We start from the raw sequence: 58,053 nt of genomic DNA, 5'->3' as shown, positions 1-58,053 counted from the left end.
GCGCCGCCGCCCGCTGACCCCGACCCGCGTCGGCCCTAGTGAGCAGGGGGAAGGAAGGCCCCGCCGCCGCCGAGGCTGACCGGGCTTCGCCCGTCAGCGCGAGCCGGCGGCGGCGAGGGAGGAGTCGAGGAGGAGGGGGGCCTGTTACCGGCGGCTAGGGTTTCCCCTCCGCGTCGCCCGCGGGAGCGACCGGGAGGGGAGGGGGGGGGGTCGACTGCAAGATTTTTGCTTTGGGTTTCAGAAAAACTGTACAGACCTGCTTGCTGTAGTATCCGTGTTATGTACTTGGTGTCAAATACAAAGTTCAAATATCATTTGATACAAGGAACAGGTATCCGAATTTTATAAAAGTAGATATAGCAAACATTAGGCTTGATTGCATTAATAATTTATATAGTTGCAGATGAACTTACTTCTGGTACTAATCCTTTGATGCTTTTCTTTTTATTTCACCAGTACAAGATTAAGCTTGACAGTGAAATCTTGGATAGTATGTAACACCCTTTCTGCATATTTAGAATCTGTATGCAAACTCACACCAGGTGCCAGGTAAGCTGGTTTAATTTTACTTTGGTTTTACTAACCAAATTAGTTTTAATAATCCAGTTCCATTTTTGTCTTCCCTGCTAATTTGTGCCTTTCTGTGTCAGATGCATCATAGTTAATAAAAAAACTTCTGCTGTAATGGAGGTACTGCTCTTTAGTAGTTTGCTTAATTTGATTTTATCACCTCAAGTGTTTTACACAAAATTTGAACTATGTGCATCTACTGGTGAGTCCTTGGGCCTCGCTCTATCTCAGTTTTCAAGATGGAAGAATGTCTTAAAGTTTCAACTACTATTTACTAATTGTAGGTTCCTTTGAAGATTCCGCCTAATCTTTAGAAACAGAAAATTAGAAGTATATATTGTCCGCTAGATGCAAGCATAAGTAGCTTAAAACTGAAACGCCGGCATCTCGGACCTCCTCCATGGTTTGCCAGGCTACCAAGATCAATAATGTAGCGGCATGAGGAGGGAATTTGATCAAGGCATAAGTAGGTAAATACCCCTAGCTATTTTCTTTATTATATTTTGCCCTTCTCTCACTTTATTCTATTCTACCTTTTAGTGATTGTATAATTAAAATATTCAATAAACATACATTTACTTATGCTTCGGAGGATAAGACTTCTATAAATACACCCACCCATGCCTAAGATTTTAGCAAATAAATCTTGGCTCATTAAATTTTGTTTTTAATGAAAGGAACAATTTCTTCAATGACAAACTACATCTTTTTCTTTGTTAGGCTGTAGAAAAGATAGGTGATATTAAATGTTTCCTCACAAATATCCTCTCTAATCGACGAGAATAATTGAGGATGTAACGATGTGAACATTGGTTGTTTATCGACACGGTACTAATATTGCCTTAATGCACAATAAATTGAAATATCCTCCTCTGAGTATATGCCTCTACAAAAGGATGCCTAATGAATTCAATGGTTTGCCTCATTTTTACAAAAATTTGGACCATTCTAGCTCACTGAGATAGTTTCTAATTTAGTTTGTTGATTATATTTTATTACTAAGTTTTACTGGGCTGTGTCCTCATGGATTTCAAGTTTCGTTGGAGATATGTCATCTGCCAATGTTAGAAGAACAGGTGCTTCCATAGAAAAAGGTCTTCGTTTCGATTCCTTCCCTTTGAAGGAAACTCCAAATCGAGTCGTCCGTGACATGCGTAGGCTTGCTAAAAGCTGACTCATGTCTTAGAGATTTTTAGTAGTGAATTTAAGTGCATGGTTACTGATATGGCTATGGAATGCACGGGTTGTACAACAACTAAGTTTGTAGAGTGAATTCATGTGCTCATAAAGGAAGTGGTGAAAAACAATATCATATGGATACATCTTAAGAGGTGCACAATTGGCGAATATTTCGATTGTGCTCCTTCAGGCCATCTTTGATGCTCAGATTGTGCTTTCGTTGACATTCACATATTCTTGTTGTTAGTGTGTATGTGCAGCTATTGAGATAGGTCTCTTATATGAATGTTAGATGTCATTTCTAAATTCATGTTGTAACTATTTCTGCCTTGCTAAGCTGAGATCAGGGACTGTTGGTCATTTCTAAAGATCAGGACCCAACCAGCCTCATTTCTAAAGATCAGGACCCAACCAGCCTCATTTCTAAAGATCAGGATTCAACCAGCCATCCTAATATGAGTGTCGAATATTGGGAAGTTTGAAGAAGTCTAACATGCATAACATTAGGAGCCCCCCCTCTCCCAGTCGAGATTAGGCAAGGCAGATGGGAAGCAGCGGCACCCCCTCTCCCTTGAGCTCTAGATCCATGGCACCAGCAGCGAGGTAAACGGCGGCACCTCCTCTTCCATCATTTTTTCACCATCTCCGATTAAGTATTAGATTTGCTTGGGTCTGTATGAAAGGTTTACTAAAATTTTGAATGATGTCCCATATACTTTAGTGCTTATATGTTTGTCTTAAATTCTTATGGCCTGATCTCTGTCCATAGGAATGTGACTATTGGCTCCGTTGTCTCTTAAAAGGGAGAATGGATAATGCAAATTTGGTGACTAAACTTGGAGACAAGCTCCCCGTCTCCTCTGCATGTATCCCTGTCTCTGTTCTTAGGAGACATGTTGAAGAGTGTCTTCCTCTTGTTGCTTTGTAGGGCACGTCTCAGAATCCACCATGTCAAGAACTGGCAGCCAAAGATCTCCATGGAACTGAGTGGCATTTCTTGGTGACTTTACAATTTGAGTATTCAGCTTGAAGCCTTGAAATTTCCAGTCCTTGTATTCAACTAAATGCTGAATTCATTACTTCATGAGTATGTGTGGTCTCTCTCCCTCTGATTCTATATCATGTCTTTCAGTGTTTTGTGTTTTAGATTCCCTAATCTCCTTATATTTGAGTGTCATTTATTTAGCTCCTTCAAAATTTGTAGTGCAACTTCCTAAATGCCATGTCCATATGTTACCAAAGATAGAAAAAAGAAACTGGAATGGGCGGCTGCCAACCTAGCACCGCACAGCTTCCTCTCAGGAGGCGCCACAAGGTGGCGCCCCAACCCCTATTTCCCTTACGAGTGTGCAGACGTACCAAATTTGCCGGGTGGGTCATATACAAAGCCTGGGTGGGCCATATACAAATTGATTTGTAACTGGACTGACCCGTGAACATGCAAATTGATCTTTGTCATAGGAGGTACTTTGTATTTTCTTTGATCTTAAATGTAAATCACTGTACCTGTAATGTTACGAGTATACGAATAAAAACACAGGTGTTTCTAAAATCTAGCAGGTATATACCAAACCAAACACCAATTTCTATGACAATCAGCATGAGAAGTGAACATCATTTTTGAGTATTTATATACAGAAAAAAAATTCTTTTGGATGCATGAAAGATGAAACCACCGAATCTACAACACTGCATGTTTGCATGTACTAGTAACAAAGCTTGTGTGAAGATTGCATTACAATAACTTTTATATTTTTTCCTTTTTAATTAAAATAGAGTTTGAGCTGAGAGAGGATTTTCAAAATCGAAATTCAACTTTTCAAGTTTAAAAAAGTTTTAAAAACACACACATGTACTTAGAGATGTATACTACATGTGTGTAAAATTTCATGATGAAATATATTTTGATGAGCTCTACGCAAAAAAACAAAATCATGTACTATTAGTGAATAGTACATCTGTTAGAAATCTATGGTCTTTTTTTGTATATTGCAAAAAGGATATTTCACCATGAAACTTTACAAACAATTATTACCTCTTTACATTAATATAAGACATTTTTGCAGTTCAATTAGTCTACAAAGGGAGTAGTATACATGCATAAGTATCTATGTATTTTTTTTTCAAAAAAAATTGAAACTAAAAAGTTTCTGAAATTTTAAAAATCTGAGCTTCATGGAGCCCGGGAGCCAAAAGCAATTTCCACTTTGAGCTGCCGTGCTTGGATGCCATGTATATATATGATTTTCTACAATAGCTTGTCACAGAACTAGTTAAAGTTTTAAAGTTTTAGACGGTGTAAAAGTTCTCTAAAATCCTGAAAAAAATACTGAACCAACACACCTACAATATAACATGATCCAACGGATGGATTGAAATAATATGACTGCATGTGTCCTAGACAAAAAAAACAAATGTTTCAATATATATTGATCCTGCAGTGAGCTGAAATGCTTGTTTTTTTCACTAAGGATGCGTAAATGCATATTTTCACAATCACACCGTTGGATCATCTTATTATATCGGAGTGAGGCTTCCCTATTTATTTCATACTTTTTACTTACTTTTAAACCATTAAATGTTTAGCAAGGCTTAACTAGTTCTGTGGCAAGCTATGATAGACACAGTTTTACCTATATATATATATATATATATATATATATATATATATATATATATATATATATATATATATATATATATATATATATACACCTCACTGGAATAACCATTTTCACACCATTGTGTATGAAGGGATTTGGACCTGAGTAAAAGAAATAAATACCTTTGCGGCCAGCTCCAAACGGAGCAGTATTTGGTCACGGTGTGCCTGCACCGGTATGCTTTGCTGATCAGACGTATGCTCCAGAGCTGCTAATCATCCTAGTTCCTGGATCATGTAATCATTATCATGTTAGCATATCAGTGTGTTAAAGGAGCAGATATTAGACCGAACAGACATGCTGTGCTGATAGGTAACAGCCTGCAGCCGTGGGAAATCTTCCGCCGCCACACAGCTGCTTCACCGTAACCTCTGCTTTACCAGAAGGGAAGCCAGTTTTGCAGCTCACTTATGTGCATAACAAGACAACTATGAGAATGTGTGTACTTTTTTTTGATAAAGGGCGATTTTATTATCTTAAAATGTAGCATCAAGCAGATACAAAGCATTATGAGTAACACCTGACCTCTGCATAAATAGGATGCACACGGCCCAATATAAAGTTCTGACAAAAATTGACGAAAAAAACCCGACAAATCGGCAACAGTAGAGCCCTATAGACCGACACTATGCCTATGTCGATGGAGATGGTGGATCGATCCGAAGGTTATGTTGCCACCCATGTTAGAAAAAAACCTCCATAGCCACCTGCTCCAATCGCATACACACTGCCTTGAACAGCGGTTGGTCCTCCGGTCGTTGTAACATAGACCACATACGTAGCAATTGTGTACACCGGAAAATAACCTATAGAGGAGAAGCATTTTTTCCATTAAAAACCAAATCATTTCTACATAGTTAAAGCGACCAAATTAAGGCATACGCTCCCACCCTTATTAGCGTTTTGAACCTATTTGAAATACCGTCCAACCAATGACCAAAAATATTGGCAACACTTGTGGGCGGATACAAATTTGACGCTATTTGGATGACTGACCATGTAGAACGTGCAAACTTGCATTGGAAAATGAGGTGTTTGATTGTCTCGTCATGAGTACAAAAACAACACTTCTTACTCCCTTGCCAGTTGCGTCGTGCGAGATTATTTTTGGTTAACACAACTCCCCTACGAAGATACCACATGAAAATTTTCACTTTTAGTGGAATCTTGGACTTCCAAATATTCTTGTTATTACTCACTGGTACCTGAGGATGCGTGAGCGCACGATACATAGAGTCTACAGTGAAAGACTCTGATGTAGTAAGGTTTCAGCAAAACACATCTCGGCCTTGCGTCAGGTTAATTGAATCTAGTCGGGATTAAAGATTATTCCATGACACAAGTCGGGGACCAATCAAATCCCGCCTGAACGAAATATTCGGCGGGGATGAACTGAGCACTTGCACAATAGTATTATTCTTATCACGAACAATGTTGTATAAGCCTGGATATTGTTCTCGGAGACTGGCATTGCCTAGCCAGATGTCTTCCCAAAAACGAATCTCCGACCCATCCTTTATCGCGAAAGACCCAAAGGGAAAGAGATGTTTCTTTGCCGCCATTAGGCCAGCCTAAAAGTGTGAATCATCAAGTTTCCAAAATGCCTGGGACACCGCCTTTTGACCTAGATACTTGTTGCGCAGCATGGTTTGCAAAACACCATCCTCAGTAAGACGTTTGAACAACCATTTACTGAGTAGGGCCTCATTTTTTACCTGCAAGTCATGAATTCTGAGCCCTCCTTGGTCTTTCGGCCTACAAACCACGCTCCATTTGGCCAGCCTGTATTTTTTCTTTTCACCGTCTCCTTGCCAAAAGAATCTGGATCTAAAATAATCCAGTCTTTGTAGGACCACTTTTGGGAGTTGGAAGAAAGAAAGTATATAGAGAACCATATTTGTGAGGATAGATTTAATCAAACCAACCGTCCTCCTCCAACTGAGAGTAGTTTGCCTTTCCAACTACTCAACCGTTTCTCTACACGCTCCTCTACATGCTTCCACTCCGCAATGGTGAGGCGTCGATAATGAATTGTTATTCTCAGATATTTAATCAGGAATTGGCCATGTGCACAACCAAATAGGTCAGCATAATCGGCCGCCGCCTCAACGGCTTCTCCAAAGCAGAATAATTCGCTTTTATGAAAGTTTATTTTGAGACCCGACATTTGCTCAAACGCTGAAAGAAAGAGTTTCAGGTTTCGAGCCTTGTCCAGACCATGTTCCATAAAAAGAATTGTGTCATCGGCGTATTGTAAAATAGAGAGGCCACCATCCACAAGGTGTGGCACTACTCCTGCAATCTGGGCGTCCTGCTTGGCGCGCTCAATCAGAATCGCCAACATGTCAGCGACAATGTTAAATAACATTGGGGACATGGAGTCATCCTGCCGTAGTCCTTTTTTTGTCTAAAAGTAATGGCCTACATCATCATTGACTTTGATGGCCACAGTACCTCCAGTTACAAAATAGTAGATCCACTGGCGCCATTTATCGGAGAAACCTTTCATCCTTAGGGCCTGTTGAAAGAAAGACCACTTGAACTTATCATATGCCTTTTCGAAGTCAATCTTGAATATCACTCCACTCATGTTTTTTCGGTGCATCTCATGGATGGTGTCATGCAGGATTACTACACCATCTAGTATATTTCGTCCTTGCATAAAGGCCATTTGAGATGGACGAACAACACGGTCAGCTATCAAGTTTAACCTGTTCGTAGCCACTTTGATGAAAATCTTGAAGCTGACATTAATGAGACATATGGGTCTGAACTACTGAATCCGTTCAGCCTCCTTAATCTTTGGCAACAAAACAATCTCGCCAAAATTTATCCTGAATAGGTCAAGTCGATTGGCATGATGACAATTGAACAACTCCAAAAGGTCAGCCTTGATGATATCCCAAAAATTCTAATAGAATTCTGCGGGGAAACCATCAGGGCCTGGAGCTTTGTTGTGTTCCATTTGAAACACCACCGCTCTCACCTCCTCTTCTGAGAAAGGTGTCGTGAGGATATCGTTCTCTTCTGCCGTGACTTGTGGAATATCATCTGTTCGGGTCTCATCAAGGGTGACATTCCCTTCATCCGACGCTCTGAATAGAGATTTGCAGTAGCTGGTGATATAGTTTTTGAGCTCCCTCTGACCTTTGATCCGCCCCTCATCCTGTTGGAGACTGTGAATACATTTCTTCCTATGTCGATCATTGGCGAGCAATTGGAAGTATCTTGTGTTACTATCTCCCATTAGAATGAAGTCAGCTTTGGACCTCTGGTACTATTTGATCTCCTCTTCTCGCAAAAGACGAGCAACCTTCTCATTAGATTGATTTTTCAATTCAATCTCATGTTGAGATAAGGTGCGGGTCTCTGCAATTTTATCGAGGTCATCAATGATGGTACAAAGGCGCTGTTTTTCTTTTTTATATAACACATTGATGTGCTTCGCCCATCCAGAAAGGTGTTGCCTCATGGCCCTACTATCTTTATCTTTCCTTGTAAGGTGTCTCCATCTGACTTAACCTGCTCGGAAATGAATGAAAACCACTGTGAGTTTCTCAAAAGGAAAAAACTATAAAGATATGAAATGTATCTTTAGTATCTATATTTTTTTAGATCACCAGGGAGTGTCCTGCTGGGTTTCATATTGTTGGAATGAAACCAGCCACAGCAGGTTGAACAAGCACCCGGCCCAGAGTCTTGGCCTTCAAGCCAAAAGTTTAGACACAAAAGCAAAGATCAGAAAAGGAAGTACACTCCGAAACAAGAGCCATAACAAGCTTCTTCATCATTCTGACTGCTGCCCATCATCTGGATGTCCAGTCTTCGCATATGATTTAATCTCGAATTCGGGTGCAAAACAAAGCATACGAAAGTGTACTATATATGTCAACTCAAGAATCTGCTAAGCTCGTTACTAGATGCCATCAAGAAGCCTGTTTCAGCACAAAATGAGATCGAACGATTGACAAAAGAATTGGCGCTGGTACCAAATGATCTCCAGTTCTCCACGAACTTGGTTGAGATGATAACCAGGTTAGCTGCACTGTTTCTGTAGGCCTGTTAGGAATGGCAGGAAGAAGCAATGAAATGAGGGCACCGCGTCACAACCAAGACCTTCCTAACTGAATTGATGCTGGAAATCAATTGGGCCGGGCCACAAGGTACAACAGCCGTATTGAATTGTCCACCAAGCTGCTTGAACCAACCAAGACCTTCCTAACCAAATTAATGCGTAACAAAGGAAGCTGCTTCTTAACTCTCTAGGCCCTACAATGCTCCCCTGCCCTCATGTCTTTCAGCTACTGCACGGATCAGTACTCAGTACCACGGCCATGTAGTAAGCTTCGGAAGGTCGCACGAAACATCCCAAGGAACCCACTTGATGGTGGCTCTCCAGCTGACGCTGTCCTAAATGTCCCCTCCGTGTTGACGAAAGCTCAGACTTGAGTAGTTGTCTGAATAATGCTTCTGCCCAACATGGTACCACTGCCTATCATACTACTACATCGCAAATCATCTAACCACTTTGGCCTCCACAAGGACCCCGATGCACTAACTGCATGTCGACCCACCGATATCCAGTTCAAATCATTGCCTCTATTGCAGCCAACATCGCATGACCAGATTTATGGCCTTGCTACTTGCTAACTGGTGTCAAAACAAAATTACACGCAAGTCGTGGATCATAAGTTAACCTAACAAGCTAACACCATTCTGAACGCTCAAGCCACAATATTCTTCTTAATGGCCAGAACACATTGCTTTAGCTTGTTGGTAGAAGCAGAGCTCAGGAACAAGAAACCACACTAACATTGTTTGGCAAGGTTTAAACTTCCGTTATAACTCCTAAAGAGGTCTTCAGTAGAGTTGTAACATGACATGGGAGCCCATTTAACTAATTAAACTTATCGTGTACAGTAGTAATGAAAACTCTTAGTGCTAAAATCAAGTAGTATAATGCATTTGAAATTGATCGTTGTTGGAAGTGACAAGGTCATGGGCAATGAATAGAGCGGGATTGCATGTTTACAGAGTTGTAGAAAGTTCATTGACATCCTATGGAATTTAGACACCCATACTATCAGGATTAAGAAATGAAGAAGCAGATGTGAAGCTGTTTGTGATTAATGTCTTCCAAATCTAAATATGCTGTAATATTGTTATGGCAACTAGAACACCACAAGGTTCTTGTGTATCTGAAACATAGTACAATCAAAGGGAAATGTGGTTTACTGGTTAATTGTATCACCCGAGGGCGGATCGAAGCTGCAAGTTAACTGTTGGGACATTTCTATATTACACACCATTCTAGAAAATATGATGATAGCTGAAACATTTTGAGCCAATCACATAGCACCTGAAACAAAAAGGGGCAGGAGGAAAATCAGCAAAAACAACATAAAAAGCTTTTGTAAAAAAAATAACTGGAAAAACAAAAGCAGCATAATAACGCACGGAAGGGGCAGCAAGTTAGTAAATATGTTTATTACCTAATAAGGTACGTTGCTTCAAACACAATTCTACGTAAACTAAAGGACGGGTCCTACTATCTTGTACAGCTATCTCAAAGCTCAACCCACTATCTACGTACCAAGCTAGCAAAGATGGCTCCACCATGTGTGAGAGACAGTGGTCCTATGCATTTAGTCCTGCAAAGTTGCAACCACGTACAGATAGGAACATCCCACCAAGGGAGTTCATGGTCTTGTCCCCTAACGATTTCCTATCTATGATAATTGTGGAAACCAAGATGCAGATTTCCCACCAGACCTGCCCACTATAAATATATGATTATGGCACAAACCATCGACAGACACACACACACACAGACCGACTTTTTTCTCTGATTATTCCATCTCAGAGTCACAGCCCATCTCCTTGCAACAAAACAAGCAACCATGATCAGCTCCAGGAAGCTAGCTCAGCTTTCCAAGAAGTGGCAGGGCATTGGCGCCATCGGGCGGAGAAGGTTCGCAACATCAGACAAGGATATCCACCCATCATGCAGCTCAGTTGCAGGCAAGGGCCACTTCGTTGTCTACTCTTCCGACGGGAGGCGGTTCGAGATCCCCCTGGTGTGCCTCCGCACAACGGTCTTCGAGGAGCTCCTGAGGATGTCTCAGGAGGAGTTTGGGTTCACAAGCGATGGCAGGATCACTCTGCCTTGTGATACAACAATGATGGAGTATGTGATGTGTTTGCTCAGGAGAGAGGCCTCCCAAGATGTTGAGAGGGCACTCCTCAGTTCCATAGTGACGACTTGCCACCGCCCAAGCAGAGTGATGCAACCAAACAGCGGACTTAACCAGCAATTCTCTGTGCACAGCTCCTGAAAAACGAAGATCTGGCAGCTTCTTTCTTTTTTCACCTTCCATCTTTTTTTCCCGGACGTACTTTTGGAGCACACTTCTGTGCGGCTTTTTTCCAATTGTCCCGTGGATGTACAGATGGATGCATGTAAGAATAATCACATTGTGATTTCGAATACAAGGATCAAGCTTACCACATTGAAACAATATCTAACTACTTTTTTTTTCTCTCATTCTCAAATGCATCTAAATACATACTATCATTTTGTACTACAAGTAACACCAAGAAGACACACGTTTTAGAGCTATACAGCGAATGCAAAAAGGCAAAACAAACGAAAAGAAACTATATTGTTACTACTAGGTTGTAATAACATTATATTATGGGAAGGAGGGAGTACTGTTTTAGAGTCTACAATATTCTTGTATGTATGGATGCCATCAGAGAAGTGAGTTCCAATACCAAATGCTGTATGAAATTGTAAGCAGGAAAAATCAGTACCAAACCAAGTGTTGGCCTATTATTAAGGGGATCTTTTGCCTCTGTTTAATAATCTTTTCTCTGGGCAGCTTCAGCTTTTTCAGCTGAATTTTGGTACCATAACCCTTCTCCCTAAGAAATTAGAGGCTGTGAGATTGAGCAATTCAGGCCCATCTGTCTTCTGAATGTTAGTTTCAAAATCTTTACCAAGGTTGGGACTAATAGGCTCGCAGAGATTGCGCATGCTGTGGTACAGCCTACCCAAACTGCTTTCATGCTGGACAGGAACATCCTTGAAGGGGTTGTGGTCCTTCATGAAATGCTCCATGAGATCCACACGAAAAAACTGGATGGGGTTATTTTCAAAATGGATTTCGAGAAAGCGTATGACAAAGTCAAATGGCCCTTCCTTCAACATGCCTTGCGTATGAAGGGATTCGATGAAGCTTGGCAACGCCAGGTAGAGTCCTTCACGCAAAAAGGTAGTGTTGGAATTAAAGTGAATGACGATATAGGTCATTATTTCCAGACACACAAAGGCCCGAGGCAAGGTGACCCGATGTCTCCTATTTTGTTCAACATTATGGCGGACATGTTGGCAATTCTTATAGGAAGGGCAAAGGAGGCCGGTCAGGTGGGTGGCTTGGTGCCTCATCTGGTAGATGGGGGTGTCTCCATTCTGCAATACGCTGATGATACAATCATCTTTATGGAGCATGACTTGGTAAAAGCGAGAAATATGAAGTTGGTGTTATGCTTATTTGAACAATTGTTCGGATTAAAGATTAACGTTCACAAAAGCGAGTTGTTCTGCTTTGGTAGAGCCAAGGAGGAACAAGAGGCTTATAGGCAATTGTTCGGATGTGAATTAGGGGCTTTACCTTTTACGTACCTAGGTATACCCATTCACCATCGTAAGCTAACAAACAGAGAGTGGAAGTGCGTCGAGGATCGGTTTGAGAAAAAACTCAGTTGCTGGAAGGGCAAACTCATGTCTTATGGAGGGCGGCTGATTCTTATCAATTCGGTGCTCACGAGTATGCCGATGTTCCTTCTATCGTTCTTCCAAGTTCCAGTCGGGGTTCGGAAAAGGCTGGACTTTTACCGATCAAGATTCTTTTGGCAGAGTGATGATCTTAAGAGAAAGTACCGTCTAGCCAAATGGGATGTAATCTGTCGACCAAAGGACCAAGGGGGTCTGGGTGTTGAGAATCTTGAGGTAAAGAACAGATGCCTTCTCAGTAAGTGGCTGTATAAGTTATCTGTTGAGAAGGACGCAACATGGGCACAGATTCTTCGTAACAAGTATCTGCAGTCCAAGACTTTGTCACAGGTGACCGTGAGACAAACGGACTCACCGTTTTGGAAGGGGCTTATGAGAGTTAAGGCTGCCTTCTTTAATAGAACAAAGTTTATCGTCGGTAATGGTAACAATATCTGTTTCTGGGAGGATACTTCGCTTGGTGATACGCCATTGGCGTTACAGTACCCGTCCCTGTATCGTATTGTTCAACGACGTGACGCGCTGGTTGCGACGATTATGCAGTCTGTTCTCCTTAATATCCAGTTTCGAAGGGTGCTTATTGGTGATAGGTGGAAGCTTGGCTTCATTTGGTGACTAGATTGATGGAGGTTCAATTGGATCATCAACCCGATCAATTGTGTTGGAAATTTACTAGGTCTGGAGTGTTTACGGTTAAGTCGATGTATATCGATGTCATTAACTCTAGTGTCCTTCCTAGTTCCAAACATGTTTGGAAAGTTAAAGTTCCTTTGAAGATTAAAGTGTTTATGTGGTTTGTACATAAACAAGTCATTTTAACAAAGGACAACTTGGTTAAGCGCAATTGGACATGCTCTACTAGGTGTAGCTTCTGTGATCGGGACGAGACCATTAAGCACCTTTTCTTCGAGTGCCCGTTGGCGAGAGTCTTGTGGCGCACGGTGCAAATTGCCTTTAACATTACTCCCCCGGACTCGGTAGGTTCGTTGTTTGAAACGTGGCTTGCTGGGATAGAGTCCGATAGTGCTGGACACATTCGTGTTGGAGTATGTGCGTTGTTATGGGCAATTTGGAATTGCAGGAATGATTTGGCTTTTAACAGAACAACAACTATCCATTTTTTGCAAGTTTTATTCCGCGCTACGGCGCTGATCCGTTTGTGGTCCTTACTCACTCCGATGGCGGCCAGGGAGCATTTGGTTACTGGGTCTGTCCGGTGGGAGATGGTTGCGCGGGATATCTTCAACGGTTTGGATGGCGGTCATGTAATAGGTTAGGCGATTAGTTTTCCTATCTTTATTCTGCCAGCCGGTTGTGGCTCTGTGGCTTTTTGTCTGTTTGCGTTGAGGCTCTGTGTGAGCTTCCCTTTATTTTCTTTTCCAGACTTTGAAATATTGTCGAACCTATTTATTTATAATTATGCCCGTATGCATCGTTCTGATGCAAAGGCCGGGGAGCCCCCCCTTCTAAAAAAACCCAGCAAATCCAATTCTTTATACACAATTAACAAAAGATGCTGCTTCTGTAAACCTCCTACAAAATCTGGAGCCTACGGGCTGCAGTACTGATATTTGCCAGTATACCACTGAGAAGCTCATGAAGTGACTGACCTTCATAAGTTTCAAATAAAAATAATGAGCTTCATCATCCAAGGAAGCCCCTGCGGAACATCCTAAATAACCTAATTCTGCAGTATGTAAGTATCCAACCATCTAACCACCGCGTCTCAGCTAGGACCTCTGCAAGGACCACGAGTGCATGCGCCAACTGCAAATTGGCCCAGTACTATCCAATTTAAATCACATTGCCTCCATTGTAGCCAACAATGCATGGGTAGACTCATGGCCTTGTTTGCTCACCAACTACTGCCATTGATTACTACGCGTAAGTCCTGGACCATTTGCTCACCTACCAGATATACATTAGATTCACAACCAAGGAATATCCTCATTTCATCCATAGAATAGCATTCCAAATACAGAAAGCCTAGATCTGATAATACAATGTGTTTATTTTCAGTCCGTTCCCTCCTAAACCATAACAAGAACACGTTGCTTTAGCTTCTCAACAGAAAAATGCTTAAGCACAACAAACCACATCAATGACAAATTACTTGGCAAGGTTTTATAACACCCACGATGCGGCTATATCTCCCACGTGTCGAAGCACGACTTAAAGGCATAACCGCATTGTGGTTTGTCGCAAGAAGGGTCATCTTCACACAATCCCATGTAATGAACAAGAATGGGATAAAGAGTTGGCTTACAATCGCCACTTCACACAATGAACATATAATAAATCATACATCATTCAGAGTACACACATAGTCCGTCTACGGACGAAGACAAAAGAAAAGAAGATAACCCAACTGCTAGATCCCCGATCGTCCCAACTGGGCTCCACTACTGATCAACATAAAACGAAACATAGCAACAACCAAGGTCTTTGTTGAGCTCCCATCTGATCTCGGTTGCATCACCTGCACTGGTATCATCGGCACCTGCAACTGTTGTGATAGTATCTGGTGAGTCACGAGGACTCAGCAATCTCAAAACCCGCGAGATCAAGCCTATTTAAGCTTATGGGAAAGGAAGGGGTAAAGTGGTGAGGTTGCAGCAGCGACTAAGCATATATGGTGGCTAACATACGCAAATAAGAGCGAGAAGAGAAGCAAACGGAACGGTCGTGAAGCTAGCAATGATCAAGAAGTGATCCTCAACTCCTACTTACGTCAAACATAACCCAAAACCGTGTTCACTTCCCGGACTTCGCCGAGAAGAGACCATCACGGCTACACACGCGGTTGATGCGTTTTACTTCGGATCTGGTGTCAAGTTATCTATAACCGGACATTAACAAATTCTCATCTGCCTATAACCGCAGGCACGACTTTCGAAAGTTTATACCCTGCAGGGGTGTCCCAACTTAGCCCATCACAAGCTCTCACGGTCAACGAAGGATATACCTTCTCCCGGGAAGACCCGATCAGCCTCGGAATCCCGGTTCGCAAGACATTTCGACAATGGTAAAACAAGACCAGCAAAACCGCCCGATGCGCCGACAAATCCCGATAGGAGCTGCACATATCTCATTCTCAGGGCACACCAGATGAGACATCCTACGAGTAACACCAGCCCTCAAGTTTCCCTGAGGGGGCGCTGCAAAGGGCTCTAGTTCGGACCAACACTTAGACAAGCGCTGGCCCCCGGGGGGGGGGGGCTGAAATAAAGATGACCCTTGAGTCTGCAGAACCCAAGGGAAAAAGGCTTAGGTGGCAAATGTTAAAACCAAGGTTGGGCCTTGCTGGAGGAGTTTTATTCAAAGCGAACTATCAAGGGGGTCCCATAAATCACCCAACCGCGTAAGGAACGCAAAATCCGGGAACATAACACCGGTATGACGGAAACTAGGGCGACAAGAGTGGAACAAAACACCAGGCAAAAGGCCGAGTCTTCCACCCTTTACCAAGTATGTAGATGCATTAATTAAATAAGAGATATTGTGATATCCCAACATAATCCTGTCCATCATGGAGCAATCTTCAACTTCACCTGCAACTAACAATGCTATAAGAGGGGCTGAGCAAAAGCGGTAACATAGCCAAGCAATGGTTTGCTAGGAAGGGTGAAAAGGTTAGAGGTTGACATGGCAATATGGGAGGCATGGTAAACAAGTGATAGGTAACGCAGCATAGTGATAGAACGAAGCAACTAGCAAGCAAAGATAGAAGTGATATCGAGGGTAATGGTCATCTTGCCTGAAATCCCACAAGGAAGAAGAACGAGTCCAAGAAGAAGACAAACGGATGTAGTCGAACGAATCCTCACAACTCCGGAACGAAACAGAAGCTAACGAGAGAAGCAAACCGGAAAGAAGCAAACAACGTGGTAAACAACCATCACATAATCATGGCTTGATGCACAACCAAATATGATGCATGTCCGGTTTAATGAGGCATGGTATGGCAATATGCAAAAACAACACTACAAGTTAAGTGGAGCTCAATATGCAACGAGTTGCATATTGACGGAACACCACAATAATTATTTAGTTCTCTCTCGTTTAGGTACAACAATATTAAATGTTATTAAACATGGCAAGGGGTGAAGCATAATTAAACTAATTATCTAGGCAAGTTTAAATGAGGTCGGAACCAACAAACAACAATTCCGGAAAGTCCCCATGATATTTAGTAGTTTAATGCAAACACAATTATAAACATTTTAATTGTTGTTATCATGATGCGGATGACATATACAAGTTTATGCAATTTTATGAAAACGTTAACATGAGCATGTTATGAAGCATTTGGTCACCATGGCGGAACGAAAAGGGTGCCACGGCGGCGAAACAAAAATGGTGCCATGGCAACACATCCGAAAATGATGCCACGGCAACATATCGGTTCCGGTAGCTCACAGAGATACCGGTGCAAAAGGAAGTGAGCGTGAGCGAGTCATGCAAGATGGTGGGGTGATCCCGGATTCCGGGTGTCCCACATAACTGTGGCATGGCTTACGGCAAACGTGCAAGGAACAAACGGGCACGGTGCAAACATACGATTCATCTCATACATGCAAGGGCATCTCATCATGGTCGTCTCGGGTTATACCTTCGAAGCGTGCATTTCGGAGCGGATCAAGTTCGTCAAGGGGAGTAGACGTTCTCGTGATGTAGTGGAAGTAGTTGTTCTCGCGACGGTAGTGGAAGTAGTGGTTCACGGACGTCATGGAAGTAGTCATTCGCGGTGACGGTAGAGGTACTCGCGATCTTGGCGACGGTAAATGTACATCTCGTAGTGGAAGTAGTTGTTCATGTTCCGTAGATGTTCGGGGTCACCACAAGGAACTTGTCGCATCACCGAGCGTAGTCGACCTCGGCATATCCGAAGGGGTACTTGTCGGATCCGAGAGGTACTTGGCGAAAAGCATGTCGACGGTAGTTGTACTCAGGTCGTAGAGGAACTTGATGCATCCGAGGTCTTCGGGTTCGTAGTTGTACTTGTCGTTCGGAGTCCGGGTCTTGTCGGTCCAAAACGAAGGAACACCAGGGCCTCGATTGGCAGCAGCAAGGAGGCGATGGAACAGCAGGCTGAGGAAGACGCGGCGCTGGGTTGGGCCTTGGCGTGCTAAGGCTGCTGGTAGCCTGAGCGAGCGACGCAGAGGAGGGCTCGAAGGGAAGCAGGGGCAGTGGCATGGAGCTTGACGGCGGGGACTTCAAGCGATCGAGGAGGCAGCAAGGGGCGCAGGACGGAGAGGCAGATGCGGGCGAGCGGAGACGGGGCGGCGTCGGGCGCACAGGGCGAGGAGAAGGGCGAGGAGGTCCTGGCACGGGGACGGCAGGGCGTGTGGAGGCGACGGACGGGCAGCAACTCGGGGAGCTCCTGCTCAAACCCGACCGCGGAGGGAGGCACGGGGCTGCAGGCCTCGAGCGGCGAGGAGGCACCATGGAGGAGAGGAAGGAGGCCGGCTGATGTGCAGGAGGAACAGAGAGGATCGGGCGTGAGGCACGGGAGCTCCTCTCCCTGGCTGGCTGCGGCATCGAGGGAGAGAGCGAGGGAGATGGGATCGGGCGAGGAGGTGGGGGTCGGGCGCTGGGTACGAGCGATGCGGTGCTGGAGGGAGGACGAGGGAGATGGAGATCGAGCGGAGGGGAGGCTAGGGTTAGGTAGCAGCGTGGCGGCTGGGCCTGAGAGGCCGGTTGGGTCGGCCCAGGTGGAGAGGAAATGGCCAGAGGCCTGGCTGGGCTCTCTCTCACTACTAAAAGAAAAGAAAAAAAACGGAGATTAAGAAAGAAAAGAAAGAGAGGTTAGGGGAAGAAGTTGGACACACGGATAATTTTCCTGGGCTCACAAAAATGAGTTTGATCCAAGAAAAATAGAAAGACCATGATTGCAAGATTTAAATTCAAACTCATTTGAATTTAATTCAAATGGGTTTGAACTAGGACTTGATAAAAGGAAGGTCCAAAAATGTTCGGATTTTTGGTGGAGCTCCGGAAAATGACGAAAAACTTTATGGGCAAGGTTTGAGGTCAAGAAGTGAGATAACAAAGGCATGGAGAATTATTTTGCAAGTGGGTTATTGTTAATTCCAAATAAATGGAATAATTTTATTATAGCTCCCTAATATTGGGAGGATATGTTATAAAGAGAAGTCACCATTGTGAATATCCCTCGATTTAAATGGACCGAGGATCCATACCATTTATTTAGATGAGTTTTAAAATTAATGATATGATGGCATGATGACATGATGCAATGCAAGAGATGACATGATGAATGCACAAACAAAACAAATCACACGACAAAACTCGGAGTAGCTGGAAGTCTTCTGGAGCGTCGGTCTCGGGGCGTTACAACACTCCACCACTACAAGAGGATCTCGTCCCGAGATCTAGAATGGCACCGGAGAGAAAACGTAAGAGGAAGAGAAGAGGTAAAGCTAAGTTGCTTCTTCGACCAATGAGTGAAACCAAAGAACCTTGAGAGGTTGAAAAGTTGAAAGAAAGAACACAACGGAGTTGAACACAATTGAGAGAACTGCGGTAGAAAAATAGAAACAAGGAACACCATGTGAACCTTGGAGGCTGCAAAGCTATGAATGACGAGTACAATGGACAAGAAGGAATTGGAACCACTCTGGTTGAAACAAGATAAACACGGGACAAGGAAGAACAAATTCTGACAGCACTCCGATTGAAAAGAGGCGCATGACTTGATAAGATGAAAAGAACTTGAAGAGATGACACAACACTTCGGTTAACTGGATAAGCCCGAAAAGAACACGATCCTCACAATTCGCGATGATGAGTGAAGAGAGCAACATCACAATGCCTCCGGAAGAAAGAATAGAAGATAGACCATTGGAATAACAGAATGGAGAAGAAAATGCCAACTTCTGCCACAAATGAATTTGGAAAGCACCCTTCCAAGAAGGTTATAACGGAGTTGTTGGAAACCAACAACGAAACGAATAAGCTTGTAGTGGGCTTATGGAAAACATCTCAAAATTATGAGGTGACAACCGGCCACTAACGGAAACAATTGCTTGCTTGAGATCAACGAAGAGATGTAAACTGCTTTTGCCGAGAGGATAGGAGAAAACTTGGATCATTGATAAGCACCACAAATAGCAACAATCCTTAGGGAAGGCTTTAGGTGAAATATGACACAAGATAACTCCAATGAAGAGATTAATGGATTTAAAATACCTCGTTCTTGACAACATGTGAATCATGAAACATGAAGGAAATTGTCAAGAGTGACATAACACCATCTCAAGAGATAAGGTAGGAAGAATTGCACTTCGAAATGCAAGAAGAAGAATACTTGAACTCCTCAGAAAAAAAAACATGTGTTGAGCACCATGTTTATTTTAGAGTAAAACTTGGCGGATCATAACTTCGAGAGAAATCTTGAAGACAATTGAAGAATGAAAAGAATCCTTGACGAACCACCATGTTGAGCCTCCATGAAGAACTCTGGTAATAAAAGAATGATAGAAAGAAAGAGAAGTTGAAAACACAAGGTGAAGCCTTGCAATGATTTAGAAGGAGTTTCGCGACGATATAACCGAGAGAACTTGGAACTCCAGAAAGAAAAGATGAACTACAAGAAGCCAAGAATTACTTCATCATGAACAATCTCCGGAAGAAAATAATTGAATCACCTAGAGGAAATAAGAATAAGATTTATTGTATGCTTATCCTTCATCAAATTAAATTGATGACAAGCAATGGATTTGGCATACTACTTATTCTCGTAGAAAGGATTAAGAGAGATATAGCACAAACTTGAGAAGGTATTGATGGAACCATCGGTGGGATTTGGAAACAACAAATATTTGATATGATAACGAAGGAAATGAAATGTTGAACGAACCACCAAAATTGTTGAGGCACTTCGGAACAAAGAAGAATAGAAATGATGAACCAACGATGAAAATATTTTGAAAGTGATCTTGGAGAAAGAATATGACTGATGAAAATTCATTCTTACATCAAACTTGGAAATGAATTTGCGAATGGATCCTGATAATTAGAAGAGTCAGGTAAGATCCTGGGAAAAGACATGTGGGTTAGGGCCCACTCAAAAGAAAACATCATTGAACGATTGATTGAAAGGGGGGATTGCACCGGTTGAATTAAATGGCTTGAATGAGATAACAACCTCAAAATAACTTGAACTGATTGAGAATGGAAACACGAATCTTCCGAGATATCTTGAGCACTCCGAATAAGAATAGAGAGAGGTGAACAATTATGAGAGGCACCGACATGGGATAGCATTTGAACGAGGATAAGGATATGATCAACACCGAAAGCTTGAGGTAAATCCACCGGAGAATAAAAGAGACAAAGAATAATAAACTTGAAGCTCGTGAGCATCTTCACGAGGGATCACCGGATCAGAACATTGATTGAAAAGGTTGAAGTGACTTCACATGAATAAATGGATACTTGATTAAAATATATGAGTCCTTGAAGAAAAGGGTGGGAGGGCGGGAAAACAAAGACAACTTGGGACGGATGAAACAAACACCGGTGGGAAAACTTAGAGTTGATCTTGTGGATGGGGAGAATGATGGGATCATCTCGAAGAGAATCGCACCGGTTGGAAAAGAATTAACATGATGACCTCGATGATCAAGAAGGATTAGTATTCACATAGCAATATGAGAACACCGTTTATGAAAGGTATGGATTCAACATTTGACTTCGAAGCAACTTGAATACCACAAATAAAACAAAACAAAGGATTTGGCTTGCAGAATAAGCCGGAACAAACATATGATAGAGATTCCGTCCGAAATTTTCGTGGTGGGGCCCACACGGGCTCGAGTGTACAACACCATCATGTACAAGGCAGTGCACATGACATACGAAGTGTCCCTGAACCAGCATAGCCAATGGTTCTTTAAGACACAACGAGACCACTGTAAAAACGACCGTGGAAAGGCGGACCACTAGACGTCAAATCCCAATCTCGTATCATGCATCTGTCGAAAAGATATTCTAGGAGCTACTTGGATTCCCACCTATAAAACTCCCGAAACTTTCTGGTTATGCAATCTGGTGTTGGGGATACAGGGGAAGAAATATATATCTCACCCAAAACTAACAATCCCTACATCCAAGATGTATCCATCCGTCAACACATAACCAAGAAACCTTCGGAAATCGTGTACCTCAACCTTCGAAAAGCATCCGTTATACGAGCTATGGCAATACTCCCGAACTCCCGCCCTAGTACTGGGTGGCGTCGAGGTTATCTCACCAACAACTGCATAAAAGAGATTTTCGATGTCGGCAAAACTCAGGTATTCGAGAACTGCAACGATAAAATTGTGACGACAACACCTCGGAGGTCAACTCCCCGGGTCAATGCCACATAATAGACAGGAGGCACCAAGAACAATGTTCTCGTCACAAAACCATCGTAACGATTCCAAGATACCCGCGTGATCCTAAAAAAATTTTAGTGAAATTTGAGGAGAGGAAACTCAAAACATCTACGTCAGGAGACCTCACCAGATGCATCCGAGGTCTTCGGGTTCGTAGTTGTACTTGGCGTTCGGAGTCCGGGTCTTGTCGGTCCAAAACGAAGGAACACCAGGGCCTCGATTGGCAGCAGCAAGGAGGCGATGGAACAACAGGCTGAGGAAGACGCGACGCTGGGTTGGGCCTTGGCGTGCTAAGGCTGCTGGTAGCCTGAGCGAGCGACACAGAGGAGGGCTCGAAGGGAAGCAGGGGCAGTGGCATGGAGCTTGACGGCGGGGACTTCAAGCGATCGAGGAGGCAGCAAGGGGCGCAGGGCGGAGAGGCAGATGCGGGCGAGTAGAGACGGGGCGGCGTCGGACGCACAGGGCGAGGAGGTCCTGGCACGGGGACGGCAGGGCGTGTGGAGGCGATGGACGGGCAGCAACTCGGGGAGCTCCTGCTCAAACCCGACTGCGGAGGGAGGCACGGGGCTGCAGGCCTCGAGCGGCGAGGAGGCACCATGGAGGAGAGGAAGGAGGCCGGCTGATGTGCAGGAGGAACAGAGGGGATCGGGCGTGAGGCGCGGGAGCTCCTCTCCCTGGCTGGCTGCGGCATCGAGGGAGAGAGCGAGGGAGATGGGATCGGGCGAGGAGGTGGGGGTCGGGCGCTAGGTACGAGCGATGCGGCGCTGGAGGGAGGACGAGGGAGATGGAGATCGAGCGGAGGGGAGGCTAGGGTTAGGTAGCGGCGTGGCGGCTGGGCCTGAGAGGAAATGGCCAGAGGCCTGGCTGGGCTCTCTCTCACTACTAAAAGAAAAAAAACGGAGATTAAGAAAGAAAAGAAAGAGAGGTTAGGGGAAGAAGTTGGACACACGGATAATTTTCCCGGGCTCACAAAAATGAGTTTGATCCAAGAAAAATAGGAAGACCATGATTGCAAGATTTAAATTCAAACTCATTTGAATTTAATTCAAATGGGTTTGAACTAGGACTTGATAAAAGGAAGGTCCAAAAATGTTCGGATTTTTGGTGGAGCTCCGGAAAATGACGAAAGAATTTATGGGCAAGGTTTGAGGTCAAGAAGTGAGATAACAAAGGCATGGAGAATTATTTTGCAAGTGGGTTATTGTTAATTCCAAATAAATGGAATAATTTTATTATAGCTCCCTAATATTGAGAGGATATATTATAAAAGAAGTCACCATTGTGAATATCCCTCGATTTAAATGGACCGAGGATCCATACCATTTATTTAGATGAGTTTTAAAATTAATGATATGATGACATGATGACATGATGCAATGCAAGAGATGACATGATGAATGCACAAACAAAACAAATCACACGACAAAACTCGAAGTAGCTGGAAGTCTTCTGGAGCATCGTTCTCGGGGCGTTACAGGTTTAAACTTATGTTCGGATCTTAACCGTTGATCCTTCCTGAAGAGTATCACCTGAAGCCATGTGAGCAATAAACCCTATAGTGGTATGGTAATAAGCACAGGATTGGGCTGCATGCATACAGAGCCATTGGGAAGTTTGACAAAATCCTGTGGAATTTAAACAACCTAGACTAGTGGTAGAAACATAGCTGTATTTATGTATGTATGTAATTGGTGTTTTTTAAGTCTTAACGTAAATAACAGTAGTACTGCTTGGCCAACCCCCGTGAGATGCTGGAAAATATCAAAATAATCAGACCACAAGGTTTAAATAGTAGAATCTAAGCGGAAATACGAGTTTTTGTACCTGAATTAAAAAGTTTAAATAGGAACATGGAACCTCTAGTTTGCTCAGATTATTGTATTACATTTACATGATTCACCTTTCTAGAAGATGTGGTGATAGTTAAGTCATCTTGAGTCAATCACACGACACTTGCAGCGAAAGGGAGATGAGGAAAATCAGTAAATGCAGCAGAGTAACTTCTCTAAGATTTCCTGAAATGGTAAGATGGCGGAATGATGCAATGCACCTCATGTTAAGATAACACTGAACATGCGCAATGCAATAAGATAATGAATATATTTACTGACATATTGGCCCTTTTATATGCTATTAAAATGATGCAGTTTTTGTGTGCCTGGTTAATTATCAAGCAAGTTAAAGGGCTGTACCCAATGCTTTGTACCGCCGTGTGCGCATATTAAAGCTCAACCAGCTGTGATGATGAATTATACACTTAGCCAGCAAAGATGGCTCCACCATGTGAGAAAAAATGGTCCTAGGCAACAAATCTTGCAAGTTGCAACCACAGATAGCAACATCACACCAAGGGAGTTCATGGACTTGTCTCTGGAACACTCGGTCTTTGTGATAGTTGTACAAGATGCAGACCCTACCATGGCACACACGCCCTATAAATACGTGATGATGGCACAAACCATCGCCACACACAAGCTGACCTTTTTTCTCTGATCATTTCTTCTCAGAGACACATTCCATCTTCAAAATCAAAACAAGTGATCATGATGAGCTCCAAGAAACTAGGTCAACTTTCCAAGAAGTGGCAAGGAATCAGTGCCATCGGGCGAAGAAGGGTCACAACAACGGACAAGGATGTGCACCCATCCTGCAGCTCAGTTGCAGGCAAGGGCCACTTTGTTGTCTACTCCTCCGAAGGGAGGCGCTTCGAGATCCCCATAGCGTGCCTCCGCACGATGATCTTCGAGGAGCTCCTGAGGATGTCGCAGGAAGAGTTTGGGTTCACAAGTGAGGGGAGGATCACACTGCCTTGTGATATGACTATGATGGAGTATGTAATGTGTTTGCTCAGGAGAGAGGCCTCTGAAGATGTTGAGAGGGCGCTTCTCAGCTCCATAATAACAACTTGCCACCATCCAAGCAGAATGATGCAAGCAGCCACTGGACTTCACCAGCAATTTGCTGTGCGCAGCTCTTGAAGAGTGAACGTCTCCAGATTTTTCTTTCTGTTTTTATGTTCCATCTTTTTTCCCGGTTGTACTTTTGGAGCACACCTTTTGTGCAATGTTTTTCCAAGGGTGCCGTACTGTGGATGTACAGATGGATGCATGTAAAAATAATCACATTGTGATTACAAGAAGAAAGAATCAAGTTTAGCCCATTGAAACAGTATCTAGTGCTACTACTGCTAATGTAGTTTCTGCACTGTATTAGAGAGGCCACCACAGAAGCCAACTAGGAATCACATGAAGAAACTAAGAAATGGATGGCATGTGAGATGCTGGAAAATATCAAAATAATCAGACCACAAGGTGCAAATGGCCGTAATGAAATTGTTGAGCAAGTTGCCTGAACAACCAACAACCTTCCTAACCGGATTAATGTCTTTTTTTAAGTAATGTACCCTACTAGCAGACCCAATCCTCTATACACCATTAACAAAGGATGTGCTTCGGTAGGCCTTGTAACATCCCAAATTTTCAATTTGGAATGTTATGTATAGGTCATCATATGCATATCATATTGACCCACAGAGAGAGTTGGGGATTTCATTATTCTCATGTTTGAATTTTCTCAAATTTGTAAAGAGGATCATTTTGGTTTTATTGTTTTTCTCTCTGAATATTTCCTCTATTAAAATAAAAGAGAGGGGATAAAATGACTTCTCCAAAATAAAAGAAATATTGGAGGAAAAATGTTAAAATCAAATAAATATTTTAATTGGATTTTATTGCTATTTTATTTGGATTAGAAAAATATGCATTTTTCAAAATTGCTTTAGTAGCCCAAATAAATGTTCACTTTGTCCGAAATATTATTAGAGGACCGTGAAAATTTATTTCGGGATTTTTGGACTCCTTTTGGTATTTATTTTATTTATTTTACTTCGTCCGTATAAAAAATCGCAACCGACCTACGGGCCGTGCCCGAGCCGGACTCTTCCGGCCGGCCCTTTAAAGGGCGAGCCCGAGGCCCCGCCTCAGCCCAGCCGCCGCTCCGCCCCAAACCCTAGCCACCGCCACCCACCACCCGCGCCGCGCCGCCGCCACCGCCCGCCGACATCGCCGGAGCGCCGCCGGAGTTAGCCGCCGCCGCCGCCGGTCTTTCGCTCGATTAGGTAAAACCGTTCGGGTTTTTTTAAAACCCTAGATTGGTTTTTTAGTAGATATGTTTTTCTGCGGTTAGGTTAATTTGCGAACGCTCGTTTGTTAGCTCATTTTAACGAAGGAATTCGTTCGTTTGTCTATGTTAGCGGACGTTTGTCCGATAGATTTTTCTTTTTCTGTTTTTTTTCATCAGGGACCTATCTGCGATTATTTTTATCGCAGATTAGCCCCTGATCTTCAAACCCTCGCAACTTTTTAACCGTTAGTCGGAATCCAGTGAAACCAACGCCAAAATCTTCGTCTCAAGCCCCTCTTTTCGTTTAATCAACTTGAATAGGATTTTGACAAATTAAAATTTGGTTTCAAGCAGATTTGGTTTCGATCTTCTTTTGAGCGTAGTTTGAGTTTCGTAACTCTGATTCGAGTGATTCTTTTTGCAAATCGAAGCTCTTCAGTTGAACTTTCAGTTTGGATCATCTTATTTGAGTTTTACCCGTGCATCTATGCTTGAGTGCTTATGTATGCTATTGTTTGTTTGCGATAGAATACCCGGAGTGCGAAGCGTGCTACTACGAGTCTCTAGGGTTTGCAGATCGTCAGCAAGGCAAGTAACACTTTGATCATATCCCTTTATTACCCAGTTTTTATGCATTGATTCCAATCCTCAAACATTCATGGTTAGGACCTGAATAACATGTGGGTTTGGGAAGTAGATGATGAGGTAGAACCTATTGCCCTTTTATTATCAAATCTTTGGGAGTTACTTCTACGTTATGCTCAGGTTGCTATGTTATGCTTGTAGACGTGGATTGGTTGAGTGTATCCATGACAGAGGTGAGAATTGTTAATTAATGGTTAATTTAAGGTGGCTACTTAAATACACATCTGGGTGGATTAGTTGTGGGCACCTGGAGAATCCAGTATTGTCCTAGGATATCCCGGAGTACCCGTGTGATCATCCTATGCTTCGCCACCCAGGCTCAAAGGGATCATAAGATTATTCATGCTAGAAACTTCCATGTGCAGCCACAAGCTAATATGGGCTCTAGCATAGTTGAGTATGTTGCATGACCTCTTTCAGTGGTGGGCTAGCAGATGTAGGGGAAAGTAGGTGTAACTGTCCACCCAGAGTAAAGAGTTAATATTTCTGAAAGACTGTGTCTTGGTCATCTGTTTCTCAAACATCATGTAGTGCGAGAAATCTAACGGAGGAGATCGAGTCTTGTGGGAAAAAGTACACAAACCTCTGCAGAGTGTACAAACTAATCATGGTTAGCCGTGTCTCCGGTTATGGACATCTTGAGTATCTGGTTCTTGAATTATTGATTTGATCTCATCACTCTAAATTAATTTGTTGGGTTAATTGATACATGTTTAATTGGGGTTGAGTTGGAGGAACCTTCTCAATGTTTAACAACCACCATGATAGTTAAATAAAATATGTTCCTTTGTTGTAGGGAAAAATTGTCTTTATGCAAAATATTAACCATAGAGCTCTCCACCAGCCATATATGCATGTAGTGATAGCATTTATTCTGTTCATTGCTCTTTTGTGTTACATTGCCAGCATATTCCATGTGCTGACCCGTTTCGGGCTGCAACATATCATGTTGCAGACTTTTCAGATGAAGAGTAAGGTGCGCTAGGTCGTTGTCGTTCACTCAACTATGCCTATGGAGTTGATGGACTCACTTTATCTTCCAAGCCTTCCGCTGTTATCTTATTTAGATGGCCTTAAGCCATATTATTGTAATAACTTCTCTTTTGAGACATTCGATGTAATAAGTGTGTGATTGAAACTCTGTTATAAATCCTCAAGTACTTTGCGTGTCAGCATTACTGATCCAGGGATGACACTGATGCACAGAGACTAGACCGATTGAGGTCTGGTCGCTACAGGCCTCATATGAATCTGGAGCCTACATGTTGTAGTAATATCTCTTAGCCACTACACAACTCAATACTCAGTATTTCTATTTGCTAGTACTACTGCGAAGCCCATGAAGTGAGCTTCATACTTTTCAAAAGAGAAGTGAGGCCTATCAGCTGAGGAAGGCCTCATGAAACATCCCAAGTTATTCTTTGTGCAGTGCGTATCCAATCATCTAACCACTTATTAGCTATGGCCTCTGCCAGGACCACAAATGTATGTAGCAACCGCATTAATCCAGTTTAAATCACATTGCCTCCAATATAGCGAACACTGCATGAGCAGACTCATGGCCTTCTTACCTGCCAGTTGCCAAATAGTGTCATTGATGACACACGGAAGTCATGGACCATTTATTCACCTACTAGCTATACAATTGATTTAGAAGCCCTGATAAATGTTCTCACCTCATCCATAAAAATATGATTGCAAATGCTGAAGCCTGGACCTGATAACACAATGCATTCCCTCCTAATAGGGCTCAACAACAAGAAGGCACACCAAGAACACATTGCTTCGAAGTTTAAACATAACTTCAGAGGTCATCGGTCCTTGCTGTCCTATGGAAGATCTGGGACGCCCGTAATGCCATGGTTTTCCATCATGTAAACCACGGTCAGGAACATCCTCAACGACTTCACCAACTGGCCTCATCGGTTCACCAAGGCCGGTCATAACGATGACACTAATGCTTGGCGTCTATGCCTTTCTTCACATTTAGACGTGCTTGTGCCAAACTCTGTCCTGGCAACTTTGAGTAATATATTCAGGTGGTGGAGCCCCCTCTCAAAACAGGCTTTCGCCCCACTTTATATATAAAGCAACACCCGAAGAAGTACACGACCGAACGATACAAGATGGTGAGGTAGCTCTCTTACAAACCAATCCTGAGATAACCGGTAGACATGCTACCAGCAAAGAGCACTGGGACAACTAAGCACACCCCACGCTACGACCTAGCACACCTAAGCTCCACGACAACGCCCCCAATAGGGAGAACGGTGCAGAGCATCGCCGCTGCCGAGTCCACACGGACAAAGATCTTCACCCCGGAGCCCTGACACGGAGAGAAGAACCACAACGTGTTGGAAATATGCCCTAGAGGCAATAATAAAAGTATTATTATATTTCATTGTTCATGATAATTGTCTTTTATTCATGCTATAACTGTATTATCCGGAAATCATAATACACGTGTGAATACATAGACCACAATATGTCCCTAGTGAGCCTCTAGTTGACTAGCTCATTATGATCAACAGATAGTCATGGTTTCCTGGCTATGGACATTGGATGTCGTTGATAATGGGATCACATCATTAGGAGAATGATGTGATGGACAAGACCCAATCCTAAGCATAGCACAAAGATCGTGTAGTTCGTTTGCTAGAGCTTTGCCAATGTCAAGTATCTCTTCCTTCGACCATGAGATCGTGTAACTCCTGGATACCGTAGGAGTGCTTTGGGTGTATCAAACGTCACAACAGAAATGAGTGACTATAAAGGTGCACTACAGGTATCTCCGAAAGTATCTATTGGGTTGACACGGATCGAGACTGGGATTTGTCACTCCGTATGACGGAGAGGTATCTCTGGGCCCACTCGGTAATGCATCATCATAATGAGCTCAAGGTGACCAAGGTGTTGGCCACGGGATCATGCATTACGGTACGAGTAAAGTGACTTGCCGGTAACGAGACTGAACAAGGTATTGGGATACCGACGATCGAGTCTCGGGCAAGTAACGTACCGATTGACAAAGGGAATTGTATACGGGGTTTTGATCGAATCCTCGACATCGTGGTTCATCCAATGACATCATCGAGGAGCATGTGGGAGCCAACATGGGTATCCAGACCCCGCTGTTGGTTATTGATCGGAGAGTCTCGGTCATGTCTGCATGTCTCCCGAACCCGTAGGGTCTACACACTTAAGGTTCGGTGACGCTAGGGTTATCAGGAAGACAAGTATGTGATTACCGAATGTTGTTCGGAGTCCTGGATGAGATCCCGGACGTCACGAGGAGTTCCGGAATGGTCCGGAGGTAAAGTTTTATATATGGGAAGTTGTTAAACGGGCACCGGAAAGTTTCGGGGTCATATCGGTATTGTACCGGGACCACCGGAGGTTCCGGGGGTCCACCGAGAGGGACCACCCCTCTCGGGGGGCCACTTGGGCTGCGTAGGGATAGCAGCCAACCACTAGTGGGCTTGGCGCCCCCCCCCTTGGGCCCATGCGCCTAGGGTTGGGGGGGGGGAACCCTAAAGGTGGCGCACCCCCTTGCTTGGGGGGCAAGCCCCCCACCCCTTGGCCGCCGCCCCCCTCTAGGGTTTCCCTAGAGGGCCGGCCCCCCTTGCCCCTTCTCCTATATATAGAGGGGTGAGGGGAGGGCTGCTGCACACCACAATTGAAGGCGCAGCCCCTCCCCTCCCCAACACCTCTCCTCCTCCGTACGTGCTCGGCGAAGCTCTGTCGGAATACTGCTGCACCAACTGCACCACGCCGTCGTGCTGCCCTTGGAGCTGCCTTCCTCAACCTCTCCGTCCTCCTTGCTGGATCAAGACGGAGGAGACGTCGACCGTCCCGTACGTGTGTTGAACGCGGAGGTGCTGTCCGTTCAGCACTTGGTCATCGGTGATCCGAATCACGATGAGTACGACTCCATCATCACCATCCCCTTGAACGCTTCCGCACTCGATCTACAAGTGGTATGTAGATGCAAACTCTTCCCCTTGACTCGTTGCTTAGATGAACTCATAGATGGATCTTGGTGAAACTGTAGGAAAAATTTTAATTTTCTGCAACGTTCCCCAACAGTGGCATCATGAGCTAGGTCTATGCGTAGTTCTCTTTGCACGAGTAGAACACAATTTTGTTGTGGGCGTGGATCTTGTCAACTTACTTGCCCCTACTAGTCTTTTCTTGCTTCAACGGTATTGTGGGATGAAGCGGCCCGGACCAACCTTACACGTACGCTTACGTGAGACCGGTTCCACCGATTAACATGCACTAGTTGCATAAGGTGGCTGGCGGGTGTCTGTCTCTCCCACTTTAGTTGGAGCGGATTCAATGAAAAGGGCCCTTATGAAGGGTAAATAGAAGTTGACAAAATCACGTTGTGGTTATTCGTAGGTAAGAAAACGTTCTTGCTAGAACCCAATTGCAGCCACGTAAAAGATGCAACAACAATTAGAGGACGTCTAACTTGTTTTTGCAGCGATTGATCATGTGATGTGATATGGCCAGAAGTTGTGATGAATGATGAATTGTGATGTATGAGATCATGTTCTTTGTAATAGGATTCACGACTTGCATGTCGATGAGTATGACAACCGGCAGGAGTCATAGGAGTTGTCTTTATTTTTGTATGACCTGCGTGTCATTGAAGAACGCCATGTAATTTACTTTACTTTATTGCTAAACGCGTTAGTCATAGAAGTAGAAGTAGTCGTTGGCGTGACAACTTCATGAAGACACGATGATGGAGATCATGATGATGGAGATCATGGTGTCATGCCGGTGACAAGATGATCATGGAGCCCCGAAGATGAAGATCAAAGGAGCTATATGATATTGGCCATATCATGTCACTACTTTATATAATTGCATGTGATGTTTATTATGTTTATGCATCTTGTTTACTTAGGACGATGGTAGTAAATAAGATGATCCCTTACAAAAATTTCAAGAAGTGTTCCCCCCTAACTGTGCACCGTTGCTACAGTTCGTCGCTTCTAAGCACCACGTGATGATCGGGTGTGATGGATTCTTACGTTCACATACAACGGGTGTAAGACAGTTTTACACAGCAAAAACACTTAGGGTTAACTTGACGAGCCTACCATGTGCAGACATGGCCTCGGAACACGGAGACCGAAACGTCGAACATGAGTCGTATGGAAGATACGATCAACATGAGAATGTTCACCGACAATGACTAGTCCGTCTCACGTGATGATCGGACACGGGCTAGTCGACTCGGATCGTGTAACACTTAGATGACTAGAGGGATGTCTAATCTGAGTGGGAGTTCAATAATTTGATTAGATGAACTTAATTATCATGAACTTAGTCTAAAACCTTTGCAAATATGTCTTATAGATCAAATGGCCAACGCTCATGTCAACATGAACTTCAACGCGTTCCTAGAGAAAACCAAGATGAAAGATGATGGCAGCAACTATACGGACTGGGTCCGGAACCTGAGGATCATCCTCATAGCTGCCAGGAAACAATATGTCCTAGAAGGACCACTAGGTGACGCTCCCGTCCCAGAGAACCAAGACATTATGAATGCTTGGCAGTCTCGTGCTGATGATTACTCCCTCGTTCAGTGTGGCATGCTTTACAGCTTAGAACCGGGGCTCCAAAAGCGTTTTGAGCATCACGGAGCATATGAGATGTTCGAAGAGCTGAAACTAGTTTTTCAAGCTCATGCCCGGGTCGAGAGATATGACGTCTCCGACAAGTTCTATAGTTGTAAGATGGAGGAAAACAGTTCTGTCAGTGAGCACATACTCAAGATGTCTGGGTTGCATAACCGTATGACCCAGCTGAATATTAACCTCCCTGATGAGGCAGTCATTGACAGAATCCTCCAGTCGCTCCCACCAAGCTACAAGAGCTTTGTGATGAACTACAACATGCAGGGGATGGAAAAGACCATTCCTGAAGTGTTTTCTATGCTGAAGTCAGCAGAGGCTGAAATCAAGAAAGAACATCAAGTGTTGATGGTCAATAAGACCACTAAGTTCAAGAAGGGCAAGAGTAAGAAAAACTTCAAGAAAGACAGCAAGGAGGTTGCCGCGCCCGGTAAGCCAGTTGCCGGGAAGAAGTCAAAGAATGGACCCAAGCCTGAGACTGAGTGCTTTTATTGCAAGGGGAAGGGTCACTGGAAGCGGAACTGCCCCAAATACTTAGCGGATAAGAAGGCCGACAACACCAAAGGTATATTTGATATACATGTAATTGATGTGTACCTTACCAGTACTCGTAGTAACTCCTGGTATTTGATACCGGTGCCGTTGCTCATATTTGTAACTCACAACAGGAGCTGCGGAATAAACGGAGACTGGTGAAGGACGAGGTGACGATGCGCGTCGAGAATGGTTCCAGAGTCGATGTGATCGCCGTCGGCACACTGCCTCTACATTTACCTACGGGATTAGTTTTGAACCTTAATAATTGTTATTTAGTGCCAAGTTTGAGCATGAACATTGTATCTGGATCTCGTTTAATACGAGATGGCTACTCATTTAAGTCCGAGAATAATGGTTGTTCGATTTATATGAGAGATATGTTTTATGGTCATGCTCCGATGGTCAATGGTTTATTCTTAATGAATCTCGAGCGTAATATTACACATGTTCATAGTGTAGATGCCAAAAGATGTAAAGTTGATAACGATAGTCCCACATACTTGTGGCACTGCCGCCTTGGTCACATTGGTGTCAAGCGCATGAAGAAGCTCCATGCTGATGGACTTTTAGAGTCTCTTGATTATGAATCGTTTGACACATGCGAACCATGCCTCATGGGCAAAATGACCAAGACTCCGTTCTCCGGAACAATGGAGCGAGCAACCAACTTGTTGGAAATCATACATACCGATGTGTGCGGTCCAATGAGCGTTGAGGCTCGCGGAGGATATCGTTATGTTCTCACTCTCACTGATGACTTAAGTAGATATGGGTATGTCTACTTAATGAAACACAAGTCTGAAACCTTTGAAAAGTTCAAGGAATTTCAGAATGAGGTGGAGAATCAACGTGACCAAAAGATAAAGTTCCTACGATCAGATCGTGGAGGAGAATACTTAAGTCATGAATTTGGTACACACTTAAGGAAATGTGGAATCGTTTCACAACTCACGCCGCCTGGAACACCTCAGCGAAATGGTGTGTCCGAACGTCGTAATCGCACTCTATTGGATATGGTACGGTCTATGATATCTCTTACCGATTTACCGCTACCATTTTGGGGATACGCTCTAGAGACAGCTACATTCACTTTAAATAGGGCACCGTCTAAATCCGTTGAGATGACACCGTATGAATTATGGTTTGGGAAGAAACCTAAGCTGTCGTTTCTAAAAGTTTGGGGATGCGATGCTTATGTCAAGAAACTTCAACCTGAAAAGCTCGAACCCAAGTTAGAAAAGTGCGTCTTCATAGGATACCCTAAGGAAACTGTCGGGTATACCTTCTACTTAAGATCCGAGGGCAAGATCTTTGTTGCCAAGAACGGATGCTTTCTGGAAAAAGAGTTTCTCTCGAAAGAAGTAAGTGGGACGAAAGTAGAACTCGATGAAGTACTACCTCTCGAACGGGAAAGTGGTGCAGCTCAGGAAAATGTTCCTGTGATGCCCACACCAATCGAAGAGGAAAACAATGATGATGATCAAGGTGCTTCGGATCAAGTTGCTACTGAACTTCGTAGGTCCACAAGGACACGTTCCGCACCAGAGTGGTACGGCAACCCTGTCCTGGAAATCATGTTGTTAGACAACGGTGAACCTTCGAACTATGAAGAAGCGATGGCGGGCCCAGATTCCAACAAATGGCTTGAAGCCATGAAATCCGAGATAGAATCCATGTATGAAAACAAAGTATGGACTTTGACAGACTTGCCCAATGATCGGCGAGCGATAGAAAACAAATGGATCTTTAAGAAGAAGACGGACGCAGATGGCAATGTTACCATCTATAAAGCTCGACTTGTCGCTAAGGATTATCGACAAGTTCAAGGGATTGACTACGACGAGACATTCTCTCCCGTATCGAAGCTTAAGTCCGTCCGAATCATGTTAGCAATTGCCGCATACTATGATTATGAGATATGGCAGATGGACGTCAAAACAGCATTCCTTAACGGGCATCTTAAGGAAGAACTGTATATGATGCAGCCGGAAGGTTTTGTCGATCCTAAGAACGCTAACAAAGTATGCAAGCTCCAGCGATCCATTTATGGGCTGGTGCAAGCATCTCGGAGTTGGAATATTCGCTTTGATGAGATGATCAAAGCGTTTGGGTTTATGCAGACTTATGGAAAAGCCTGCGTTTACAAGAAAGTGAGTGGGAGCTCTGTAGCATTTCTCATATTATATGTAGATGACATACTCTTGATGGGAAATAATATAGAATTTCTGGACAGCATTAAGGCCTACTTGAATAAGTGTTTTTCAATGAAGGACCTTGGAGAAGCTGCTTATATATTAGGTATCAAGATCTATAGAGATAGATCGAGACGCCTCATAGGTCTTTCACAAAGCACATACCTTGATAAGATTTTGAAAAGGTTCAAAATGGATGAGTCCAAGAAAGGGTTCTTGCCTATGTTACAAGGTGTGAGATTGAGCTCGGCTCAGTCACCGACCACGGCAAAAGATAAAGAAGAGATGAGTGTCATCCCCTATGCTTCAGCCATAGGATCTATTATGTATGCCATGCTGTGTACCAGACCTGATGTAAACCTTGCCGTGAGTTTGGTAGCAAGATACCAGAGTAATCCCGGCAAGGAACACTGGACAGCGGTCAAGAATATCCTGAAGTACCTGAAAAGGACAAAGGACATGTTTCTCGTTTATGGAGGAGACGAAGAGCTCGTCGTAAAGGGTTACGTCGACGCTAGCTTCGACTCAGATCCGGATGACTCTAAGTCACAAACCGGATACGTGTATATGTTGAATGGTGGAGCAGTAAGCTGGTGCAGCTGCAAGCAGAGCGTCGTGGCGGGATCCACGTGTGAAGCGGAGTACATGGCAGCCTCGGAGGCAGCGCGTGAAGCGATTTGGGTGAAGGAGTTCATCACCGACCTAGGAGTCATACCCAATGCGTCGGGGCCAATCAAACTCTTCTGTGACAAGATGGTGAGGTAGCCCTCTTACAAAGCCAATCCTGAGATAACCAATAGACATGCTACCAGCAAAGAGCACTGGGACAACTAAGCACACCCCACGCTACGACCTAGCACACCTAAGCTCCACGACAACGCCCCCAATAGGGAGAACGGTGCAGAGCATCGCCGCTGCCGAGTCCACACGGACAAAGATCTTCACCCCGGAGCACTGACACGGAGAGAAGAACCACAACGTGTTGGAAATATGCCCTAGAGGCAATAATAAAAGTATTATTATATTTCATTGTTCATGATAATTGTCTTTTATTCATGCTATAACTGTATTATCTGGAAATCGTAATACACGTGCGAATACATAGACCACAATATGTCCCTAGTGAGCCTCTAGTTGACTAGCTCATTATGATCAACAGATAGTCATGGTTTCCTGGCTATGGACATTGGATGTCCTTGATAACGGGATCACATCATTAGGAGAATGATGTGATGGACAAGACCCAATCCTAAGCATAGCACAAAGATCGTGTAGTTCGTTTGCTAGAGCTTTGCCAATGTCAAGTATCTCTTCCTTCGACCATGAGATCGTGTAACTCCTGGATACCGTAGGAGTGCTTTGGGTGTATCAAACGTCACAACGTAACTGAGTGACTATAAAGGTGCACTACAGGTATCTCCGAAAGTATCTATTGGGTTGACACGGATCGAGACTGGGATTTGTCACTCCGTATGACGGAGAGGTATCTCTGGGCCCACTCGGTAATGCATCATCATAATGAGCTCAAGGTGACCAAGGTGTTGGCCACGGGATCATGCATTACGGTACGAGTAAAGTGACTTGCCGGTAACGAGACTGAACAAGGTATTGGGATACCGACGATCGAGTCTCGGGCAAGTAACGTACCGATTGACAAAGGGAATTGTATACGGGGTTTTGATCGAATCCTCGACATCATGGTTCATCCGATGACATCATCGAGGAGCATGTGGGAGCCAACATGGGTATCCAGACCCCGCTGTTGGTTATAGACCGGAGAGTCTCGGTCATGTCTGCATGTCTCCCGAACCCGTAGGGTCTACACACTTAAGGTTCGGTGACGCTAGGGTTATCAGGAAGACAAGTATGTGATTACCGAATGTTGTTCGGAGTCCCGGATGAGATCCCGGACATCACGAGGAGTTCCGGAATGGTCCGGAGGTAAAGTTTTATATATGGGAAGTTGTTAAACGGGCACCGGAAAGTTTCGGGGTCATACCGGTATTGTACCGGGACCACCGGAGAGGTTCCGGGGGTCCACCGGGAGGGACCACCCCTCTCGGGGGGCCACTTGGGCTGCGTATGGATAGCAGCCAGCCACTAGTGGGCTTGGCGCCCCCCCCCCCTTGGGCCCATGCGCCTAGGTTTGGGGGGGAAACCCTAAAGGGGGCGCACCCCCCTTGCTTGGGGGGCAAGCCCCCCACCCCTTGGCCGCCGCCCCCCTCTAGGGTTTCCCTAGAGGGCCGGCCCCCCTTGCCCCTTCTCCTATATATAGAGGGGTGAGGGCAGGGCTGCTGCACACCACAATTGAAGGCGCAGCCCCTCCCCTCCCCAACACCTCTCCTCCTCCGTACGTGCTCGGCGAAGCTCTGTCGGAATACTGCTGCACCAACTGCACCACGCCGTCGTGCTGCCCTTGGAGCTGCCTTCCTCAACCTCTCCTTCCTCCTTGCTGGATCAAGACGGAGGAGACGTCGACCGTCCCGTACGTGTGTTGAACGCGGAGGTGCTGTCCGTTCAGCACTTGGTCATCGGTGATCCGAATCACGACGAGTACGACTCCATCATCACCATCCCCTTGAACGCTTCCGCACTCGATCTACAAGTGGTATGTAGATGCAAACTCTTCCCCTTGACTCGTTGCTTAGATGAACTCATAGATGGATCTTGGTGAAACCGTAGGAAAAATTTTAATTTTCTGCAACGTTCCCCAACACAACGCGCCTTCAAGAAGAGCGCGGCACCCACGGGTGTGACCGTCGTCGGCGCCAAGGCACGGAGCTTTCGCTCGGCAACTCACCCATGCCACCATGAGGCCGCCATGAGGAACACGACGATATCAGGTCCCCATATCCGGATCAGGACGCCGCCCCTCCGAGAGAGAGGGCACATCCGAGCTACCAGTCACAACACCTCCCGTTGCCCACACAACCTAGGAGGAGAGCCACCACCACCACAATGATGCCTGCCGAAGAGCAACCATGCGAACTGCCATCCAGGGCCGCCGGCCCGGCATCCCTGTCGCGAGATAGCGTGCGCTGCTCACATCACAACGCACTCAACCATGGTAGGAAGAGTGACGACACACCATCTACTCCTAGCGCGGCATCAGTCCCCGAGTCTGGGTCGGCGCCTCCATCGTAGGAGGACACACCATCTACTCCTAGCACGGCATCAGTCCCTGAGCCTAGGTCGGCGCCTCCATCATAGGAGGCACTAACACCTGTATCCCTAGCCAATCCCGGTGGACTGGGAAGGACACGACTCCAAGACTGCCGACGGTCGCCGGCGAGCCAGCCCCAATCCTTGGCCAGGCGAGCTCACACGACGCCATGTCTGTGTCACCAGCGCCGACCCCGCACTGACGCAACGCTAACACGACCACCACCATCGAGCACCATACTCGCAAGAAGACCCGCGAGCACATCCCAGGCCAAGCCAAACCTCTCCAACCCGAAGCACTTGCTCTGATCCACCCCGGACCCTGAACTGGCCCGCCCGAACCATAATCTGAACCTTCCCTATTATGCGTGCGGCCGGCACCTTCGGTGCCTGCCGAGCCCCGTGCACTGTCGGTCCAAACCCAGGAGAAGGAGGCAGCCACCACCACCCCGCACCCCACCGTCACACGCCAACCGCGGTGTCGCAACCACGCCGACAACCAGTGCAAACCACCATGGGCTCCCATCCCACGCCGACCAGCCCGAAGCATGGGAGAACCCTAGCACCTGTCATCGAAGGGGAGTCCCATCCAGGGGCCACCACCACGACCAGAGGGGAGCCCCGCGACCCCCAAGGAGCCGGCGGCCAGATGTAGACAAACCAGACCGAGCCACCACAACCACCCTAGAGGGGCCCAGCGCAGCCCTCCACGCCACATCTAGACGCAGTCGTGGGAATTAATGGAATATGCACGAGCCCCTGCCGTCGTGCTTCGTCGCGCCGACGTGCCCTACCGCCCAGCGCGCCGCCACTAGCCGAAGGACACCCGCCCGTGCCAGCCACCGCCGATGCCGACGACCGAGCTTTGCCCAGCGGCGATGAGTGGAGGAGGTGGGAGGAGAGGTAGAGACTGACAGTGCTGGGCTGGCCGTCCCGGTCGCCCGCGGGAGCGACGCGGGAACGGAGGGGGGAGTTTTTTTTCGTGGAGCCCCCTCCTCCCCTCTCTCGCGGTGATTCCTCAAAAGAAAAAGAACTTCGGTTGTCAGCCATAAGACCCCCTAAAGAGGCCTCAAGTAATGTTCTAATATACTCCCTCCGTTCTAAAATAGATGACTCAACTTTATACTAACTTTAGTATAAAGTTAGTACAAAGTTGGGTCATCTATTTTGAAACGGAGGGAGTACAAAGCATCTAAAGCCATGTAACCAAGAAACCTTATTTTGGGAATTGGTGGCCATGATGGTCCATCCACATCTCACACATCTCTTTCCCACCCTTCAAGAAAAATCCCTATATGATCGATTATAAATTCTTTGTCACTTTTTCCTCTGACCATTTCTTCTCAGAGTTGCAGCCTATCTTGGTAAAAAAACAAAACAAGTGACCACGATCAGCTCCAAGAAGCTAGCTCAACTTTCCAAGAAGTGGCATGCAGTGGGTGCTGTCGGGTAAAGAAGGGCAACGATAGTGGGCAAGGAGAGATACACCCATCCTAAGGTACAGTTGCAGACAAGGGCCATTGTGTTGTCTACACTTCCGACGGCAGGCGGTACGAGATCCCCTTGGTGTACCTACGCACAAGAGTCTTCCAGGAACTCTTGAGGATGTCTACAGAGGAGTTTTTTTTTGAAACGGAGGCAAATCTACAGAGGAGTTTGGGTTCATAAATGATGAGAGGAAACACTGCCTTGTGATACAGCGGTGATGGAGTATGTGATGTGTTTGCTTAGGAGAGAAGCTTCAAAGGATGTTCAGAGGGCACTCCTCAGTTCCATAGTGATAACTTGCCACCATCCAAGCAGAATGGTGCAATCACTCAGCGGACTTAACCAACAACTTGCCGTGTAGCTCCTGAAGAGTGAAGACCCACAGCTTTTCCACCTTCCATCTTTTTTTGCCAACTGTACACCTGGAGCACGGTTTTGTGCAACGTTTTTCCAATGGTACCGTGGATGCATTAAAAAAACACCTTTTTAGAGAAAAGGCCAAGGCCCGACTTTATAGATAAAGCCACACGGCAGCGTCACGAATACCCAATGCTCACACGAATACAGAGCCACAGAAAAAGGTAAATAGACCCAAAGTAGTAGCGATACAGGCAGCTGCCAAACACGGCACGCAGGCCGGGAAGAGAAGAAGACCTAATCCCGCAAACTACAGCACCAAAATTATACACCATGATTCGTCCCGGAGATCTGAGAGGCTGAAGCCCGAATTTTGGCGATGAGCAGGTCCAGGGCGTCCCGATCTGGCTCCTTAGTCAATGATCTCCACTGCTGCAAGAATATACATGATTTGAAAAGAACATCAGCAGGCTTAGATGGGAAGGTAAGCTCAATAGTAAATTTGTTTCTAATGGTCCATAGTGCCCAACATAAGGCTCCCAAGCCAACCCAGAATACCCTCCTGGTGACCCCTACCAGAGATTTGGCTAGGGTTCTAATATCTGAGAAAGAGGAGGGATTCCAGGAGACCCGAAGCCAGGATCTGACGCAAGCCCAAACTAATTTGGCGAGAACACAGTTGAAAAAGATGTGATTAGAGTTTTCCAAAGCCCCACACAAGTTACAGAATTCCGAGCCCGGCCCGTTGCATTTTTTGATCTGATCAGCTGAAGGGAGGCGACCACGGAAGGCTTGCCAGAGGAAAATCTTAATCTTAGGAGGGACCTTAGATTTCCAAACACAAGAGAATCTAGCCGAAGTAGTACCACCAATCAGTCTAGAGTACAGCGATTTGACCGAGAATATACTAGAGGCCGTAAGCGGCCAAACCACCGAGTCGGCCTCCTCCGAGAGCACAGGGAAGAGGGCAGAAAGACTTTGCCATTCTTCCAACTCTTCAGGAGACAGGGCCCGACGAAAAGCCAAGTCCCAATTATTAGCAGCCACCTCCGCGATGGAGATTTGCGGATTGGGGCAATAAGAGAACAGAACCGGAAAGCTAACAGCCAGGGAAGCATCCCCAGACCACCAATCTAACCAAAAACGAACAGCGGACCCATTACCCACACAAAACTTAACGTGCTCCAGAAAAATCGGCCGAACTTTAACAAGGGCTTTCCAAAACTGCGAACAGCGCCGCGCGGGGGCAAACATAGGGTTGGAGTTAGGATAATATTTAGCCTTAAGAATCGAAGACCACAGCACATCGGCCCCAACCGTCATAATTTTCCACCACCACTTAACGAGTAGACAAATATTCATCACCCGAGTATTAATAATGCCTAACCCCCCAAGATTTTTAGGCTTGCACATAAACTGCCACTTGACCAACCTATACTTTCTTTTGTTATCAGCAGAATTCCAATAAAAGCCACCCCTATGTTTGTCGAAGCCAGCATGCACTCCATCCGTGAGATGATAAAAACCCATAAGGAACATCGGGAGAGAGGATAAGCAAGAGTTGATTAGAGCCACTTTTCCAGCATTGGTATTATACCTACCCCTCCAAGGAAGCACCCTATTCCCCACTTTAGCAACCACCGGAGCGAAGTCTTTCGCGTGAAGCAGACCAGGAGAGATAGGCAGACCTAAATATTTGAAAGGAAAGGAACCTAAGGAGCAGTTGAGGAGCCTGGCCACCCGCAAGGCCTCCGCCCGGTCAACCCCCGTCACCATAACCTCACTCTTGGCGAAATTGATCTTAAGACCAGAAACAGCTTCGAAACACAACAGAATAAATTTCAGATTGGCAATACAGGCATTGTCCAACTCTACCAGGATGATTGTATCATCCGCATATTGTAGATGAGAGACCCCTTCCGGAAGTAGGTGAGAAACCACAGGGATAATATGACCACATCGAGCCGCTTTGGAGAGCATACAGGAGAAGGCGTCAGCCACAAAGTTGAAAAGAACAGGGGAGGCCGGATCCCCTTGGCGGAGGCCCCTCCCATTCGCAAAGAAGTTGCTAATAGCACCATTTACGGCAACTGCAGTGTGGCCACCCGAGATCAACTGCATGATACAGTGAACATAAGCACCGTCGAACCCTTTGGCAAGAAGAATCTGCCTGAGAAAAGGCCAGCTAACCGTGTCATACGCTTTTTCGAAGTCTAGCTTGAGGATAATGGCTTTGGATTTCCGCACATGAAGGTCATGAACAATCTCATGAAGGGAGAGAATACCATCTAAAATAAAACGCCCTTTGATAAAAGCAGACTAGAAGGGACTAATAACTCTGTGAGCTACCGGAGACAACCGGTTCGCAAAGCCTTTGGAAGGGAACTTGGCAAAGTTGTTAATCAACGCTATAGGCCGGAATTGGGAAATGACTTCAGCACCCTTGACCTTAGGGATCAAGGATATAACAGCATAGTTCAGGCGAGAGATGTCGACAGTACCAAGACAAAAACCCTGAATAACGTTACACACCAACTGTTTCAACTGGGGCCAAAATTTCCGAAAGAAAGGGATGGAGAAGCCATCAGGCCCGGAAGCAGCATTAAGATTGGCAGAATTAACCACATCCCAGATTTCCTGATCGGAGAGCGGAATCATCAAGGATGCATTCTCCTCAGGAAAAATTTTAAGACCAGAACTCCAGAGGTGGGGGGAGATGGACAGGCCCGATGGAGGTTTAGCTCTTAACAGAGACGAAAAGAAGTCCACAACGTGAGCCATAATCACGGATTGATCAGAAGAGCGCATACCATTAATCAACAGGCTATTAATCTCGCAACGCCTACGCCTACCGTTTGCGATCGCAAAGAAGTAAGCAGTAGGAGCGTCCCCTTTGAGAGTCCAATTAAGGGTGCCCCTCTGGCGCCAATAGATCTCAGCCTGATGGTGCAGCTGCAGAAGAGCAGCCTCCAGATTATAGCGAACAGCCCAACCATCCTCAGAGAGCCCAATAGAGTCAGCAGTACGGTCCAGCTCCAGGATCTGATTTTCAAGGAAGGCTTTGGTGCGGCGATCCTCCGCCGCACGATTACGCGACCAGCCTCTAAGAAATTTTCGTAAGGCATAAGCACATGACTGCCAATCATCTAGAGGGCCAAAAGAGCGGGAGTTGTGAGAAAGGGATTGGGAGATCTTCGCCGCAACCATGTCAACAAAGCCCTCAACAGACAACCAAGAAGCATCAAACTGAAATCTAGCCGGAGGTCTATTGCGAATGGAACCATCATCAAGAATCAAGGGGGTGTGGTCTGACCCTACGATGCACTTAGCGAAAAGAGAGGACCTAGGAAACAAGGCATCCCAACTGGGACACAGGAAGACACGATCAAGCACGGATCTGATAGGGTTCACCTGATGATTAGACCATGTAAAGCGGGCTCCCCCCCGAGGAAGCTCCCGAATAGCGTTGGCACTAATAAAGTCGTTAAAAGCATTGGCTAAAGACCAGGAAAAATTATCATTATTCTTGTCAAGAGGGCATCGCAGAAGATTAAAGTCTCCCCCAATAACCATCGGAAGAGTACAGGACTCAATCTTGATCGAAAGTTCATCAAGGAAAAGATGCGAAAAGGAGTGATCCGCGGGCCCATAAACAACTATAAATTCACAGAGGGTATTCATAGATCTGTGCGAGAGAACCACACTAGCCCAATAAAACCCATGATCAAAAGCAACAAAGTCAAAAATGTCCTTATTAGAACCGATCAGAATCCCTCCAGAGTGGCCCGAAGCCGGTACAGATTGCCAATGAAATCTATCCATACCCACGATAGCAGAAAGCTCACTGGGGGAAAAGGAATCCTTAAATGTTTCAACCAGCCCCACAAAGTCAATAGAATTAGAACGTACCAAATCTTTCAGTTGGTCACGGCGCCCCCTAGCACCGAACCCTCTAATATTCCAGAATAAGGCCCTCATTTATATGAAAGGTTCTTGATACGGAGGCTCGACCTGCTGGGGGCCACACAGGGTTTAGATCGTTTATTAGTGCCCCTCTTAGCAAGGCAGGATGAGGGCTGGCCACTACCAGCACCCGAAGCCTCCCCCACACCACAACCAACATCTGCGACCCGCGAGGCAACGACCTCTTTGGCTTTCGCAATGGCCGCTTGGGCCAATTCATTAGCCCGAATAATAGCAAGAAGCGAACTGGGAGAGCCAACAGAAGTGTCAACCACCAAACCCACGTCCGACATAATATTTAAAAGATGATCATTAGACATCAAAGGTAAAACCACCCGACCCGGAGAACCAGCGACAGATGGGGATGGGGAGGTACCTGGGGGAGGGAGGTCCTTCGCCGCTGCCCGCTTCTCCGCCCTTTCTAGAATAGAGCCACCAGAATGGGACACCCGCCTACCTTTGCGGGCCGTGGACACCGGGGAGCGGATAGCAGGCGACCGCGCAGTAGGAGAGCCAGCGTGGGGGCCCGAGCGGGACATGGAGCCAGATCATGATCAAGACGCCGGCAGATCCCCGTCATGGATTGCTTCGAGCCCGAAGAGGTCCGGCTCTTAGCCGAGTACTTGCGAACTGAGGATTTCTTCTTCGAGGGGTGTTGGGATTCCACCATGTCTCGAGCAGGAGAGCCAGGGAGATCTTCAATACCCGAACGAGTGGGGGAGATAGGGCGGGCCGGAAGGTTGGAGCATGCAGCAGACACAGGAGTAGCCGAGGAGGGTGGAGCCTTAGGCAAATCAGCAGCAGCAGAGGGGGCCATCTGGGCAGAAGGGGGAATCACTACATATTCACGAGGAGCATCACCAACAGGCGCTTGAGAGTGAAATAGCTCACGTTTTGAGTCTGCCAAGCCGTCCCATTCAGATTGAGTGAAGCGGAGATTAGACCCAAAACTTTGATTGGGGCCACCAAAAGAACCATCCCCATCCTTGTCATGTTTATCCGAAGGATTAGCAGGAGTAGGAGGGGGTGGTGGAGCATGGAAAGCCGTCGCCGCCCCCTCCACCCGCACCCGCAACCTGATGCCATTGGGAGAGGGGTAGACATCAATGAAGCCATGCACCCGATCAGGAACAACACACCAGACCTTCATCCGAGCAGGACCAACCTTGTTCAAAGACTCCTCATCCACCTCAATGGGTTTTCCAATAAAAACCCCAAAGGACATGAGGAAAGCAGACGAGCGCAGACTAGCAGGTAAATCATCAATCAACACCCACACTTGAGACAGAGGACCAACTGCAGTGCTGTTGGATGCAGCCGCTTTGACAGAAACCACCAGTTGATTAAGAGGTAAGGTGAAGCTGGTGCAGGAAGCGATCATTCGCAGGCAATCTTTGGAGGGGAACACCACAGAGAAGTCAAAATCTGACAGCTGCACAACTTGCCAGTCCCAACCAGCCACATCCCAGATGCGAAGCCCTTCCAGCAGAGTTTGGGGGGAGATCTTTTGGTCTTTGATAGAGACAATAGCCACGTTGGACAGCGTAGGAGCCACCTCCCGAACAGGCAGGTCACCATCGAAGGCGAAGAAGGAGCAGCCAGGAAGACCCAGACCAAACTGGATGACCGCAGGAGGTTTCTGCCTATCCATGCAGTTAACCGTGAGGTGACCATCAGAGCGACAAATCAAGCAGAATGGTGGATTGGTGCATCGAGACTGAAAGTGGCCCGGTCTGTGGCAAGCGAAGCAAGTAAGCGCTGAGGGGTTGCTATGGGAGGAGGAGGAGGGGCGGGATTGTTGCTGCGACGGGGGAGGAGGAAGGATCCCATCCCCAGGAGCCGAACCAGGCGGCCGACGCGCCGGCCCCGCGAAGGATCGAGGCGGCAGACGAGAGCCAGGTCCGGCCCCAAAAGAGCGAGGAGGAGGGGGAGGTAGGGGCCGGGACGGGGCCGACGGGCCACGCCCAACACCCGGAGCCGGGAGGGAAGCCGAGGACGAAGACACCCCACCGCCAGAAGCCACCGCCGCCTCCCACGGATCCAACACCGGGGAAGGAGAGGGACCAGACCCAGAGCCCTGCAGGCCAGATCCAGTCACCCCCTCCTTCACCGGGTGCTGCTCCTGCTCCGGACCCGAAGCCCAGGCCTCGCGGGCACAAGCCCCCTGCTGCGTGCCGCATGCTCTGACTCCAGCCTGGAGCGTAGCGAGGCCTCAAGCTCCAAATCCAACGCGGAGGCGGGGGAGTCCTCGCGGCGCCGCTTGCTACCAGAAAGCGCCTCGCAAGAGGAACCCCTAGACTTGTCCATGGAGATCACCGCAGCAAAAGGAAGAAGGAGGGGTGTAGGTGGGGGGGGATCTGATGATGCGACGGATGGGAAGACGATAGCGGCGCAAGTCGGTGGCAGAAGCAGGAAACCCTAGCAGGAGGGATACCGAGCCGCGAGGGATCCACATATAGCCCAAGCGAGCCGTGCCCCCCTGGGCCCGACTCGCCAAATGGGCCGGAGAGGGACGGGGAGCCGGTAACCGGGCGGGGGACCCAACTGGGCCAAGCGAAACAAGCGGGGGGAAATCGATAACCGAAGAGAGGGAGGGAGGAGGGGGAGGCCCACTAGCCAGCACCGCCCCAACAGGCCCAGCAGGCCCACACGGGGAGAAGGCCCGCGAACCGGCGGCCACTACACAGGGATCTGGATCTAGGGTACACGTAGCGACCAGCGGCCCCACCGCCCCCGCCGCCGGCGACGGAGCCCCCGCCGCCGGAGACGGAAAGGGAGATGGAGAGCCTCCAAGCTCCCCATCAGGAGCACGACCCCAGACACCAGGCGCAGGGGACGCGAACGCAAGCTTACCAGATCTACGCCGACGTCGCGAGACCCCGAGCCAGCCGTCGGCCGACGGAGGCACCCCCAACTGCCGGCCCCGACCCCCAGGGGCAAACTTACGAGGGCGAGGGGCGGCGCAGGTGACCCCCACCTCCCCAGAGCAGGTCACCGCACCATCGGGGGAGGAAGGTAGAGACCGCGAATCCTCCTCATCCGACAAGAACGCCCAAAAACGAGATCCAAGAACCGGCAACGAAGAGAGAGAAGGGGAGAGATCCACCTGCGGGGAAACAGGAGAGGATAGGGGGAGGGGAGCTACGCATGAAGGTGAGGGCGACCGGGGAAGGGCGGGGAGCAGATCTGCCGAGGCGAGGAGGAGAAGGATGGGAAGGGAGGGGAGGAAGAAAGGAAGGAGGAGCCATCCGCGCTTATCCGTCAGAAAGGCGAATTTCGAATGGGATTTCTCTCGATGTCATGCAGGATGATGAGAAATATGTCTTCTGTTGGGCGTGCCGAACCAGCTACTGCCAAAAAAAAAGAATCGAGCTTTCCATCAAAATAGAAACTACTGCTCAACCACTTCCGTAGATTCCACCAAAGATATATCGAGTATGCTTTGCATTACACCAAACAAAAGTAACATCAAAAGTAATGGTCAAGTGAGCCTCTTAACCATTTGCAGGGGAAGTTGCCTCTTAATACCTAAAAGGAATTGAGCTTTTGTTGATTCGACCCACAAAGGATACTAATCCCTCCAGTTCACAAACAGATAGGATGTAATACTGTTCACATTTTTCAGCTTCGGCGAAGAGGTGGTACATGAACAGCTAAAAATTGTAGGCATAGTTCAAAGTTGACTCCTAAGTGAATCGGTTGATCGACTGTTTCACCGCCGGCTAAGCCGGTTCAATGTGGAAGAAAAAAAACTCAAATTTAAATTTTGTTGGTGTGTTGCCACGATCATTTGAAATATTTTAATGGTGTTATATATAAACATAATGCATGTTAATTTTTACATGTAAAAAAATGATAGCCAATAACAATCGGGTAATAATTGAGATCCACTTCACTTTCACTAGCAACGTAAGTTGATAAAAAAAAGGTTCTTTTGACGATGTATACATAGAGAGCAATAATCCAACTAATAATCTGTTACGAACTAAGTTTTACTTGATGCACTTAAAATTTCTCGTACAATATTAGGAATGTTGTCTTTAGCTTCATTCGCTCGATACTTGAGCAAGTATAATACAAATTTCGTCCTCAACTCATAATCATCATGCACAAGCAATATATGTAGTTAGCATAAATATTTCATGTGGAAGGTCTAAAAATGTGCAATGGAGCATAATCACTATGCAAACCGGACGAACCAATTCTTTACCGTTCCACGGGAGCATAAAATCAAAATAAAAATAGTCAGACACATCCCCGCAATTGAGTAACTTAATATTATCTTGAATATTGTGAGAATAAAACTAAATGTTTGTATCCTGAATGCTATGATAATAAAATATATAATTTTACCTATTCGTGCTCGTTGGAATATGGTTGCGCTATTTCAAGTGCGTAGTTGAAGTCCCTAGCAAATCTCGGTAATTTCACTGCATGCCTGAGTTTTAATCTCTGATGAATGTGATTTATATAAAGGGTCCAGAATATATACATGGCATGTATTTTTGTCGATGACGTACAAGATGTATCAGCCGAGCAATGCATATAAAAGATAAATCTACAAGTGGTAGCTATTATAAACCATAAATCATGACAATAATGGACAAGAGACCTACTTACCAAGTTGCACGATGAGATGTTATTGTCTACCCTAGGCCAACTATTAAACAGTGTTTCAGTATCTGAATATTTGCCTTCACGTGGAACTTTAGATCTCGTGTTGAATCCTAACATCATGGACTGAGTAAGAAAAACTATTTAGAAACATGTTGATACCAAAAATAATAATATATGATTATGATAACTTATACAAAATTATAGATCCATGAAATGTATAGGATGGACTATGAACAATAAGACCTCATTGCATGCTAGTATACACACGACCATGTTAAAACAATCATTGCCCATAGACTGCTCCATGTTAAGTATGCCCTGAAGTTTTCTCAGACTTAAGCCCATTGGATGGGGTGTCGAGCTTCGCACTCATTTCTTCCTGAAAAATAATTGGTAAGAATCATAATAATGTATATTGGCCATGATATATTTTTAAATGTTGCTTACTCCAAACACCCAGCATCCCCAATCGACATGATGTAGTTGCCGAGCCCGACAACTAACTCACATGGATCCATGGGCATGATGGGATTGAGAGAGGATGTGTGTCTTCGACTGCGCCGGGTGGATTCTACAGAAGCACAACATCAGAATTAGATAAACTTTCTTCATCATCAGATTAGGAGTATATCAGACTTCATTTTAGCTTATTCAGGTTTGGCTTGAGCAATATGACAACTAATTTCCGTCGAAAGTGTTTCATATCCTCCTACAATATATTTAAAAACTCAACTTTAATACAATATTGAGATAAAATAATGAGATCATGTATGAAAACGAAATAACTGGGTGAAATTATCAAACAATATATCTCCTGTCCAATATTCCATATAATTTAGTATAAATAGTCTGCACGATCCGCTACAATATTACAAGATGATGCTTTAGGATACCCATCTACATGCTTGTTCAAATAGTTCCATTATTTGATTCGTAATATCATAGTGGATCATGTAGACTATTTATGCTAAATTATATGGAATATTGGACAGCAGATGTATTATCTAATAATTTCAACAAAGTATTTCATTTTCATACATGATCTCATTATTTTATATCAACATATTTTATTCAAGTTAGGTTTTAAAATATTTTGTAGGAGGATATGAAACACTTTCGACATAAATTAGTTGTCGTATTGCTCGAATCAGACCTGAATAAGCTAAAAGGAAATTTGATATACTACCAATCTGACAATGAATAAAATTTATTTAATTCTGATGTTGTGCTCCTAAAGAATTCACCTGACGGAGTCGAAGACAAACGTCCTCTCTCAATCTCCATCAGGCCCACAGATCCACATGAATTAGTTGTCGTGCTCTACAACTACATCATGTTGATCGATGAGGCCGAGCGTTTGGAGTAAACAACATTTAAAAATATATCATGTGCCAATATACATTATTATGATTCCTACCAATTATTTTTCAAGAAAGAATAGGTGCAAAGCTCGACAACCCATCCAATGGGCTTAAGTCTCAAAAAATTCAGGGCATACTTAGCAATGAGCCATCTATGACAATGATTGTTTCAACATGGCCGTATGTATACTCGCATGCAATGAGGTCTTATTGTTCATGGACCCTCCTGTATCCTTCATGGATCTACAATTTTTCTGAGTTACCATAATCATATGTATTATATTATCATTAGTATCAACATGTTTCTAAATAATTGTTCCTACTCAGTCCACAATGTTAGATTCGACACAAGAGATCTAAATTTCTGCGTGAAGCCAAATATTCAAATGTTGGCAACATTGTTTGATAGCTGGCCTAGGATAGACAACATGTCATCGTGCAACTTGATAAGTAAGGTCACGATTTATGGTTTCTAATAACTACCGCTTGTAGATTTATCTTTCATATGCATTCCTCGGCCGATACATATTTCACGTCGTCGACAAAAACACATGTCATGGATATATTCTGGACCCTTTATATACATCACAGTCGTCAAAGATTAGAACTCTGGCGCATGCAATGAAATTACTGAGATTTGCAAGGGACTTGAAAGACGCACTCGAAGTAGCGCAACCCGGCTGGAATTCCGATATATATAGATGGCAACATATATTTCCGACCGGTATTCCAATGAGCATAGACGGGTAATTTTTTTTATTATTATTATCATAACATTCAAGATACAAAGCATTTATCTTTGTTATCACTATATTCAAGATAATATTAATTTTTTTCAACTGCAGGGATGTTTGGCTATTTTGTTTTTGATTTTATGCTCTCGTAACGGTAAAGAATTGGTTCGTCCGGTTTGCACGGTGAGTATTCTCGGTTGCACATATTTAGACCTTGCATGTGAAATATTTGTGCTAACTACATATATTGCTTGTGCGGGACGGTTATGAGTTGAGGACAATTTTTTTATTATACTTGCTCAAGTATCATGCGAATGAAGCTAAAGTCAACATTTCTGATATTGTATAAGAATAACTTCAGCGCATCAAGTAGATCTTAATTCATTACAAATTATTAGTTGAATCATCGCTCTCTATGTATACACTGTCAAATTACCTTTTTATCAACTTACATTGCAAGTGAAGTAGATTAGCATCATTCGTCTCTTTGTAAGCTTTGTAAACCCGTCACAAAATAACAAAATATATTATCCACGGTTTATGGAGCAAATGTATTGAAGCTAATATAGAGGTTCCATAAGATGTGCACTAACTACAAAAAGATTAGCTTTAAGCTACTAGCTTTAAATATGTTATATTTTGGAACATCAAAATTCTATAGATCATAGGTTCGATGCTCAGGAATAATGTTGTCATTCAAGAATAGTGACACCTTCAAGTTTTCTCGAGTCAAGCAGATGTTCGATGCTCATCACATGATCATAGACATGCCATAATCCTAGACATGCCATCAAGAAAATTAAATTTAGTTATACTATGCAAAACACACAAGATAGACTTCAATTTTTCTACGCTATGCTTGGGACTTGGGAGTGGGGGCCATAGCCAGTAAGCCTCCTCGGCTGGTTGTCCGATGCCAGCAGCAGATACCATGACCCATACATGCTCGGTTTGCAGGTCATGGACATTCCATCAGCAAGTTCCCAATTTTCCTTGTCAGCATAGGAACGCATATCTACTGCGTGTCGACCCGTCATTGTAGGGGCAACCGTGTGATTGTCATGGCCGTTGTTTGTCGGTATTGGCACGGCGAGTGGATGGTGTAGGTAGGATATCTTGAGGGAGTATTGGCGCGATAGTTGTGATGGCCGACTATGCATAGGTGGCCCATAGTCCACTGGGAGGTGGTGAAGGTAGGAATTCTTGGAAGTCAGGCAGCGGCCCTGAGCCGCGGGTGCCACAATGTGTGGTGCTGGTCAGCTATCTTGATCGTGAGGGCGGTGAGATGACATATGTGGGTCACTCATAGTCGGGAGCCACTGACAGTCGCTCTCGGCCACATCTGGATATCCCTACCTGTTGCAATCACCCTCTACCTTGGGCCTGTGCAATTTCATTAATGGTGGTCATGGTACCAAAGTGAAAATCTTGCCGCACTGCCAGTGTCGGGCGATAGCGATGCTCTTTGGTGTCATTCCAGCAAGTGCAACTCCTTATTGGAGGCACCACCTCAGGAGCCAAGGTCTTCCGCCTAGTCATTGTGTGGTTGGTTGGCAGTCTCAGTGGTGCTTTTCTTGGTGTGGACTCAGTTCTGGTTGGGCCATCATGCCATTTCACTTTCTTGCCTTGGTGGTCTTGTCTTGTCAGTTGCTTTTGTTACGATTTCTCGGGTGAGCCTCTCCAACTACCGATGGTAAGGCGCTCTTCGAGCCAAAGGCGATGAGAAAAGTGGCCCTCTTTAGAAGTGGAGATAAATAGTGTGGCGCCTCGCGACCTTCCTATGATAGACGGTTGCAAGATTATTTAGTGAATCGCCGCCTTCTCTCGCATCATCTAGCTCCAGCATTCACCTCACCTATGGTCAGCAATGGTTTCGGCCAACAAGGTCTTGGGGTGAGTTCATATAACTTAAACTAAAAAAATGCTAGACAATCCTTTTTCTCAAATAATAAAGAAATAAATAAGCCATTGCAATTGCCGGAAATACGAAGCCACAAAAATAGAAGGTAAATTGAAATCCGCATGGAATAGGCGAAGTGGCATATCTCGTCATTTTATTATTTGCTCGTTCTTGTTCCTTTTTTACACGTGCTCCTGTTCTTTTTCGTCATAGGCTGATTTCCACGATATCTTGTATCCTCTTCTGTCGTCTAGGGCTTTATTAATCGGAAAAACTAACGCCCACACGTGTGGACGTTTGCAGATCGCCCACGCGCCTTCATCACTACTCATTTTGCCACGTATGAATAGATGACATCAGCAGAAATCTTTTTGGTTTTCGGTTTAAAAATGTTTTATCTCCTAAATAAAAAAGCGAACTAAAAATCCGTTTTCACCATTAAATCCGTCTCGACGAGATCTTCAAAACTAGACCCCATGTTGATATGTTTGGATGGATTTTTTTTTTGCCCAGAAGTTGCCATGATGTTTACACTATATTTGCCATAGTGCTTAAACTGAAGTTGCCATGTGGCAATTTTAGTTTGTAGATCATGACAATTTTAGTTTTTTGATGATGGCAATTCCAGTACTTTGACTATGAAAATATTTTTTATTGAACCATGGCAATTTTAAGTGCATGTATCATGGTAATTTTAGTTTATGGTGCATGACAAGTCTAGTTTCTTAATTCTCCGTTTAATAATATGTTAAAATTTATTTTTAAATGTAAAAGAAAATAGTTCAAACATATCATGGCAACTTCAGTTTAAATATCATGGCAATTCATGTGCAATAGGCATGACAACTTTTAACCTCAAAAAAAATTCGCTGAAATATATCGATATGAGATCTAGTTTTGAAGATCTCGTCTCGAGGGATTTAATGATGAAAATGGATCTTCAATCAGATTTTTCATTTAAGAGATAAAACATTTTAAAAACTAAAAATCCAAAAAAATTCTCACATGCATGCATGCGATGACGTGGCAATCTATTTGCATTAGAGACGTGTGGTGCGTCTTCTTTCCTGACGTCCTTATTAATTTAAAGTTGGGCGCAATGCCTTTTGTCTAACAAAAATCGATTAACAAAGAAACTAACTTGGCATAGCAGGGTGATTGAGGGGTATTTCGTCGAGCACCTCCTGGTTGGTGGGATCATCACAAATCACATAATTCCTAATCAACAAGCCCTAAATAAGTATAGAAGGAGCAAATGACATATCCAGGAAGGTTTTTTGCTCTAACTGAAAACCAAACTGATATTCTGGTGAACCGAACTGTTGGTTCCCAGATTTTTTCTTTGACGGGTGACAGCAGGAGCTCTCCTTTTGCATTATTATTAGGGGGAAACAACAAAGTTATTTACAAGGACTAAAGGTCAACACATCCAGCCCTCAACTCATGGAACACTAAACTCACTCGCAGCATCCTTTTAATGTCTAATTGTCAAATTTAGTAGTTAATTATTACGTTGTCGTTTTTAGAAAACTGATGAATTTGGTTGTTGTTTTTAGGAAACTGTATGAACTAAAGCCCGAACCCAGAAAACCAAAAGACATAATTAACTACGACACCAAATTTGTTTGGAGGAAAGGTAACGAAGTAATTGGACAAAGGCTCTCACCGATGGCGACCAGTGTTGGTAAAGATGGAGAAAGTTCCAGCGATGTAGTCGACGAATCTCCAAATAGACCAGTTGTCCTGCACCCGGAGGGCGTGGCGAAGCTCCTGCAATGACAAATCTCTGCATATCTTCCAGAAGCGGTCTCCGAGCGGAGGCGACGGAACTTCATGGCGACGGCGTTTAGTGGTGGCGTAGGGAGGTGAGACAAGGGACACGGTGCAAACAGACGAGGGCGGCAGTTCGGGGGCGCCGGACGTGGCCTCCTGGCCGCGGCGGCGGCTATTGCCGCCTGCGCCACCCCACAACCGCGCGTCGCAGACTGCACGGATGCGAACTTGGAAGGTTGGACGCAGACGATTGGGCCCGGGGATGGGTTGAGCTCAAGGAAATAAGGCCCAAGCAACAGACCTGAAACCTCAACAAAAAAAAAGAGCAACAAATCTGGAATTATGGATGTTGATTTAATATAAAGCGTGAGCGCTTTTTTTAGGGGCAATAAAGCGCGCAAGCTATATCTCGCTTGGCGTTTCCTATTTAGCGCTTCAGGACCGATTATAAGCTTTTTTAGACAATCACGCGAAGCTTTAGTTAATCTGAGCCAATGTTTACAGGTACAAAAACGAGATTACTAGGGTGCCCAAGCGAGACATGGCGGCCCATCCCTAGCTTTAATACATGCTTCGCGAATTTGCGAGCCTCGAAATTCGAGCTCCTATACTCATGAACAAAATTGCACTTGGCAAAATGAGCGGCTTCGTTTGTTATTTCATGTAGAATAGACCCATAGCTCGCCGGATTTTGTTCCTTAATATCCTCAATCATCGTTTTGCAATCTGATGCAATGTGGATACTCTGCAGGTTTAGGTCTTCGGCCAGGGCTAGGGCCTCCCGAACTGCTAGGGCTTCAAGTGTAGGTGGATCGTAAACACCTTTCACAAGTATCGCCGATGCCCCGAGAAAAGTGCCATTGTGATCTCTACATAGCGCCGCTGCAACTCTCCTCTTCAGGTTCTGTGATACTGCACCATCCACATGTTGTAAGTCGTCGGGCAAACCGGTGCACACACACCCTCCCGCGTGTTGGGCCAGCCCATTCCACACTTTTTCTTCCTGGTTTTAATGCACAAAAATTGTGTGCGGGAGAGAATCAAACCCACATCGTGCAGCCTAAGTGTAACACGCACCAACCAACCGGGGCAGGCAACACGTTGGGATAATCCATTTCCTTTTCTTCTATTATACTGGGTTTTTTCTTTTTTCGTTTGTGAGTTTTTCCTGAACCGGATTTTGTTCTTTTTTGTCTTCCTTTTTCTGTTTCTTTTCTTTCATACTTTTTTTCCTATCTTCTTTATTTTTTTTAAAATGCATTTTTTCAAATTCGATGAACTTTTTTCCAATCAATGCAAATTTTCCAAAAATCAATGATTTTTTTACAAAATTGGTGAACTTTTTTTAAATTGATGAACTTTTTTTAAATTGTTGAATTTTTTAGAAATCGGTGAAGTTTTTCAAATTCAGTGTACTTTTTTTAAGAATCCGTGAACTTTTTCAAATTTGATGGATTTTTTTAATTGGTGATTTTTTTCCATTTTTGATGATATTTTTTCAAAAAGGATGAACCTTTTTAAAGATTAATGTTTTTTTCAAAATCGAACTTTTCCCATATCAATGAACATTTTTTATGAACTTCGTAAACTTTTTTCAAAAAAATGTTTCCCCAATTGTTTTTAAATAACACAAAAATGTAAGCGGTATAATAAATGACTGAGTAATTATCAATGACTAGCATTTTGAAGCTCTAGTGGTTAGCTAAGCAATTCCAGAGAAGAGATGTAGTCTTTTTTTAGCAAAAAGAAAAGATGTAGTCGTGCGTGTTCGATTCTACATACGGTCACATTTCTGCGTGGTTTTTTCCGGCTATAATTCAGTGCCACGTTGATGAGCCGGCCCACTAGGAGCTTCAGTGTGCGCCAGTTGGCTTCCGCGGCGCTGATCGCGCCAAATTTCCCTGTCTGCTATATTACTAGGCCAGCCCATTAGTTCGCTCCAGTGTGGTCGCTTTGCTTCAGATTTCTTTCGCTTTTCTGTTTTCCTTCTTTTTTTTGGTTTTCTTTATTTATTCACCGGTTTCGTTTCAGTATTTCCTGTGGTGTACCTCAGTTCTCCTTCATTGTTTTTCTCATTTTTCATCAAGTTTTTTGTTTCTTTCTATGTTTTTAATGGTTATTTTATTTTACTTATTTTATTTTTTACATTTTTGATTTTCTTTGGAGGTTTTAAACTCAAGTATACATTTTTGTATAGATTTCCCTACAAGTTTAATATTTTAAAATATAATATTATTATACATGTTTATATTTTCAAAATAAATATTAACATTTCAAAAATACATGTTTTGATGTCTATCTTTTCATACACATTATACATTTTTTGTATACATAATAAATAATTACTATACACATATAACATTTTTCCAAATATCATTAACATTTTTCAGAACATATTTTATTATGTCTACTTTTTTCGTAAACCTTGTACATTTTTATATACATCAGACTATTTTTTATGCACATTTAATATTTTTTAAGTGCATGATTAACATTTTCCATATACTTGTTTTAATATATAATTATTTTCATACACATTATATATTTTTTCATATATATTGAATTTTTTATATATATCTAATATTTTTCCAATAAAAGATTAACATTATTTTTCAAGTTACATGTTTTAATGTCTATCTTTTTCATACACATTGTATATTTTTTATATACATCTAAACATTTTTATACACTTTTAAATTTTTCCATAATATTTTTAAAATTTTCAAGACATATTGTTTGATGTCTACTTTTTCCAAACACCTACAATTTTTGTATACATCGGGAACAGTTCTTATACACGTTTAACACTTTTCAAATACATGTTGAACATTTTCTCATATACATGTTTTGGTATCTAATTCTTTTCATACGCGTAGTATATTTTTTGTATACATCAGAAATTTTTGTCTTAACATTTAATATTTTTCAAATAAATGATTAAAAAATGTATAGTGCTTTTTGTGATATATATATCGAAATATTTCAAATACGAACAAAAGAAAAAAATGAAAGAAAAAGGATGAAGGAAAATGTATAGTGCTTTGTGTGCTTTGTGGGAGTTGTTGCTAACAATCTTGTTGAGCTTGGTTCACTTTTATTTTGAGTCACTAAAAATTTCAGAAATTTTTAGAGGAAGAAAAATGTTTAGGAAAATGTATCAAGGTGGTTCTTGAAGGAAGCAAGCATCGAGGCTCGTGATACATGAGCCGGACCTCGAACCACGAAGAGAAGCTCCAGTGCGGCCTTGTGAATGGTCGTTGGATGAATTTATGATCCAAGCATGCTTCAAGGATAAATTTGATGTGTATGTGCGTAATGCTGATCTTTAGAACTTCGTATCAGATAAGTGTCAGCAATATTATTACCTTACCGATTCCTTTGTGCGGAGGTTTAACTTTTCATCTAAGCGCAATACTCACACTGTTATATTTGACCTCTATGATAAATCATATACTATGAACCTTGAACATTTTAATACTGCTTGCAAAATCCCACAGTGGGGCATCTTTAGTGAACCTCGCAAATCTGAATATAATAATTTCCTTGCTAGCATCACTATGGAAGAAACTAGAAATATCACACAAGCTACCATAGGGAGCATTCATTTTCCTGCCATACATTACTTTCACTACTGGAATCAGCTACTTTGCCATCTGCCAGCTCTTTGCCGTCAGCTAGCGGACGGCAAAGAAGCTCTTTGCCATCAGCTACCCAAAAGCAGACGGCAAAGAAATGGCAGACGACAAAGAAGCTCTTTGCCGTCTGCTGGCAGACGACAAAGAATTTTTGTCGTCCGCTGGCAGACGGCAAAGAGAGAGGTGGCCCCCACCCCCCGCCCGTTTGGGAAAAACTTAACGGCCCACCTCTTTGTCGTCTGCCAGCAGACGGCAAAGAGGTAAAAGGGCGGACGACAAAGATAGGCGGACGGCAAAGAGGACAC

The 58,053-nt window shown here is 44.6% G+C and overlaps 3 protein-coding genes across 3 annotated transcripts in view; all 3 read left to right on the top strand.

Moving 5' to 3' along the window:
* Positions 1-877, top strand: part of LOC119338861 (serine/arginine repetitive matrix protein 1-like) — a 3,769-nt gene extending 2,892 nt beyond the window's left edge. Inside the window, exons 4-7 of the mRNA XM_037611078.1 lie at positions 457-490; positions 543-549; positions 651-772; positions 855-877. Of these exons, the coding sequence (XP_037466975.1) occupies positions 457-490; positions 543-549; positions 651-772; positions 855-877 (186 nt within the window). The remainder of the gene's footprint in view (positions 1-456; positions 491-542; positions 550-650; positions 773-854) is intronic.
* Positions 878-10,238: 9,361 nt separating this feature from the next.
* Positions 10,239-10,932, top strand: LOC119339199 (auxin-responsive protein SAUR36-like). The gene has a single exon (XM_037611341.1). The coding sequence runs from the start codon at positions 10,313-10,315 to the stop codon at positions 10,745-10,747; it is 435 nt and encodes a 144-aa protein (XP_037467238.1). The 5' UTR covers positions 10,239-10,312; the 3' UTR covers positions 10,748-10,932.
* A 13,165-nt stretch (positions 10,933-24,097) lies between these two features.
* LOC119336120 (auxin-responsive protein SAUR36-like) lies at positions 24,098-24,761 on the top strand. The gene has a single exon (XM_037608141.1). It carries the CDS (start codon positions 24,155-24,157, stop codon positions 24,587-24,589), a length of 435 nt encoding a protein of 144 aa, XP_037464038.1. The 5' UTR covers positions 24,098-24,154; the 3' UTR covers positions 24,590-24,761.
* Positions 24,762-58,053: the final 33,292 nt, after the last annotated feature.

The sequence above is a fragment of the Triticum dicoccoides genome, chromosome 7B (genome assembly GCF_002162155.2).
Source record: "Triticum dicoccoides isolate Atlit2015 ecotype Zavitan chromosome 7B, WEW_v2.0, whole genome shotgun sequence".
Taxonomy (NCBI): Eukaryota; Viridiplantae; Streptophyta; class Magnoliopsida; order Poales; family Poaceae; genus Triticum; species Triticum dicoccoides.
This window is presented reverse-complemented; position numbering and strand designations above follow the sequence as displayed.

Excerpts from the sequence above, each read along its gene's own strand:
- LOC119339199 (XM_037611341.1), top strand. The coding sequence starts at position 10,313 with ATGATCAGCTCCAGGAAGCTAGCTCAGCTTTCCAAGAAGTGGCAGGGC.
- LOC119336120 (XM_037608141.1), top strand. The coding sequence starts at position 24,155 with ATGATGAGCTCCAAGAAACTAGGTCAACTTTCCAAGAAGTGGCAAGGA.